The 60,948-nt window shown below is 45.6% G+C and overlaps 1 protein-coding gene across 1 annotated transcript; it reads left to right on the forward strand.

The window, feature by feature from the left end:
• Positions 1–16,355: 16,355 nt before the first annotated feature.
• C8B (complement C8 beta chain) lies at positions 16,356–57,325 on the forward strand. Its single transcript, XM_029229313.1, has 12 exons — positions 16,356–16,538; positions 22,772–22,928; positions 25,922–26,063; positions 28,261–28,402; positions 31,301–31,433; positions 33,955–34,152; positions 38,265–38,505; positions 40,774–40,902; positions 43,195–43,358; positions 52,222–52,375; positions 54,581–54,649; positions 56,805–57,325. Exons 1-12 carry the CDS (start codon positions 16,447–16,449, stop codon positions 56,954–56,956), a joined length of 1,773 nt encoding a protein of 590 aa, XP_029085146.1. The 5' UTR covers positions 16,356–16,446; the 3' UTR covers positions 56,957–57,325.
• The last annotated feature ends 3,623 nt before the right edge of the window (positions 57,326–60,948 follow it).

Consider the following 60,948-nt stretch of genomic DNA (forward strand, 5'->3'; position numbering starts at 1 on the left):
ATCTGAGGTCCACAGCTGGTAAGGAGTGGAGGTAGGTCTGGTCTTGCAGGCCCACGTGGCTGCTGGTGCACCATACACCCCATCATGATCCTCTCTTGGAAGCAGGAGTAACCACTGATCCCCACACTTCCAGTGGAAAGCGGAGGCCCAGCAGAGAAGTGACTCGACATTAGGCTATGGAGTGAGCTGCTGTGATCCTCATGTTCTCCCTTCCAAAGCTTTGCCTGGGCCACCCCACACGGTTGGACTTTCAGCCTCACCCTTTCTTACTTCCTGAGCTTCTCCATTGCAAGGGAGAGCGTGGTAGGTAAGATATCCAGCCTTTCTCCTATAGAGACAGGGTACCCTCAAGGGGCCAGGGAAAAAGTGTTACCTGATCCACCACCCACACGTCCTTCTCCAGCCTTTACAGAAGGATTCTGACAGTTCCACCTTGATCACGCATGTCCACCTATCCCTCCTTCTCCGTCCCACTACCGTACAAGCCTCCTAAGTGGTAATCTTGTCTTTCCTCTTAAACAGTGTCTGCTAAATATTCCCAAACATGGCTCTTCCTATTTACTCTCTTCTTCTAAGAACTTAACACGGCTCCGTTTTACCTGTAGACTTAAGTCTGGGTGAGTCTAATATTTCCACCCAGGCTTTCCAAGAGACAAGGAGGAATTAAAATGACGTGAGTGGCCACGTTTCTGGAATTCCATCATAAAGTTACATCCTGAGCAGTTGTTGACTCTCCTCCTTAGATGCCCCAGAAGCTTCAATGGCAGCCCCTCCCTGCTCAGCACTGAGTCAGTTCTGATCACGGAGGGAGCTGGTGAGCGCCACCAGCAAGTGGGGTTTGGAGCTGACTTTGCTGTCCCCATCAGAGTGGGAGATGGGTGTCCCACCCAGGGTGCCCACAGGGTCTGACACACTTTCTTGAGCCAAGCCCCTTATTCTCCCTGGATCACTTCCTGTCTTATCAGGCTGGAGTGCTGCTTCAAGTCTATCCTCAGTCTCCCAGAATCTCCCTCTGCCTCGTTGCTAAGCTGGCGCAGACCCAGTCGTCCACTCCCTTTAGACGAGGCTCTTTGACCTGTGACCCCCAGCCCCTTCTACCTCTTCACCCCCAAACAGCTAGTCCAGGACTCTGTCCCTTAGCAGCTCATTACTTATCCCACATTCAAGCTTCCCCGTTTTCACCAGGCCCTTCTTCCCCCACCTCCTCCTTACAACCTTTTTTATAGAGGATGGTATCTGAGATGAAGCGTATCTGCGGTTTTTTTTTCGCACAACAGCCCTATGAGATGAGTGTGCTAACTTGCATTTTATAGAAGAGGGACTGAACTGCAGGTCAGGAGACATGCTCTCCAGATAAATGGTGTGACCAGAATTTGAACCCTGACAGACAGACTCCCAACCCCTCGCTCTTTCACTACTCCGTGCTTCCTGGGAACAATGAGAGTGAGGTGACTGTCTTTTCACTTCAGCTTGGGATACACCCCGCTTTCAGGAAGCTGCTGGACCATGGTTGGCTGTGATACCTTTCTCCAGCTCTTTCTGTATTTACCTGAACAGAAGATGGAAAGAGCTTAGTTAATATCTGTTACATTAATGCATGAGATTTGCCACGAATAATGCCATGTTATCTCAGTGGAAACATCTGGTTTATGGATCACGAGGAAAAGGATTTATCAAACTTCACATGAGCTTACTCAAAAAATAATATTCTGCAGAGCCATCCATGCTTTGTGCTGATGGCGTTTTAAGTAGAGCAAGAATTGGATTTTTGCAAGTGGTGCTGTAATTTGCAAACCAAGGGCTGCACTGGAAACCATCATTTCAAGGAAGATGTGATTTAGCAGATTTGTTTTCCGCTGAAAGAAAACTGACATGCCAGAGACACAAGAAAAGTTGGCCAATGGAAGTATCTCCGTAATTGTGCCGGATTCAAGTTAATTGCACTGCGGATGCTGGGACTAACCTGAGGAATATCGAGGAGGGTCGCAGTCGGTTTCTGTGCGGCTGGGAACTAGAGCAGGGAGTCTTTATCAAGAAAGCAAGAGCCAGATTGAAAAGAGCCTCAAGGTCACGAAAGAGAGCCTGAGGATAAAATGCCAGGAGGAAGAGTCCGACGAACTCCAAACAGAGGTGAGCAGGGGGCAGAATGTGGGTAGAGACAGCTGTCAAGGGCGGAGGACAGAGTGAAGGGTTCGGAGTCAAGGGTGTGAGGCAGCTCAGTGCTAGTGAGGACAGAATAGCGTTCCTGAAGGAACATTGGCCAGCATCTGTGACCTACGCTCGTTCACTGGGGTTTTAAAAGTTACGGAAAGAAGTGAGAAGGAGGGAAGGAGAGAGAGAAGCCAGATTGTAATTTCTCTCCAGCAAAGGAGAACTGAGGTTTGACATGAGAGTCCTTGGCTCAAATCCTACCTTTATTAAATAATAATATTAATTATAATAGAGAACATTTATTGGTCCTCTCCTTGGTTCCAGGTACTGTACAGGTGGTGTACCTACATCAGCTTTAATCCTTACAAAATCCCAGGAAGGTTTCATCATCCCAGTTTTTTTGGTAAAGAAATAAACCATGGAGAGCTTAAACCCCTCATCCAAGGTTACACAGTGACAACTTCTGGCAGTCTCAGGATTTGAGTGTAGATCACCCTGACTCCAAATCTTATTTTTAAGAGCTGTGTGACCTTGAAGCAATGCAGGTTCCTCATCTGTGACACAGCAAATAATAATAAAAATTCATGTTGTGGGAAGACTCACAGAATAAACAAATCAAAATAAATAAAATAACTCCTACCTATCAGGATTGCCATCAGGATTAAATGAGTTGACAGGGGAAAGTGCGTTGTAAACTGCAATACACCATACAAATTTTATCATTAGTATTATTTCAAAAAAATATGGCTGCTCCCATAAAATAAAACAGTCTGTGGCTTATATTTATGACAACATGACTCAGAAACAATTTCCATTCTGATGGGTTGCCTCCCTATCATGTTATTAAAAGGTTAAGGAAAATGAACAATGGAGGATTAACGTTAGATCTTTCACACATGAAACCACAAAATCAATACAGCCCCTGTAATCCATCTGATGTTATGAAGAAATATACCAGAGGCGCCTGGAAATGTCAACAGGTATTGACAAGAAATCTGGCAAGGCAGCCTTGGCCAAGGCTTAGCTGCTGCCTGCCTCACTCCAGCATCCTCCTGGCAAACAGAGACTCACACTCTTAAGACATGGAGCGGTGAGGGGGCTGAAGAGAGGGGCACTTTTCCTTCTTCCAAAGTTCTGCAGAATTTATGTTTCTGCCATTGGGTCAGAGCCGCCTGGAAAAAATGATAGCCTAAGTAGCACCATGGGGATCATGTGATTACGCTTATCCGTGGCCAATATAAAGCCCATTTTTATAAAACCTTCTGTGATTATCCCTATGCTATGATGGTCTTTATCACTGTGGTTCTCATTCAGTATTTAGAGGACGCCAACTCTCTTCCTGGACACCTGTGTGGTTGACACCAAAGCTGAAAACTCAAAGCAGCGAGTCCTCCTTGGAGGCTTTATACTTCCTGCCCAGCTGGAAAGGGATGCCTGGAGATGTCAGAGAAAGAGTTCTGGTGAGTGCTGTGGTTGGGCTTTTGGTCAGAAGCCTGAGATGTGGCTAAATGTAGGATTAAAGTCTGGCCCTAGGGTGCCCTAAGATAGAATGACCTTTTGACTCATCTTCGTGGCACATGGGTCCACATCTGTGTGACCCTCCTGCCACAGTTCTAGACATTCTTTATACTTCATACTAAGTACTATCCTCTCTACTTTATAGTGTAGAGGATCAGAGAAGCAAAGAAATTTGCCCAAAGTCACAGAGTTAGTAAGGATCAGAATTGAGATTCAAACTCAGCCCATTGTTCCTCCAGTGTCCACACTGCCCACTTCTTGGCGACTCCCTCTCAAAAGTGTAAATCCTCAAACAGAAGTAAGCACTGTGTCTGGGCTGTTGAGGAAGGGCAGAACTGCCCTCCCACCAAAGAGAAAACCAAATAGATGAACCCCAGGGTGGTGGAAGTAAGAGGAAAAGGTACCAAAAAGGAGCGGAGGGTCAGAGCAGACTGGAGAGGCCTGAGCTGATTCTAGAAGGTTTGGAGAGAAGCCCCGCCAGCAAGGCCTGCCTGGGAAGGACAGAGCAGACTCAGGGGGCCATTTAGTAGCCCACAGAACGCACTCACAGGCTGGCTTTCTTTCAGCCTCTGAGGACACAGGTTGTCAGATTTGGGGGTAGAAGAGAGCCACTCACTCTGCAAGCATCTGAACACAAGCCAGCCAGGAGCCAGCCTCTTTGGGTCCTTGTGCCCATTTCCAGGAGGCTGGCTGCAGCCGTCATCTGCTTTCTGGTCCCTAAAGAAATTCAGGTGACTCTGGCTGGAACACAGGACACACAGGCTTGCCCGTTCTCAGTGAGTCTGCCTGGATCTGAAATGCCCGGCTACCCTGTCCACAGGGAGTGTCTTACTGTGTGAGATGTGACTTTCCCAAGGACACACGCAGATGGTATGCAGGTGGCATGAATGGGTCTCACACTCTGTTCTCTTGTGTGAACCCAGAACTTTCCCTCCCATTCTTTTCCGCCTCTTAGAAGAATCTCAAAGCCCAGGCCAGGTGCTAGGTGTCAGGCAGAACTCTACCTCTGGAAAAGGGCATCTCTCTGCCCCTTTTCATGCTTGTTCAAGGAAGTCCTTGGAGTTGAGAGCCAGGTCCAGACAGGGGAAGCCTGAGGACAGGAATAAACTTCCACACTTGATATAGAAGCTGAATAATAATGGCTGATACTTATGAAGTATATTCATCACGTGCCATGAATTGTTCTAAATATTTTATGTAATGTTAACTCGTTAACCTTCACAAGAGCCCAGTGAGGTGGGTACAATTAACCCCATTTTCCAGACAGGAAAACTGAAGGTAAGAAGCATAGCTAGTAAGTGCAGAAGTCCCCTGCTATAGACTGAATGTTTGTGTCCCCCCAAAGTTCGTATGTTGAAACCTAATCCCCAATGTGATGGTATTTGGAGATGGAGCCTTTGGGAGGTGATTAGGTCATGAGGGCAGAGTCATCATAAATGGGATTAGTGCCCTTATAAAAGAGACCCCAGAGAGCTCCCTCATCCCTTCTCGCCAGACATTGAATCTGTCGGCACAGTGATCTTGGACTTCCGACCTCTAGAACTGTGAGAAATAAATGTCTGGTTGTTTATTAGCCACCCAGTCTGGTATTTTGTGATAGCAGCCCAAATAGACAAAGACACCCACTTTTGCACCCTGCAGCAGGGCTACAGAGTCTGTGCATACCCACGGTCCCATATTACCCTCTCAGGAGACAGGGAATTTCTCCATGTCTGGCTCATGTACAGAGACTGTGGTGTCAATTTCCAAGGTGAAGAGAGCCTCTGAGGAAGAGCAATGGCACACTTTGACAAATGCAGTTATTCAAACGTGGGTCCAGAATCAATAGAATAGTATATTCAGGATAAATAGAAACTAGTGAACTAATATTTTGCATAAAAATCAAAACCATATTTAAATCCACATAAGACTCCTAAAATAACTTGGTTTGTACATCAAGCAATTTTTTAAAAAAATCTTTCTTGGGCTGAGGAGTCAGTATGATTTAGGTGCCCAGGTGATTCGGCCTGGATATTAACTCTGCTGTTTATCGACCCTGTGCAGGAGTCAGGCTTGCAAGGCCAATGGCTTTCCTCCCCAGCACATGCTGCAAGGTTGGGTACTGGCTGCACTTAGACAGACATTAATGTTCCCTGTGCCAAGAGGGCTATCATTCTGCTTTTGCCCACCCTGGGAGCTACAATCCTCACATCAGTAGACAGATACAGGAGCCCATCCAAATCAGGTATCCAGCTGGAGGGACATATACATTGGAAATTATGAAATTAACCATCAAGACAATATCAATAATGACATTGTTAAAGTTTCTTGAAATCTTGTTATACATGGTACTGTGCCGAGTGCCTTCACCAGCCTGAACAAAAAACTCAAGTAACTTGACCCAGGGCCACTCATCCAGTGAGTGGAAGAGGCAGGCTTTACAACCAGACATTCTGACCTCAGAGAATGTTCTCTTAACATGTATGCAAGGCAAGCCTAGTGTCATATGTCTGATTTATGAGCCAGTTAAGCAGAAATACGTAGAATACACTGTGGGGTCCTGATGTTGACGTCTTCTTCAGCTAAGGGTATAGCCTCTGTCCAGGTTGGACCATGCCTCCTGCTTTGTTTTGCTTGTAAGGTCTGTTGATCCTCTTCTGAGTGTCCCTGCACTTCTCTCTCTCTCTGGATTGTGTCACTTCCATGTATCAGGAGGCTTTAAATCCTTTGGAGGAAGACCTTGGTCTTTACACCTGCCATTTCTCAAAGTCGGAGTTAAGTCTTGAGTCCTGATCAGAGAATTGCTGCTTCGCCTGTGAGTCTGGAGATGATGTTTCCCCCTGGTGGCGGGACAGTGGCATACCTAGCTCTCTAATCGAAAACCTCTACCCCCCTCTGTGAGCCATATTTTCTAGAAGCAGTGGCTAAAGAAAGGTATTTGTAGACTCTTTGGGGGGAGAAAGAGGCTCTTCCTGATTAAGACTTACATTTAAAAACAGCAACAACTTCATTCAACAATGCTACTTCCTGAGTGTGGTAGCTGGTCTCCAAAGATGGTTCCCAATGAATCACACCTCCCTGTTTTCACACCCTTGTGTTGCTCCCTCCCACAAGGGCTGGCCCTGTGACTCACTTTAACCAATACAATGAGATAGAAGCAAGGTAGCACCAGTTCCAGGCTAAAGCCTTGGTCTGGCAGCTTCTTGGAGCCCTGAGCTGCCACGTAAAAAGCCCCTGTGGAGTGGCCACCTGAGAAAGAGGCCCCAAGGAGGACAGAGGCCCCGAGGAGGTCAGAGGCCCCAGTCAAGCCGTCTCTGCCAATCCTGAGCTGTCCAGCTTCCCAGCCAGGTCAACAAACATCTGAGTGGAGAAGCCATTTGGAATGTTCCAGTCCCAGCAGACGTCATATGGAACAGAGATGGCCACTCCTGCTGGGCACTGTTCAAATTCTTGACCTTCAGAATTGTGAGTTATAATAAAATAATTGATGTTTTAAGCCACTCAGTTTGGGGATTTTTTTTTTTTTTTTTTTTGGCTGTACGCGGGCCTCTCACTGTTGTGGCCTCACCCGTTGCGGAGCACAGGCTCCGGAAGGGATGATTTTTTAAAAATTTATTTTATTGAAGTATAGTTGACTTACAATATTGTGTTAATTTCAGCAAAGTGATTCAGTTATACATCTCTATATATTCTTTTCCATTATGGTTTATCGCAGGATATTGTATATAGTTCCCTGTGCTATACAGTAGGACCTTGTTGTAATCCACTCTATATGTAATAGTTTGCATCTGCTAATCCCAAACTCCTAATCCATCCCTCCCCCACTCCCTTGGCAACGACAAGTCTGTTCTCTATGTCTGTGAGTCTATTTCTGTAGGTAAGTTCATTTGTGTTGTATTTTATATTCCACATATAAGTGATGTTATATGGTTTTTGTCTTTCTCTTTCTGACTTACTTCACTTAGTATGGTAATTTCTAGGTCCATCCATGTTGCTGCAAATGGCATTGTTTCATTCTTTTTACGGCTGAATAGTATTCCATTGTATATGTGTGCCACATCTTCTTCATCCATTCATCTGTCAGTGGACATTTAGGTTGGTTTCATGTCCTGGCTATTGCGAATAGAGCTGCAATGAACACTGGGGTGCGTGTATCTTTTCGAATTATGGTTTTCTCTGGATATATGCCCAGTAGTGGGATTGCTGGGTCATATGGCAACTCTATTTGTAGTTTTTTTGAGGAACCTCCATACTGTTTTCCATAGTGGCTGTATCAATTCACATTCCCACCAACAGTGTAGGAGGGTTCATTGGGATGATTCTTTGTGGAAACACCAGATAACAGAAACTCTGGGTCATACTATGTAACATCAGTAATTGCATCAGTAATTCAAAAATCTGACCATTCAACCACTTCACTCTTTGGTTTGGGGTTTCCAAGCACAGGTGAGGTTTCCCAGAGTTCCTTGCCTGCCCCAAGCCACCACCCCGATGACATCAGGAAAGTATATGATTCTACTCTTTACACTTACTCGGGTCATCATTGTAGATGTGTGCAATTACTCGAGTTTATTTCCTCTAGGAACCTGGGAGATCCATGTGGGCATGGAGCAAGGGTGATATTTACTGCTGCATCCCCCAGTTTAGCACAGGGCTCCCTGCACAGTAGACATCAAAAATATCTAAATATTTGAATGAATAAATACATTGGTGCAAAGTTCAGATTGGTATGAAGGTCAGAGTAGCTAAGGCAAAGATTGAGAAATTATTCATTTGCCAGGCTAAGTAAAGTGTGAACTTGATCCACTAGTGAGTGAATGAACAGATGAACAGGGTAGCTTAAATTTCACCATTTGCCACAGCCAATCCACAAAATCAATGTAACTACATAATTCACTGAGTCATTTCAAGTACCCCAGGTAATTAGTTTCCTGGCACACTGCCAGGCAGAATCCCATTTCCCCTCCTTACACATTTCTAGCATTCCTGGAGATATCTGAAATAGAAAATGAGTACTCAATATTTTATTTTTAAGCAATTGCCTGTACTTTAATCTAAAAACATTTACAAAAACTTGTTGCTCTGGGTTGAACTCGAGATGTTTCATTGCCAATGCCAGTAATGTCAACGGGCTTTATGGGGTCAGTGAAATATCCTCAGAGTTTGGGAACCAAAAATGTGTTTAATAGAAAATATGATGTGCTGTGCTCCAGTATTAAACATACAATTATGTGTAGACTCTGAGAACCACTGGGTGACCTATGAATCATCCACCTTGCCCACGTGTGAATCCCGGACACACTGCTGCTTCACGATCTATGTCTAAAAGTTTTCTCCAGTTTAGGGACTGCGTTAAAAGTATGATTTTCACCACTGTCATGGCCCACCTGTCTTCTAGTGTTTCTTCTTTACCTCTTCTCCTCACATATACTGTAGAGTCCTCTCTGATCAGCACTCTTGCCAATGACCAGGAGCCAAGCAGTGTGCCCTCTCCAGCCCCGAATCACTAGCATCAAATCCATTTGTACCTAGAGGGCTTTCCCAGTCTTCCCAATTGCATTTGGCAAGTACATCCCAGATGATGGAGGCAGAGCCTGCACAGCTGCCTCTTCCCTCAGCACTCTGGCCAGCCCTCACCTTGGAGCCCACTGCTGGCCTCTCCCATCTGCCTGGTCTTTACAGTGCTGACCACCCCCATCGGGGTTGATCCCCTATTCTTGGCGTACCTACTCTGTTTTCCTGAACTGTCTGGCTTATGCCCAGTGTCCTGTAGCTATTCCTCTCTACTTACAACCAGAGAGAAATAGGTATCTACCCTTTATGGACCATCTACAATAGAAGAAACAGGGCACCTATGTATTCCATAGAGAAACACACATCCAAACTTATATACAGAGATATACATAGTCGAGGACACAGAATTCAACACGAAAGGCAAACCAAACCATGGCACAGGTAGGGAGCCTCCTCTGCTAAGCAGATGCTCCTTCTCTGCCACCACCAGAGCTGCGTCATAGACATTGGCTACTGAGATCACTGCTGTGGACCCATGGCTCCTTTCCAAGGGATGCTTGCCCATTCCATGAAGTGGGGAACGGGAATTGTAGGAAGGAGGGTGTATTAGTTTAGGTAATGGTAGCCACAACAGAAAACCCCTGAAATCTCAGCAGCTCAACACAATAGAAATTTATTTCTTTTTTTAAAATTTGCATTTTTTATTTTTAATTTTTTAACTAAAATTGTTTCTAATTTAAAATTTTAATACAATTTTTAAAGGTTACTTTCCGTTTACAGTTATAACAAAATATAGGCTCTATTCCCCATGTTGTACAATACATCCTTGAGCCTGTCTTACAGCTCCCACTCCCTGACCCCTGTGTTGCCCCTCCCCCCTCCCTCTCCCCACTGGTAACCACTAGTTTGTTCTCTATATCTGTGAGTCTGCTTCTGTTTTGTTATATTCACTAGTTTGTTGTACATTTTAGATTCCACATATAAGGGATAGCATACAGTATTTATCTTTCTCTGTCTGATTTCTTTCACTGAGCATAATGCCCTCCAAGTCTATCCTTGTTGCTGTGAATGGCAAAATGTCATTTCTTTTTTCATGGCTGAGTAGCATTCCATTGTATATAATCTCACTAGCTCAACACAATAGAAGTTTCTTTCTTACTCAGGCATAGACTAGTCAACAGGGAGTGGGGAGGATTCTGCTCCACTCAGTCGTGCAGGAATCGAGGCTGCCAGAGTTTCCGCCCTCTCCAACACTGGCTTCCAAGGTCACCCTGGGTATCCACATTTGGCAGGCTGATGAGGGAAAAGAGTGTGGAGTGGCACAAGGGAGGGTAAAATGGCACGCATCGCTTCTCCCTGTATTCCACGTGACTTTAGTCATAGGGCCAAGTCGAATTGTGGGTGCGCTGGGAAATGTAGTGTAACTGACTGCCTCAGAGGAAGACGATGGGGTTCCGTGAACAGCTATTCTCTTCTCCATGAAAAGATGGGACTCTTCATTCATTTTCCTGGCTCTCTTTTTTTTCCCCCCCTTCTCATTTTTCTAGTTCATAATAGATCCATTTCCTTTTCTCCTGTGGGTTATTGTTTTGCCAGCTAGTCCTCCAAAGATCTCGCTGCCCACTCGGTCCATGCACACTTCTTTCTGGCCCCATTTTGCACCACCCTGGTGATAACACCCCTGCCGTGGATAAGGAGTTCCAATGTGCATCACCACTTCTGGTGATGCAGTTATCACAGTGGTCTGCTAAGGGCTCTTTTAAATCAGGTTCTCCAGGACTCAAGGACAAATCAACAGCAGAAACCTTGGAGACGAGGGGCTCACAGACACTGATTAGGACTCAAACAATAAGAGGGGCATAACGCGTTCCCTCCGGGATCCAGGGAAGGTGAGCCTAGAAGACCAGGAACTCAACTGAAGAGAGACAAGCCTGGGCACATCAATCCACAGGACCAGGTAACCAAGAAGGAAACGTGAGCTGTATGGAGGGGGGCTGCTCGGAACAGCTGCCAAGCTCAGCCCTGGGGACTTAATATACCTTCCTTAACAGAGAACCATAATCTCCGTCATAATAACCCCACCTCTGTGCACAGCTGCATTGTTTACAAAGCCCTTCACAAAGGGCTTCTATCAACGACAGGAGACAGATATTACGTTTATGCCTTCTTCTCCTTCTGTGCCACCACTGCCCTAATTCAGGCCCTCATCATCTCTCGGCAGACTATTATAACAGCCTCCTAACCGTCTCTCTGCTCCAATTTGCCTCCTTCTAATCCATTCTCTACACTGCAGCCGAGTAATCTCTCTCACAAAGAAAGCTGCCCCCTTCCTTCCCTCCTGAAACCCATCAAGAGCTCCCCATTGCACTTAGGATAAAATCCATATCATTAACCCTGCCCATCAGGCCCCTCCTGCCTACCTCTCTGGTTTCATTTCTTTCCACTGCTCAAGCTGAACTCCAGACTCCAGCAACACTGAGTGGCTTTGGTTCCGCACAAACCCTGTGCGATTTCTTACCTTTGCATCTTGATTTTTCTGGCCTCTTCCTGTAGTGCCACGCGCCCTCCCTTTGGTGCTTGGTTTGCTACCTCCTCCTCAACACTTAGGGGCCAGCTCAAGCATCACTTTTGAGAAGTGTTTCTCAGTGACCAAACCATACTAATGCATGTCTCCAGCCCTGCACTCATCACACGGTACTGCCCTGATGTATTACTATGTCTGTCCCTCTCACCAGGGTTTCAGCTCTTACAGGAAGGTCTATTACATATTCATCTTTATATCCAGGCACCTAGCATTGGACCTGGCATCTAGTAGCTTGCAATAAATGATTATTGAAGCATTAATTCACAAGCCTACATTTGAAACTAGGGAAACCAGTGCTCAGAGGACTTAAGGGATTTGTCCAGGATATAAACTAATAAATGAGAGAAATGAAATGCCAATCTAGGTCTGTCTGATGTCCCAGACACTTCAGAGTACTCCACACTGCCTTCAAAGAGACCACAGATAACTTTGTGAGCTGAAAAAGTTCTATCTCTTAAAGGAATTCTTCCTTCTTATTTCATTTTGTTTTTACTTCTTTTGAATCTCAGATCCTTTTGAGAATCTGAGGAAGGCTATGGACTTTTTATCCAGAAAAATGCACATACACACCAAATTTTGTTTGTAAAAGAAGAGTGTATTAGCCAGGATAAGGTAGCTGTTACTGCAGTAACATATAGACCACAAAATCTCAATGAAATAGCACAATCAAAGTTTAATTCTCACTCATAGAAAGTTCTTTATGGGTCAGCAGGGACTCTCCTCAACTAGTGTGTCAGGGCTGTAGGCTCCCTCCATCATAAGACACTGTTATCTCAACACATGCTTTCAAATCATCAGGACAGAAGAAGAGAGAAATAGAAAAGGTACACAGGCTTTTAACTGCTTCAGCATGAAAGTGGCACATGTCTGGGATAAATTGCAGAATGTCCACAGATTCCTTCCCACGTTGTATGCACACCCCTTTACAAAGTGACTCTGCTTTTCCTCCTATCAACAGGTATTATCTGTCTCTGTCTCTTGAATGTGGGCTTGGCCATTTCTCTGGCCAATGGGACATTAAGAAACATACTGCAGTCAGAGGCTTTAAAAGCACTTGTGCATTGGAGTCTGTGCTTTCTTGCTGGTCTTTGGAACCATGAGATCACCATGAAAAAACCTTAGTCTTTTTGGAGACATGCGGCTTAGTTACCCCATCACGTCGGCCAATAGCCAGCACCTACAGACCAACAGAATAAATCCTCAAGCAGGTGAGTAAGGCCATCCTGTATCAGCCAGCCCCCTGCTGAACATCTTAGCTGGCTGAGGTTGCATGAGTGAACCCAGGCAAGACCAGCAGAACTGCCCAGCTTAGCCCAGACTTACTTGATGACCCAAAGAAGTTTTGAGCTAATAAATGACTATTATTTTAAGCTACTGAATTTGGGGATTATTTGTTATGCAGCAAAAGCTAACTACTACAAACATAGGTACCAGAGTGCTGCTATAAAAAAAAAACCCTAAAACGTGTATAGCATTGATTATGGAACTGGAGGCTAGAAAATTAGTTCTCAAAGTCTGGAAGAACAACACTGTCAGTGGATCCATAGACCTAGAGCTGTGAATTCCTGCATATAATTTAAAAGCCTGAAGGCACATGATTGTTTTCAAAAACTCTTTCCTGGCCAGAGAAGAGAGCTATGGCCAGAGAATGGTGAGGTGTGATAATTGTGCTAGACCTTCATCAGTCCTGGAAATTCCTAAGAAGAGGGTAAAACCTTGAAATTACAAAAAGAAGCGGTTAGGAGTCAGAAAAAACTTGACTCTAGTCATAGATTGACTACTTAGCAACTGTAGAACCAATTGTGGAACCTCGTCTCGGAGGCATGGAAGACGATACTTTGTTTTTATTGTCAAGATCAAACAAGATGATATATGGGGAAAACTGTTAAATTGCTAAGAACTGTCCATGAAATATATGTGTATTATCAGCACAGCCTGAGGCTGCCATCCTCCTGGCATGACCTCAGGTGAGCGGCACCTAATGCCACCAGGGGGTGCTATGAGGTTGGAATTCCGGGAAACCCATTGGAGCCTGGAGTCAAGCCCAGGAGAGTCCATTGGGAAGGCTTTCTTGAGAAAGTGACATTAATATGGAACATAAAGAATGAGTCCTATTTAGCCACGTGGCACATATTCTGGGCAGAGAGAACAGCATGCACAAAAAGTCTGGAGATGAGTGAGCACACGATTCATTCGTGTAACTGCCCTCTCTAAAATCTGTGGCTTCCTCCATGAGTCCCTTAGGTTTAGGAGGTGAAAAGAGAACCCTATCTTGTAAGGATGTGGCTTCTCTTAAATGCAGGCAGACACGAGAAAGGACGTGGATCTTTCTTGAAATGCAACTTTCTGCTTCTTTACAAATGATTAACCACCACAATCCATTGTGTCAAAGTTCAGGTCACTGCATCCTTTGGGACAGCGATGAGAAAATGCCTTGTGCTTGGGATAATAATAACTGGAATGCACACAGGATGGCCTGAGAGCAGAACTTGTGTTCTGTGTTCTGGGCACAGTTAATGCGAAGGGTCTTCCGCCTTCTGTGGCTTTCCGTTCATCCCCTTGCTACTCTTCCTTATTTGCACTCCCAACCACAGCCCAGCTACTTCAGCAGACAGGTCAGGATGGGAGCAGGCTGGCACTTCCAACCTGCATCAGAAAGTAAGTGAAGGGCTTAATGTTTTATATAGTCAAGCCTTAAAATAACCTTATGAAGTAGGTAATAATGAATTATGATCCCCATTTTCCAGATGAAAAAAACAGTCTCAGAGAAATTAGGTGGCTTGTTCAAGGAAGTCAAATCCAGGCTGTGTTCCTTCTACCAGCCCACCCTCAAGTTGCCCGCTGCCTCTCCCCTCCGAGGCCGCTCACCTACACCTGCCAGATCAACAGAGACAAGACGGTCATCGGCCACGTTCCTCCATCTCTTCATGGGCTGCAGGTGAGTTTTGTAAATGCCGGGTCAGTGCAGTCTGTACTTTAACTTGTTGCTTCTAAGGAGTCCGTGATGGGGGTACATCTGAGAGCCCAGGCCATTTGTACATGGCCTTCGAGTTTGCACCAGGCCTCTCTTACGCTGCACTTCCGTGCTCCCCACCAGAGGCAGGGTTGGTACCATCTCCAGGTTGGGATTCGGGGCTGACACTATGTCGGCAGTGGAACTGAAAATGTGAAGACACCCACCCCACATCTGGTCACAGGCAACCTGGGAGTCATTTCTAGGAATCATTTCTAGAGTTATCGAAGTGAACATTTGCTTGAATTATGCCATTTCAAGAGACCCTTAGAGTCACATTTTTCTTTCATCCAGTTTAATGGTGAGGCCACATCGAAACGACAAGGCAATCAGCGTGATTCAGAATGATGAAAAGATGAAGGGAAAGCACTTTTCCAGGCTTAAATAAAACAAGTCTGACCCACCCTACACGAGTGGTACCTGCCTCTGCCGTGCTCACCCCTAAGGAAAGTCCTGTGACTTTGAACGTGGGAGAAGTGATAGGTAAAGGGTGAAGGTGTTTTGAGTTTTTTCCATGTGCTACTATCACCATGGCTGTCAGGGTTATCAGCAAATACTGGAGACAAATGTTAAATCTGATACCAATCATCTACTGTACTTCACTTCCCAACAAGGTCAGGGCAGCCATCTATTTCTCCCTAAATATAATAAAGTCCTACAAAAGTTATACAATAAGAACAACACGTATTTGGTTAACTAGCCTCATACAGTTATCATTTTTATAATGCCTGTTTGTGAAACATTTTCACACTTAGCATCTCATCTGAACCCTCCTGACCCTAAGTGATAGGTAGGCAGAGCCCTCCCAGTTTATATACATATGAGGAAACAGAATCAAAGAGAGTCAATAAAAATGTCAGCTCAAAAAAACATATATATCATCTCACTTATAGAGAGAGAACATAGTATGTGCCGGCACTGTTCAAAGTGCTTTAAATCTTTCAATTTATCTAATATTCACCACAGTCCTGTGAGGTGGGTACTATTTTATCCCTGTTTTGTAGATGAAGAAATTTGGGCCCAGAGAGGTTAATAATTTGCCCTGGGTCCACAGCTGATGAAAGATACAGAGAGAATTTGAACTCAGGTAGATGGGCTCTAAAGCTCTACAGCCTCTTACTGACTTGCTCAAAATCACGTAGCTAGAAAGAGGCAAACTGGAATTCAAAGCCTGGCCTGTCTGACTCCAGACCCTGTATTTACTTAGTAACAATAGCTCACATGTCTGAGTGCCCAGCACGGGCCTGTTCTAAGCGCTTTATTTGTAGGCACTTATTTGATCCTCACCACTTTCCAAGTGAGGAAACTGAGGCATAGAAGTAAAGTGACTTGCCCAAGGTCTCAAAGCTGTGGCAGAGAAAGGATTTGAACCCAGGCAGTCCGGACCTAGAGCCCAGTCCTTTTTGCCTCACTAACCATCTGTCCTCTCAGCTGCTTACCCCAGAGTCTGTTATACATGAATAAAAACCAAGCTGCAGCACATTTTTCCATCATTCTCATTGGTTTCTGGAGTCACAGATAAGTCTTCTGTCCGTGCAAAGTCTAAGGCATTTCTGGTTACTGGTGGCGTTCTGTTTACTTTGCCCGACTGTTTGCTCTCTGGGGACAGAAGCTGACAGTAGCACTCCCTGGGCAGGCTCTTCATGGATCCAGGAGCCTCAGTCAGATCTCCTGTCGCACAGAGAAAATGAAGACATCCAGGGTGTGGGCTTGGAGGGCACCGGCAGAGCTGTTTCTCCTCTGTGCTGCCCTGGCATGTCTCAGTTTGCCGGGTTCCAGGTAAGTGACGGTTCCGAATGACTCCCTGATCACTAAATATGACGGGGAACATAAAGCAACATCATAGTGACCCTCTCCTTGTCACATGCCTATTAAATAAGGAACATCTCCTGAAGCAATTTGCATGCGTCTGATAAAATAATACCAACAACTCTTTAAATTGTTGTGGAACCCAGCGACCAACTTCAACAAAAGTTCTTGTAGGAAACTGACATGTTTAAATGTATTTTGTCACGCTGAGAATACTTGTTCTGTATTCTGAACAAAACCTTGGCGTGATTCTTTATGCAAAAGGGTTGTTATGTATGGGGAAAAAAGCCAATTCATAACAATGATTTTAATATGAGAGTGACCTACCCTACCTGCTCATCAACCTAAACTCTTTGTTCTCAGACTCCTGCTCCATCTCTCTCTCTCTCTCTCTCTCTCTCTCTCTCTCTCTCTCTCTCTCTCGCTCTCTCTCTCTCTCTCTCTCTCTCTCGCTTGGTCTCGCTCTCCCTCTCTCTTTCTCACACATACACGCACACATTCCAGATGTTCGCCGCAGTTAAATGCTAGCTAATTTATTTCATATTCTCTTTGGTATTTGTTAATAGGCTGCAAAACAGGCTAAAAACAAATATCTGAGTTGAAAGCTCAAACTTAATCTGAGTGAAAGTTCAAACGTGGGCTCCACTGAAAGAAGCACCAGTGACATGGCAATCGGGGGATCCTTCTGGTACAGGAGAAGCCGCTACCATCAGAGGCTAAGCTGTCAGCTGTCCTAGGCTCCTTGTGAGCCATCCCGTGGGAAGAAGGACTGTTAATGCCATTCCTCTTACTCATTCCATAAAAGCTGTGTGCGCACAGTCTCCCACGGGGGGAGCACCTGGTACCCGTACGCACCCCCTGGTGTCAGCTCTGCTGAGCGCTCAGCCCCCATTGGGCACCACCCTGAGACTAGGGTGATGAGTGTTTGCTACCCATTGGGCACTCAATGAATAATAGGTATTATGATTATCAAGAATCTCAACTTGGCCCTGAGAAGAACAAAGAAGCCAAGGCTTTCCTTGTGTGTACTATGTGTCCATCGGGATCCAAGGAAATGTGTCTGGAATGGAGGGTTTAAAGGGATCATAGCAACCCTACATATGGACCCCTATGTGAGGCCCCTTGTCAGGCTCTGAGGCTACAGAAGTGAATAGGACACAAAGGGCTCATGTTCTCATGGAGGAAACCAACATGTGAGCACATACTATGTGTGCTGTTGCAATAAATAGCACAGGGGCAGGTGGGAAACAAGAGAGGAGTGATTGGCTTTACCGGAGATGGAGTCTGGCAAGGCTTCTGGAAGAGAGGGTGCTTGAGCTGAATCTTTACATAGGAATAGGTATTTGCCAGATGGCCACGGAGGTGAAGGGTGTTCCAGGCAGAGGAAGCAGCATAGACAAGGTCAGGGAGACGAGAGAGCCTGGCTTGTTCCTGAAGCCACACATCTACTTCAGTAAGCCTTGAGCACAGGTCAAAGTGGGGAGCTGCCAGAGATGGGACCAAGGAAGAGTCAGCAGGAGTCAGATCCTGGGTGGAGCTGGGGCAGGGGTTGGTGCCTGTACACCAGCCGAGGAGCTTGAACCTTATCCTCTAGGCAATGGGGAGCCATGGAAGGGTTTTAAGCAAAGGATCGATCGACACAGTCAGATTTATACATAGGAAGTTCACCCAGAGGTAGGAAGTGGAGATGTGAGTGGGTGAGTATAGACAACAGGTTGGGAGACCTGGCTTAATCGTCCAGCGATGTCATGAGATGGGGTGTTATCCTTACTCACTATGTAGAAGAGCAAACGGGTCCTCAGAGAAGAGAAGAGATTCATTCACATCTCATGAGTCTCAAACCCTTACCTGAATCCAGGTTTAGTGCTCTGGCCTCTACCCACGATTCCATGGAGCGGTCTTGAACGTGGCATGTGTTTGAATTCCATACACGAAGTGCAGGAATAGCCTTCAGTTCTGCAACAGGGAATGCTGAGACCTCCTTTGTACTAGCTAAGAAAGGTTTCTGTTTTTAGTTACTCTTGTAATCAAGTCAAATGAAATACTCATTATGTCATCTTAAGACTTATGTTTGCTTATCGCCACTCTGTACCAGGCACTTAGGTATATTAAGTCTAATTCTCAAAGCTATTAGAGATAAGTGCTATTGTTTATAGTTTACAGAGAGGGAAACTGAGATTTGGAGAGATAACTATCTCTAGGTTCCTCACTTAGTATATCAATATAACAGAATATGGATTCATATCTGTTTTTTTTTCTGGTTCCAGAGCCCCTGTATCTTTCTGCCTCTTGCTAATGCATTATCTCTTCTCCACCTGCATTGTGGATCTGACTTTCTGGACTCCCAGGCCATTTCTCTATCTCTGGACCACACATTTGTTGCCTTGAGAGTTTGCTTTAAATTTCATTTCTACAATAGCAAATGACACAGAGAAGAGAAATTGAAAATCCACCACCCAGAAGTTGCCCCTTCCAGCAAAGAGGAAGGATGCTATTTGCAAAGGATGCAGCTGCCTAACAAATTGTGTGTGACAAGAAAGTTGTTGTGTCAGGGCATTTCTACAGAGAGCCAAAATATACTGATGCACCCCGTCTATGTAAGCTTATGGCTCGCAATTTACTGCTGACCTAATCCTGCCGTACGCGATGGGTCCATCTTTATTTTGATCAGAGACTCCTGTTAGAAGGAGAGTAGGAGACAGGAACCAAGTGAAATATGTCCTCCTGCTAGCAGCTGCATTCCGTGCACCTCGAGGAATGGCAGGTACCTCCTTGCCAGTCCTTACATAGAGGATACGTTCCAAGGACTTGTAGAAGGGTGTTTGCTGTAGCATTGTTTGCAATTGCAAAACATGGAAAAAATATATAAACATCCTTCAAAAAGAATAAGTTGAATGCAGTGTATGTCTTATGATGGAACATGTAGATAAAAGAAAGGAACAAGACCTCTTTATGAATCAACATGGATAGGCCAGAAATACAATGTTGATTGACAAAAGCAAGTTCTAGAATACTATGTCCAGTATGAGTGCAGCTCACAAAAGCAACGCTATGTGTTGTGTCTATATGTATGTATGTAAACATTTAAAAAACTGGAAGGATGTACAGCAAATTCATGACAGTAGTATCCTCTGAAGAAGAGAGGAAAGTGAACTGGGGCTGGTGTAAGCCACAGACGTCAAATTTATAAGGTTATTTTTTATGTAAAAAAAAAAAAGACTTGAAGGAAGTGTACCAAAATGTTAACAATTGCCAATCCTGTTTTGTGAATACCTGAGTATTTATTATTTTGTTTTCTGTACTTCTCTGGGCATGTTTAATTTTTCAACATTAAAAATACAGAGGATTTTGAATGACAGAAGTCAAGGCAGTTGCTCAGAACGTCCATCTGGTTCATCTCTGTAAATTCACAGCGTGAAGGCACATGTTATAATAACCATACACAGAGGTCCTGACTGCCCCTGTCCTCTGTTGGGTCCATGCTAGTCCCAGGAATTAAAGATGCAATTTAATGCTAGCCTTGCTTTCCGATTTGCATTTTATAGTACTAATAAACCACACACATTTAGCCAGTGTAATTTACAAACATGCTGTTTATTCAGCTGATCACGTCATTGTATTGCCACCTCCATAATGAAAAGAGATCTGGTGGTTGTTACCACTTTTTACCAAGTTCCTTCTGTAAGTGATCATCTTGCCCATTAACAGGCTTTCACATCTCAGAGGGGGAAATAATTGTGACTCTTAATGGCAAGTGTGCACATTATTTATCTACTCAGTCTCCACTGTGGCCTGAATTGGGTGGAAAGTTGCTAAAAACACAATGTAACTATTTCTTAGTGGCAACAGAAAGAGGATACCCTGCAGAGCTGTCAAATACGTACTTAGGAGAAGACAAATCACAGACGATATTGTTTTGTCAAACCTGGGCAGATTAGTAGATAAGAGCACATTCTGAAGCCCCCAGCTGCTGGGCAGCATCCTGCCTCAAGTAACCATTTTAAAGACTACACCTGTGGTTCCCACTAGTCTTTGACCTTTCATTAAAGATCCAGCTTTACTAGGCAATTGATTTTTGCTGATCTCTGGGGTGGTCGTGGAGATAGATTTCACTGTAGTTAATATCATCCTCTTTTTTAGGACTCTTGCCAAGTGAGAATGTATCGTTAATGACCTTGTCTGGAGTGATATGTTAAAATTTTGAGACAGTGGAAACTATGTGATGCTCTGCCTGATGAATGAATCTTGGACACAGGGATGCAAGAGGCCTTGCATGGAGATGGAGGGGACTGGCAGAGTGGATGCTGGCCTGGTTCCCCTACGGGCAGCATAGAGAAATGGACCTAACAGAGACTAGAGTTGAGCAGACCTCGGCTCAGACCCCAGCATGACCACATACCAGCTGTATGGCTCTCAGCCATTTCCCTCATCTCTCTGGAAGGTTGCTGCCTTCTAGCATTGCTGTCAGGATTAGATGAGATGGCATGGGTGAAACATCTCAGGCAGGATCTGACACGTCCTGGGCGCTCAGCAAATCTTAATTCTCTTTCCCTTCTCTTGTCCCTTTTTACCTTGAAAAGAAACGCAAATTACAAAGAATCTTGCAGTGTTATACATTCTTTCAGATGGAAGAAAAATAGAAACCATACTATACCCGTCGTATTACACATGGGGAAACCAGAGGCCTAGGCAGATTAAATAACATGCCCGTTCATTCCCTCTTTTACTCGATGTCCCAAGACTGCCAGGAACTCAACAAAAAGTGTTGCCTTATCTTCTAGACAGATTTCAGATCTCGTATTGCTTGACTGCTCTGCAGATGTGACACCATCTGCCTCTCCCATCCCCCCGCCCCACTGGCCTCACCCCATCCCCTACCCACCCCTATGTACTGTCCTCGCCCTGGCCTGGCAGACACCAGTCTCTCCTTGTCTGCTGGTTGTGTTTATGTTTCCCACGGTCTTGTCCTTGGCCGGCATCTCTCAAGAACAGTCTTATCCTCTCCCAAAGCTTTTCATGATCAGATCTGTATCCCTAGTACAAATCCCTCTCCTGAGTTCCAAAACTGTGTAGGAACTATTTATCAAATGACTCTACGTAGGTGTTCCACAGACACCTGGAGCTCCGCTTGTCCCAACTCCATCATCCTCGACAGATTCCTTTGCTCCTGAGTTCCCCACTCACCCACCCACCGACTCAAACTAGAAACCAGCATCAACCTAAACCTGTTCCTCTCTCTAACCCACACCCCCCATCCTATTACCCGTCACTCTATCCATTCCACCTGAGAATCCTCTAGTAAGTCTGTCTTCCCCATTCTGTCTCCCCTGGATGCTGCAATGGTGCAGGCTCACATCACTCATTGGTACCACTGCTCGAGCCCCCTACCTGCTTTTCCTGCCCCAGGGCTCTTCCCACCTCCACCCAGCCTCCATACTGCAGCCACAGTGATGTCCTAAAGCTCAGCTCTGACGGTGGAGTCTGCATGCTTAAAAACCTTGCCTACCGGATAAAGTCCGGAAGAGCTAAGGTGTGAGGCATGTTTCTCTTTTCCTATCCTAAGCGAAACTGTGAGTTCCAGAAGGAAAAACCTGTGTCTTATAATTCTCTGTATCCTCTTTAGCATAGTATCCTGACCATGGTTTGTTCTCAGACAAAATTTCGTTGACTCATAATGTGAGAGGGCAACTTAAAGGCCACCTCGTCCAAACTTCTCATTTTCCAGGGGATAAAACAGAGGCCCCAAGATGGGGAGGGTATTGCTTGAGGTCATACATCTAGCTGTGGTTGTAATCCCTGCATATCTAAAGCACTGTAGAGTTGATAAAGTGTTTTCACGTATACTTTCTTATTTAATCCTACAAATAACCTAATGAGCTAGGTATGATTCTCTCATTATATCATATAGGTGAGAAAAGGGAAGCTCACAGAGGTTGAAAGACCAGACCAAGATCATCCAGCTCCTGATGGACTGTCTTCTGATCAGAGTTCAGCACCCTTCTGACCCTCGCTAGCCATAATGTCAGGCAGTAACTGGGGGTTCAATAGACACTTGTTGAGTGAATTAACCTCTACTTGACTGATAAAGGAATAGCCTTGCACAAATGAGCAAATATATATTTATTGAATGGACGGACAGGTGGTTGGAGGCATATTTAATTCCCTTCGGATACTTGACTCTCTTCTCTATGATGACCTTTTAGGGGTGAAAGGCCACCCTCTCTTGAGTCAAATGCAGTCAACGAGAGCCTCGCCAGGACTAGACAGACGCGGAGTGTGGATGTCACCTCAGTGCCTATTGATTGCGAACTGTCCAGCTGGTCCTCCTGGACCACGTGTGATCCTTGTCAGAAGAAAAGGGTAGGTACCCAGGCCTTGGGAGACCTCTGAGCTTCCAGGAGCCCTAGTCCTCAGCAGGATCGTCTGAGGCATTACTGACAGTGCCCGCATCATAGTGGGACCTGGGTAAATGTTGGCTGATTTAATTAATGGATTTTATTCCTCTGAGTTTCCAAGGAGCAGTCAGATCCTTTCTTTGATCTTTCAGATTTTTTCCAAGCATATCTGTCCTTGCTCCCATTAGCAGCTTCTTAATTAGACTTCCTACCTCCAACCTTGCTCTTTCAATCCATCTTTCAGGGTGCAGCCAGGGGAGCTATTGAAAATGAAAGTCTGGCCAGTCTGTCGCCAGCTTGGACGTCCAAAGTCTATGCATGGCCCTTAGGATCAAGTCCAGGCTCATGGTGTTCAAGGCCCCCCATGCCTTAGACCAGGCCTACGTCTCCATAGAACAGCCCCCATGCCAGCACACAGGACACGTGTATTTTCCTGCACATTTCACACTCTGTCTGTTCCTTTATTCATGCCGCTTTCTTAGGCTGGAGTGGCCTTTCCCCCTCCTTCACCAGCTATCACCTACTCATGATTTGAAACTGCGTAGTGGCCGCCTCTTTTGAGAAGCTTTCCCTGACTTCTCAGCCCCCCTTGCCCTTAGATAGATACCCTTTTATGAACTACAATAGCTCCTTATTCCTCCTGTATCCTAACACTTATCATTTACTTTTCTTTTATTATTGGTCTTTCCATTAAATGGTGAGCACTTAAAAACGTATTCGATACTGTATCTTCAGTGTATAGGCCAATGTCTGGCATGTAAGAGGTGCTCCATAAACATGTGTTGTTTGATCTCATCATATTTCTTGACATCTCTATAAGGAAGGGAGGATAATTGTTACACTTTCTGTTAGGCAGATAGACAGAGACCCAGAGCAGGTAAGTGATTTCTTGGGTTCACCCAGTAGCAAAAACAGACCTTGAACTCAGGCCACTGGCCTCCTTGTCTAGCATTCTACCAGTCAAAACACACAGTCTCTGCAGTATGTGTTCTTCGATCTTCGTTGTCACAGGAGGGCTGACCCAGGAGCCAGCTCTAAGAACAGGATATGTGTCAGAGAAAAGGGAACGGTTCTCATTTCCCCGGCTCCTTGGGAAACTGAACCAGCCATGGGCTAGGACTCTAAAGAGGCTGTGGAAGTAGGCCCAGGACACTTGCACGCTTAATTGGATCAACGTGGAGAGCCAGGCAGGCTCATTCAGTTCCCAAAGTAGGCATTATTGCTGATGTGATCAACATCGATCCAATTATCTGGATAATTGCTTCATCTGCACCATAAACCAGGAAGACCCAGCATGAGCCATCCACTCACTCAATCAGACAGAGCTCTGCACTCAGACTTTGCTACACATGGTCCCTCAGTGGACATCACTGCTGTCTGCCGGGTCAGTGGCTGGGAGTTCATCAAAACCTTTCGACTGGAATTGGGAGATGTCTTTCCTCCGTCATCTCCACACTCCTCAAACCCATTTTGTCTCTGGTGCCTGGGGCTTGTCTTCTAGCATCTTCTTTGCAGACGTTATCCCTGTCCTGCCAGCCTCTGCCTTCCAGGAAGAAAGACTCTGGGAAAGCAAAGGACCATGGGTGGATGCTTGTCTATGTTTCTTTTCTAGATTTCCAGATACCATGCACGTAATAAGTGTGGCTGGTTAACATGTCAGTCTGTAAAGGGGCTGCTATCCTGCTTTGCCCCCTCTGGTGGTACCAAAATCTTGACTGCAGCTAGCGTTTGGACGCCACCCATATCTGATCATTTCCTTCCTCTGCAGTGGTTTCTCATTTCCCCGTAATGAAGTACTAAATCCAGCCTTACTGAGGCCCGGGAGGCCCTGCCTCACCTGCTCCTGGCTACGTCTCCCTCCATCTCTTGCCACTCTCCCTCCTTCACTCTTCACTCCAGCTGTGATGGATTTCTTCTTGTTTCCTGGAACAAGGTGCATACTGTCTAGTCTCTCAGCTTTGGCACAGCAGTTCCCTCCGCCCAGATTGCCCTTCTCTCCCCTCCTCAGCCAGCTCTCCATGTTTGCCTGACATGTCTACTCATCCTCTGGGGCTCAGCTTAGATGTCGCTTCAGTGTCTTCTAAGGCTGCACTGCGGATTCCCCTCTGCGTTTACAGAGCGCTCGGTACTGCCCCTGTCTTGGCACACGTCGCACTGTGTTGTCACTGCCTGGTGTTGACCATCATCACCACCACCACCACCACCACCACCACCACCACCACCACCACCACCACCGTCTGCAGCCTCCTCGAGGGCAGCCCAGAGGGCGTGATTATGATCAAAACCAAACAAGCATAAGTAGCACCTACCTTTTTCAACATTGGGTGGCTCAATCAAAAGTTTGGAAATCCAATCCATATTTCTGGAATAAACAATCTAGAGATAGAGAAATATTGACTTCTAAAAATTATTAATAATTAAAAAGAAAAATGAGCACAAGCAATTGAGTGCCTCCTGTGTACCAGACAACATGAGGTTTCATATATATCTCACACATATAATTGAAACTCCATAACTGTATATTGAGGTAATTCATTATCCCCATTTTATAGATTAGTAAATTGAGATCACAATGCTTAAGTAGCTTACCTGATATCACATAACTAGAAAGTATCAGAGTCAGTGGCTCCAAAGTGCATGCTTTTGTGTTATAAGCTACTTAGTAAATGAGAATACTTGAATCAACCCATTGGATTAATCAAGCTGAAAGACTGAACTGGCTGCATCAAGGCACTTACTACCTTTGACTCCAAAGCCCACGCTTTCCCCACATTTAGCAGATCTTTACTGATCACTGTGGATGCAGAAACTGAAGATAAGGTCCCTGCCCTCAGAGGGCTCCCAGTCTATTTGAAATAGACAACCAGCCAATGGCAATATAGATGCTTAAGTGTACCCCTTAGCTCCCCAGGTCTCCAAGGCTCTGCCCTTGGTTCACCTTGCTCCTCTCTGCTACAGTACAGACATGCCTACTTGCTCCAGCCCTCTCAGTTCCATGGGGAACCGTGCAGCTTCTCTGACAAGGAAGTTGAAGACTGTGTTTCCAACAGACCATGCAGGAGTCAAGTGCGCTGTGAAGGCTTTGTGTGTGCGCAGACAGGTATAAAGGGACGCAGGAGCGGGAGGGGAAAGCTATCAAGTGAGCCAATGGCACGTGATGGTGGGAGGACTGGCCATTGCCTGGTGCTCATGATCACGGTCATGTGTCAGGTCAGGAGGCCTCCTTGACCTCTTTTTACACGTATTATTTCATAAAAACAACCCTACCATGTAGGTGTTAATATTACCCCCATTTTACAAATTGAGAAATTGAGACTTGGAGAAGTTACTCAGGCAAGATCATATAGCAGGTAAGTGGAGGAGGTACGGTTAGGAATCGGGGAATTCAAATTACATTCACTGACATTATGGACACCAAAATTATGTGTGCTAGAATAAGAACTCCCGAGTTAAATCTTACTTTGACTTTGTAATTTAGAGAAGTCACTTAACCTTCTCCCTTGTTGGTTCTCTAAACAGAAAATCAGAAGTGATGTTAATACCTTACAAGTCTGCTATAAACATCAGGTGACACAATGGATGCGAAAGCTCTTTGCAGACCCTGAGTTCTGCTGGCTTTCTCAGAGGTTTGAGGCTAAATGCAATGTGGCAAAGCCACCTGCAACAGTTAAATAGGGTGGGTAGCATCATTTATCTCTGAAAGCTGTCTGGTGAGATGGTCCCTGCACTTCTGTATCACCAAGTACAGCATAACCCTTAACCCGTGAGATAGTCATAAAACATTTTCGATTAAAGGAAGCAAGGGAAGAAAAGAAAAGACAGACGAACGGGCAGACAGAGGGAAGGCAGGGAGGAGGCGCTCACAAATGAATGATCATCAGTGGCAGAGCTAAGTAAACACTTGTCTTTTCAATTCATTCCTCTATAGCTCATTCAGGCGAACACATGCCTCTCTGTTTCTCCAAGGCGCCAGCAAAAAGCAGAGGATTTTGACCCAAATTATCTAGATGGGAGTTGCAACTCTCTACATTCTCTGTAACCATGTGGACTGTGCTTAGGGATCTTCTCAGAAAGAATTAGTGATTCTTAGAGCAATTTCTAGGGCTTATTGCAAAGGCGAAACTCCATCCAATAAATCTGAAAGACTTTTACAGGGTGTCCATGGACTAATTATGACCAGTGTTCCATGATTCTGACCAAAGCCATAATGGTTATTTGGGCAGGCTTTAGTTTAAATGCCTTGTAAGGAACATATGAAAACCAGATTGTTACTCTTCTGCCTTTAATACCCCAAAACATTGGTTAAAAATGACCAGACACATCTGAGGAAAAAAGGTTACCTGTCTTATGGGCTTTATCCCCCAAGAAGATACAAATAAGAAAGGAAGTCAAGTCAATGGGGAAAAGAGTTTCAAGGAAGCAAATAATTTTAAACATACAGTCCAAATAATTTTATCATCTAAAAGTAGTCCGGGGCTTCCTTGGTGGCGCAGTGGTTGAGAGTCCGCCTGCTGATGCAGGGGACACGGGTTCGTGTCCCGGTCCGGGAGGATCCCACATGCCGCGGAGCAGCTGGGCCCGTGAGCCATGGCCGCTGAGCCTGCGCGTCCGGAGCCTGTGCTCCGCAATGGGAGAGGCCACAACGGTGAGAGGCCCGTGTACCGCAAAAAATAAATAAAAGTAGTCCGAATGGCTCTGGTGTTGAAGGCAGTGTGGTTTAGTGGGGAGAGTTTGTGATAAGAAAGCTATAGGTTCCAATCCTCCTGCCAGTACTTACCAGCAATGTGCATTTGGACCATCAAAACACTAATAATAGTAATAACAACACGTATCCAGCACTTACCATGAGCCAGTACTGTTTCATTCATTTAAATCCCCAGCAACCCTAGGGGGTAGGTATGATGGAGTCTCTGTTTTACAGATGAGTAAATTGAGGCGGGGGGTGGGGTCAGGTAACGTTTGGAAGGTCCCACGGCTAGTACTGTTATAGGACCCACCGAACCCACCACCCCTCACCAGTGCCAAGCAGAGGGGTCCAGCCTTCCTTCCTGTCTGGCCACTCGACCCCTGCCTAGCGGATCTGCCCTCAAGTACTTTCAGAAATATAACACTGGCTTCTTTGGGGGAATAAACTGTGGATTCCATTACCCACCCACCCCGATACATGAGGACTAATGCAAACAGAGCATTAAAGGCGCAGCAAAGTGTCCGGCCCACAGTGGGTCTCAAACCATGTGAGTCCCCCCACCCCATCTTACTGGCCTCGGACTGTGGGTAACCCCCTTTCTCCATTCCAGGGAGGTGTGTAAACCGCAGACTTCTTTGTAACGGGGACAACGACTGTGGAGACCAGTCAGATGAGGGGAACTGTAGAAGGGTTTATAAAAAATGTCAGCAGGAAATGGACCAATACTGGGCCATTGGCAGCCTGGCCAGTGGGTAAGTTACCGCCTTCTGTTGTAGAGCTGGAAGGGCACACAGTTAAATGTGATTCTGGAGAAGAGCCAGGGATGGACCTGTAAACAGAGTGGCTCCTTTTTCCTTTCTGAAAAAGGCAGGGGTGTACGTGGATGCTTGCGGCTGCTCCCTGAGGACAGACCCAGGGCCTCTGGGGGCACATCCCACGGAGAGATGGACCTACGCGGCTGCAGGGAGGGAGCGTTGAGGGCAGAGCTGTGTGTTGGGGCCGCGGAGGCTCCACGCAAGGGCTGGGGGAAGGGTTATTTGACACCTGCTCTGTGACTGTGTTAGGTACTTTCTAAGAATTACCCTTTTTTTTTTTTTTTTTTTACATCTTTATTGGAGTATAATTGCTTTACAATGGTGTGTTAGTTTCTGCTTTATAACAAAGTAGAGGTAAGACAGGAATAAAGACACAGACCTACTAGAGAATGGACTTGAGGATATGGGGAGTGGGAAGGGTAAGCTGTGACAAAGCGAGAGAGTGGCATGGACATATATACACTACCAAACGTAAAATAGATAGCTAGTGGGAAGCATTACCTTTGAATCCCCTTGACAGCTGCGAGGGAGGTTTATCTGTTTCCCTATCGGGCTGGCCCAGAGGAGAAGGTGCTAAGTAATTAGCGAGTGAAAGAGTGCATTTCCAGCATGGCTCTGCAGCCACTCTGTGTGCAGCCGATCTGGGGGCCTCTGAGTTGGTTAAATCCTCTGGGGAGGTGAGGGGTCAGAAGGGACCAGACTGCCCTGGTGCCCACCCTCCTTTCCTGCTGTGATCTGCAGCCTCTCAGCCTCCAGGGGAAGAGGAGGGCCTCCCTTCAGACGCCTCACAAATCAGCATGTGTGACGCAGTGTGGGGAGCAGAGTGGCCCTGGATGGGGTTCTCCCTCTTCCTAAATGAATGTCAGACCTCCATCCTGAAAGGTTGTCATTAGAGATACAGATGCCTCAGGTGGGGAAAACCTCCTCTCAGGACCACCTTAGAAACTAGTGATTATAAGTCCCATCTCCTCGATAAGGAAACTGAGGCCTGGAAAGTTAAGAGAGTTCTCAGAAGTCACATGGCAAAGAGGGTGACAGAGTGGACATTCAGAGCCAGTAGCAGAGGCTGACTGGACCCTGCAGGAGGGGCAGAAATATGGCCCACAGGCCACAGGACCCTGGCTGAGGCACTTGTCTGTGCGGTGCCTTAGTTTTGTCATTTGTAGACGGAAGTTAGTAATACCCTTCTTTCCAATCTGTGAGGGATGCGTAAGCTAACGCCATGGTAATAAACTAATACACAAGAGGCAGCAGGTACGGGTGTGGTGGGAAGAAAGCAGACTCTGCTCTTGACTTAAGACACTCAGACTTTGAGTCCTGGCCCTGCCAGCTGCTGGGCAGTTCAGTTGCCCTCTCTGTGCCTCACTTTCCTCATCTGTTAAATGGGTATAATAATAATACCCATGGATTCAGTGAGCCAATATGTGTAATTGATTATTACAGTATTAAAAAAAATAAATGGGGCTTCTCTGGTGGCGCGGTGGTTGGGAGTCCGCCTGCCGATGCAGGGGGCGTGGGTTCATGCCCCGGTCCGGGAGGATCCCACATGCCGCGGATCAGCTGGGCCCGTGAGCCATGGCCGCTGAGCCTGCGCGTCCAGAGCCTGTGCTCTGCAACGGGAGAGGCCACAACAGTGAGAGGCCCGCGTACCACACACACACACACACAAATATATATATATATATACATCATTATGCTACATGAAACTCTGTCACAGGAGAGAGAGCCTAAGACAATTCTGGTAGAGCAGAACAGGCCAACAGGCAGAAGCTAAAAGGAGACAGAGCTCCTTTGAACAAAAAAATGGCTGTCGGTAGTAGTCAAAGCAGACTTCCAAGAATGGTCTAGCATGGTCGGCAAGAACAAGCCTCCAGGAATGGAGGCTTCTTAGGAGGCGGTGAGAAAGAATGTCAAATTAGAGACAGTATTTTCATTCTTTCTAAATGGACATAATGGCATCCAGGGCTTCAGGGACATTGAGTAAGGTGATGCCCTGAGCCATCTGTGACTGTGTCTGTTTCCAGTTAGACCCTCAGTAAATGGGAATTAATTTAGTGTCTTGTGATGGGGGTCATACGGAAATTAAGAAGAAAACCACCATCCCCAGGGAGCACAGAATCTAGGGGAGACAACAGACACGTAAATAATAACAAGCCTTTATCACAGACCAAGTAATGTTCTAAGCACTTAACAAATATGGACACGTGTAATCCTCACAACCACTCCAAGAGAGAAGATTTTCTCTGTTCCCATTTTACGAATGAGGAGACTGAGGTACAGAGAGGTTAACTGGTGTACCCACGGTTACAGAACTCGTAAATGGCAGAGCAGGAATTTGACCCCAGGCATCTGGCTGCAGAGTCCATGTTCTTGCCTCCCATGCTAAACCATTCTTAGGCAACTGCAGTAGGTGCAGAACAATAAATACATGAATGGGGCAAGCACGGAGTCTAATGAGGACCTCTAATGCACGCAGCTTGGTACAAGTGTCAGTGAAGGCTGCCCACGACAGACAACGACGGAACCCATTCTTGAGAGATAAGTGAGAGATAAGTGAGAGATAAAACAGTGAATGGCTGGAAGGGCATATAGGCATAGAGAACAACCCTTACACAGAAGGGGAGCAAAGCAGACTGGAGGAAGAACACCCCCAAGTAGTAAGGGACTGGCTTTGTGACTGTAGCTGGGAGTGTCCAGAGATGAAGCTGGAAAGCTGGTTTCATCCAGATATTGAGGGCCTTGAGTGCCGTACCAAGGAATTTGGCTGTCCTTTAGTAGGTCTACCAGTTGGGATTACACCCTCACCTCTTACCCTTCTTCACCCCTTCCCTGCAGGATAAATTTGTTCACAAACAACTTGGAGGGCCCAGTTCTCGATCACAGGTATTACGCCGGTGCATGCTCCCCCCATTACATACTCAACACGAGGTTTCGGAAGCCATACAATGTGGAAAACTTCATCCCACAGGTATGTGCCAGCCAGGAAGCCACCACAGGGCCATGGCAGGGACACTGGCAGAGCAGCCAGTAGCATGGATCCAGACCCGGCCTACAGCCTGCCTGCTGGGCGAGCGCCGATGCATCGCTTTTTCTCTCTGAGCTTCAATTCTTCATACGTAAAATGGGTGGTCCCTTTCTCTGGACACAGTGGTGAGGCTGACATGCCATGTACAGAGATGTAGTAGCCGTAATCATACTAACAGTAATAACAAAAGCTCCCGTGAAGAGACAGGCATAGCTTAGGACTTGGAGTCTCACAGATGCCTTTGCAACTTACCATCTGTATCATCGTAAAGGCTCTGCGCCTCCGTTTTCCTGTCTTTAAAATGGGAGTTATAAAGGTTCTACCCGCGCGCAGAGGACTAGTGAGCGTAAATGCTTAGCACACACAATACCTGGTTTAATTGGTGAGTCTCAGGAAGTGCTAACTCTTCTCTTTTTGGGGGGATGATAAAAAGGCTATTTTTGTTTTTTATTTATAGCCATAGATAGAGAAAACTGGTAGCTTCAGTTTCATATTTGTACCAAAAGCAAATACAGACACTGTAAGGTCCATACTTTATTTTGCCTTTGGAAAATTTCACAGACTTTCATATATAAACGTTGGTGTGACAGCTGGGACACCCTACCTAGACTTCCAGAGTTTATATAGACATTACAGACAAAGAATTATATCAGTGATGGAAGAGCAAACGGTCAGTGGGGTAGGAAGTGACACAAGCGACTTAACCTTGTGACTGGAATCATGGGTCAGTGGTTTGAATAAATGTAGTCAATTGAGTGGCAAAGAGATAGATGTTTCAGATGCCAGGTGATACTAGAATCATCATGACAGACATGCAAGAATCCTAGCATCCAGAGACAGCCAGATGACAGGAAGTGTTAACTCTTATTATCAAGTCCTTGCCTATTAGAACCAGGCTTTGTTCTAAGCATTTTTTTAAGTTATAAGATGCTCTACCAAGATAAGCCTGTGTTATTAACAAGCAGACTTAAAAGCAATCTCACGGAGGTGGGGTTTAGAATAGACTGTGTTAACAGTGTGACACACACACCTGAGACTGAGGGAGAGACTTGGGTGCCAGGTCTGGCTCTGTCACAGGTCCCAGTTGTTCTTTAGGCTAAGTTCCTGCTCTTCTCTGTGCCTCAGTTTCCTCATCTGTGAAAGGAGGGGCTGGACTGGATGACGTGGATGGTAGTTTTCACGTCTAAAATTGTGCAGTCCTGAGGTGAGACTGCTACCCCTCCTCCCTCTCCTTTCCTGTTCCCCTCCCCACACATAGTTATTGGCTGAAAAAGACAAAATGAGCCTTGGGACAAACACACCCTCCCCCATGGTGTCCAGCTCCGTCCCTGTGGCCTCCGCTTTCAAGGGAGGATCTCAGAGTAGCCATTTATCCTCCTGGTAAAGACAGCTCCTGGCCCAGGCAGGACATAGAGCTTCCTCTCTCCATAGCTGTGTTTGGAGCCCTGTGCCAGGCGCTGTACAATGTTTCACCCACATAAACTCAACCCTCAGAACAAGCCCAATGAAGGACCTGTTATCATATCCATTTTACACATGAAGAAACCGGGACACAGGGAGGTTAAGGCCAATGTCCAGGGTTACCCAGCGAGAAAATGGTGCCTCCCACCTTGGGTGCCTTACTCCCCGCCACGCTCGGAATCACACCTGCTTTTCTTCCTCGGAAGCTGAGGTGTTATGGGGACTGCAAGTATCCAGAAGCCGGTGGGGTGTGGGCGGAGACGATTTGGGGCTGGTCACTCGGAGGCCACCGAGGCAGCGCCCTTGGCAGTTCCTCAGCACCACGAGCACTGATTTTCGAGCAAACAGCTCCTCTTAAGTTCTCAAAGGCGCTTGGCTGCCCTGTCCCTGCATCGCCCCTGCACTGCCTTTCACCAGCCCCTCATCAGCCATCACTGAGCTCCTCTTACGGCCTCCGCATTGGCTTGTCTCTCTGACCCCAAATTCATCCCTTCCAACCCAACCGCTCTTCCATCCCGTCACGAACTTCCTGAGGCTCAGCTGCTTCCTCGGTTGGCTCATTCTTGGATTAAGCTCACATTTTGACAGGTCATTCAGAGCCTCAGCATCTGGATGCCAGCACACCCTCTCATAGCACCTTTGTCTTCCCCTCACTCTTGTATCTTCTGATACAACTGCACTAGCATCCCTACAGTTTCTGGACCACACCCTGCCCTTGCCCACCTCCACGTCTCTGCCTACAGCCCAGAAGGTTCTCCTGCGTTTCTGTCAGTTGACGTCCAAATCAAGCGCCCACCTCCGAGTATCAGCTTGGACACATCTGTTTCTCCTGCTGGATCAAGAGCCCTCGGGGTGGAAATGTGGGCGCCTCTGAGTATTTTGTGTCCAGAGCAATTAGTCTAGTACCTGGAACATAGTAAGGGTACAGTGGGTATCTGTTGACTTGAATTGAACTGATGTAAGTCAAATGACATAAGGAACATTTTCTTTTTTCTTCCTTCAGACCCAAGGCAAATATGAATTTGCACTGACAGAATATGAATCATACTCAGATTTCGAACATAATGTCACAAGGAAAACAATTAGCAAGTCTAGTTTCAGCTTTGGTTTTAAAGTACCTGGGATATTTGAACTTGGCATTAGCAGTGCAAGTGGTAACGGCAAACATTTTATTAGCAGGACCAAACGATTCTCTCATACGGTAAGTACCCTTCGGGTGCTCTTCCATTTCTATGTATTCATTTGAATTTTCATGCCCACAGATGTGTCTGTATTCTGTATTGCTACTAGTAATGGCAGCCAATTATATTTGCTATCTTGAAAAGCTTTTCACAAAAAGTACCTTGGCCTTACGTTAACTTACTTTTCAGAAAGGCCAGACAGGGGTGGCCTTCTATAATTATTTACTTTCATTTTTTTTTTTTTTTTTTTTAGTATGGCATTGTTTTTGTTTTTGTCTTTTTTTACTATTTTAATTTTATTGGAGTATAGTTGATTTACAATGTTATTTTCTCAGTTTTAATTTTTTTATTGAAGTATAATTGATTCACAGTGTGTTCATTTCTGCTGTACAGCAAAGTGATTCATGTATACATATAAAGATATTCTTTTTTTAATATTCTTTTCCATTATGGTTTATCGTAGGTTATTGAATATAGTTCTCTGTGTACTCTCATTTTCTAATGAGCTTTTCCCTTGGTTTTCATTAAGCTGAAGAACATAGCTTTGCAAGACTAAATCATCTCTGGAGACTTTTCGACTCCCAGCAATTTGACTTCTGTTCCAAATATTCAGATGAAATTCCTCTCCAGATTGTCACCCAAGACCTCTTCTGGGGTCACCTCCAACTTCTTGGGGGTGTTGTTGTGGTCACATGCCTGTTTCTCCTGCTTGCTTTCTGGTCCGTATCAGTTACTTTCCTTCCTGGGTTCTAATAGCCCCACCTGTTCTCTATTTTCATTTGTGGCCCTCTTCCCTTCTTACTCTACAGCTGCCGCAGGTGACTCTTCTGTTCACCCCCCTCCTCTCCCAGGGCAAGCATGAGCCTTCATCACCTCTTCTCCCCTTTCTGTGAAGCTCAGACCTGCACTGCCCACTCCTCTGGTTATCACTACTTAGATGCCTTATGGACACTCCAAAGCAAGTGCTTCCTGCCAAGCTGTCTGTGTTAAGTAGCATTCTTTTCCTTCTGCCTTTCCAGGCTAGGAATGTCAGAATCATATTTGGCTCTCTTTTCTCTTCATTCCCACATTTGTTGGCCACCAAATCCTTTAGGTTCACTCTCCAGTATTTCTTCGTTTTTTTTTAAATTGAAGTATAGTTGATTTACAATGTTGCGTTAACTTCTGCTCTACAGAAAAGTGGTTCAGGTATACATAAATATATACATTCCTTTTTGTGTTATTTTCCATTGTGAATATAGTTCCCTATGCTGTACGGTAGGACCTTGTTGGTTATCCATTCTATGCATAATAGTTTGCATCTGCTAACCCCAAACTCCCACTCCATCCCTCCCCCTGTCCTGGCCTTGGCACCCACAAGTCTGTTCTCTATGTCTGTGAGTCTGCTTCTGTTTCACAGATAAGTTCATTTGTGTCATATTTTAAATTCCACATATAAGTGATGTCATATGGTATTTGTCTTTCTCTGTCTGACTGACTTCACTTAGTATGGTAATCTCTAGTTGCCTCTGTGTTGCTGCAAATGGCGTTATTTCATTCTTTTCATGGCTGAGTAATATTCCATCATATATATATACCACATCTTCTCTATCCATTCGTCTGTCGATGGACATTTAGGTTGTTTCCATGTCTTGGCCATCCAGTATTTCTTAATCAAACTCTGATTACATCTTCACTAGCCCAGGCCCTTTCATCTCTGGCTTCAGCCCTCCTAATGGGTCTCCTGTCTTCCAACTTGCCCCTTCAAATTTATGTGCCTCCAGAAAAATGTTTTTATGATACTAATCTAATTGTATCAGCTGCTCCCTGTTGCCCATAAGGTGAAGATCAAAGCCCATGACTTAGTGGAAGAGGAGCAACTGGAGTGTGAAGTAAGGTGACAGGCGGGTGGACTTGAAGAATCTTGGATTCCAGAGTGAACGAGGTTCATTTATTCTCTGGTCGCTGAGAGTTTGCAACATGAGCATGATGTGGTAGCAAACTAACCTGAGAGGAGCGTGGAGGAAATTAAAAGTCTACAGCGATTTATGTGAGAAAAAGGGGGTGGTGAGGGGCTCAGAAAGTTCTCTGCTGCCAAAATATTAACCAGCAGAAAATGAGTCGTAAACGTGAACTAGACCGTAACTGTCTCTGCTTATTTTCCTTCATCTTCTCGGCTGTGAACAACTTGGGGACAGAGGCTGTTTCTTTCATCTTTAGATCCAGGGTGGCACTCGGTAGGTGCTCAAGACTAAAATATAGTGATGAAGGACAGGATGATTAAAAGGACCTTGCCTTGTTAGGAGAGAAAGAGAGGGGTACCATCCTTTGCTCCTTCTCTCTCTCCCTCCCACCTCCCACCTCCCTGATTCAAACAGCCAGTTATAGAATGGTTACATCGTGCTAGGCACTAAACTAGACACTTGGGACCTAGAGACAAACATAACACGATTCTTGCCTTCAAGCTCACAGTCTAGTAGGAGAGGTAAACACGTTTGCAGATAACCTAGTCCTGATTTTGCTATCAGTTGTAATATAGCATGGTCTATACTACAAAGGAAATAGGAGCAACACGCAGTGCAATCCTGGGAGATGGAGTGTGTGTCAGGGAAATTCAGGGATGGCATCACATAGGTAGCAACAGGTAAGCAGGGATTTAAAATATAAGTCGGTGTGTGTCAGGCAGAAAAGGGAGGGAAGAGCATTTCTGGCAGAAGGAACAACATGTGCAAAATTATGAAAGAGATGTGGGGAAGAGTGAAACGTTAGATGGATGCTGAGGTACGGTGTGGGCAGTGGAGAATAGTAAGGTATGCGGGGTAGGGTGGGGAAAACTTCAGGGTTGTAGAAGATGAAGCCAGGAGGCTACTGGGGGACAGATTGTGAAGTTCTTACATTCAGAGTAAGGGAGTTGCTTTTATTCTGCAGGCAGTAGAGAGCCAATGCAGGGTTTTGTTTTAAGCCCAGAAGAGCATTGTAATAACAGTTTTAGGACGTCAACTCTGACTGGAGCATTGAGGGCAGCCAGAGGGAGAAAGGAAATCAGTGGGGAAGCTTTTATCATAACCCAGGCAGAGGAAGAAGGCTAAAATATTTCGAAAAGTCATGAACAGAGCACCTAGTGACTGCTTAGGTTGGAAGGATGGGAAGAAGGAAGTCATGAGTCACTGGGGCAGGACTAGGGTGGGGGAGAGCAGGGCAGGGAGCAGAGGTGGCATGGCTTATAGAGCTGACGGGTCAAGCTGGCTGAGAGTTTTAAGATGAGGGGAGAACGTGTACTTCCCACGCAGTCACCTTTTCCTCAGCCTTCACGGCAATGTAGGAACCTCTCGCTTTGGGTTACAGTAACATTTCTGGATGCTTGACCTTCATCTAGCATTACCATGTTTCAGTCTTTCCCACACACCAGGGGTCACCAAACTTTTTCTGTAAAGGGCCAGAGAGTAAATATTTCAGGCTGTGCGAGGCCATAGGGTCTCTGTGGAAACTGCTGAGCTCTGCCATCATAGGGTGACAGCAGTGATAGACAATGCATAAACAAGTAGGCATGGCTGCACTGCAAAAAACTGAATTTACAAAACCAAGCACCGGATCCTGAGTGCAGGCTGAGGTTTGCTGACCGTTGCCATGTGCTACGGTGTCCAGCCTTCCTAAAGCACCACTTTTACTCTTTCTTGAGTGCCTTTTCTTCAGAGTTTAAAAAGCATCAACTGGCCTCTCTCGCCTTCCAAGATGGCCCACACTCTGGCTGTGGAGTGTGTATCTCCCTGAATAAACCTTCTTTCTCTTTAAAAAAAAAAAGCGTCAACCAAGAAGTTGCCTTTGCAGGTCCGCAAACCCCGTCTCCCCTCAGTGGTCCACGGGCACCTGCTGCTCCCTGCCTTGTCTGCTTCTGCTTCCCTTTCTCCTTGGTCCTTACTTGCTACTGTAAGGAAGTGAGCGAAGAACAAGCTCTTCCAAGCTGAAAAGTACATCAGAATATTTCTGAGAAATGAAGGCTTGTCAAAGAGGCCATCTTCCCTCAAGTCTCCTAAAGGAATCATGAGTGATGACTCCTGGCCAAGAACATGGGATGGTATTTGGAAAGTTCATCTTCTTGTTCCAGATTCCTGACTTTAAAGGTCTGCTTTTCCCTTGTTGGTCTTTCATTTAGAAAAGTAAATTTCTGCATGCTCGCTCTGACCTTGAAGTAGCGCGTTACAAGCTGAAACCCAGAAACCTCATGCTGCATTACGAATTCCTTCAGAGGGTCAAGCGGCTGCCCCTGGAGTACAGCTATGGGGAGTACAGAGATCTCTTTCGTGATTTCGGGACCCACTACATCACAGAGGCCGTGCTCGGGGGCATTTATGAATACACACTCATCATGAACAAAGAGGCCATGGAGAGAGCAGGTACGCTGCCCAAGGACCATGGCTTTACTGATGGGGCACATGGAAGTGTGAGTTAACAGGGAGAGGCTTCTGTTCCTTGTTGGGGGAGGGGTTATGAATTATGCTCTGAGTTTTCCTCATCCCCCCCTGGCTGTACTTTCACAGTTTCATTTACAGATTCCTCGTCGTTTTACTTTTTTATTTTTTGCAGTACGTGGGCCTCTCACTGCTGTGGCCTCTCCTGCTGCGGAGCACGGGCTCCGGATGCGCAGGCTCAGTGGCCATGGCTCACGGGCCCAGCCGCTCCGCGGCATGTGGGATCTTCCCGGACCGGGGCACGAACCCGTGTCCCCTGCATCGGCAGGCGGACTCTCACCCACTGCGCCACCAGGGAAGCCCCCCTCGTCGTTTTTTGAATTGGTTGATGTTGGTCCTCCTTTGCCAGCCCTCTCTCTGGGCAGTCCTCTTTTCTACATAACTCCCTCTAGACAATAGCGTCCAATCTCCTGGCTTTAAATGCCTTGAACATGCAGATTATTCCCAATGCATATGTCTATCCTGAATCTCTCCTGTGCACCCAAGAGCTCATGTGGAAATGCCTCTGAGATATCTTCATTTGAATGTCTAATGACCATCAGAAACTTAACATGCCCCCAAAGAGAACTTTTGCATATGTTTCTTTGCAGTCATCCGCATCTCAGAATGGTTCCACCATTCAGTCAGTGGCTCAAGGCAAAAACCTAGGCGTCAACCTTGATTATTTTTCTTTCTTCCCAATCTATTAGTAAGTCCCACCAGCTCTACCCCCCAAATTATCTTCTCTTTCTATCTTGACTGTTACCACCTTATGCTCACGCCAAGACCAGTGTTTCTCAAAATTTAATATGAATGTGAATTATCTGTAAATCTTGTAGGAGGTAGATTCTCATTCAGTAAGTTTGAGTTGAGACCCAAGATTCTGCATTTCTAACCAGCTTTGAGGTGATATCAGTGCTGTTGGTCCCTAGACCACGCTTTGAGCAGCAACATTCCAGATTATTATCAGAGCCTCCAAACTAATACTCAACTCCCATTCCCTTTCTACAATCCATTCTCCGTGTAGATATTATAGGTCTTCCCACTTGCAATCAACTTCAAGTCCAAGGTATGACTTCTTCCTCCCAATCCAGTATTCTTTCCTCCAGCATGGCATTTGTCAGGTTAAGTGACCTGCCCTAGGTCATGCAGTTTACAGTGGCAGCGCCAGGGCCTGGTTACAGGTCCAGTGTACTTGCAAGAGGACACATGGTGTACAAGGTAAATCTAGATCAGTGTGGCCTCAGTCTTGCCAAGATCAAGGGTACTGTCCTCCATACCAGAGGTTTCAAAAGCACTTTTCATAGTTCCTCAGATTGCTTCCTACAGAAAGGTTCTATGATCAACTTGGATAAACATATAATAGATCCCACTTTTAGAGTTTCACAGGTGTGCTGAAATCAAGTGACCACTCCACCTCTTTTGATACAACATTTGTCACACTGGCTTGACTGCAAAAGCCCGGTTTTTTGTCATTCTTACTGTTACAAGAATTATAAGAGATATCATCATGGAATTCATGTTTCAAGGAACATGCTTTGGGGAAAACTGATCTACACCAACATTCCTAGACAATCCCAGGTACCAAAGCTGTTCTCCTCTCCTTTCCCTGACCTCACAGTGCTACAGAAAGGTGTTCACAAGTCATACCGAAGACTTCAGCAAGCCCAGGATAGGAAGATGCCTTGGGGAGAATTAGAAAGGAACAGATGGGCAATGGTCCAAAAATGGAGAAGAAATAAGGGAAATCAGCTCCTTTTCTTTGCCAGGCACTATACCCGACACTTCGTAAGCATTAACTCAACTAATCAATTAACAAATTCTTTCTACTATATCAAAGAGTAGAGTGGGAAGGGTCAGGGGAAGGGGGACAGCATGCAGCAGCCTCTACTCACTGGATTAATCCCTAGAGATTTGATAAGGAGCCACATTTTTAGAAAGTGACTCTGAGCATGTCCTGTCTCTGGAGAGCAGCAAAAACCCTCAGAGTCTTTGAAGAGGCTGAAAGGGGAAGTCGATGCTGATCTCTAATGAGGTCTCTACCCTGGTGCTAGGAGCTGCCTGCATTTCTTATCATCAGGCTGGCCACCCAATAATTTACACCTGACTCCCTGTGGGCCTCCAGGAAGGGTTAGGCCTCTGGAATCACTCACAGGAAAAGGCACAGGACAAATTACCTTCTAGGTCATGAGCCTCTTTTCTTGCTTCCTTCAGATTATTCTCTTAAGGATGTCCAGGCCTGTGCCAAAAATGATTTTAAAATTGGCGCTGCCATAAAAGAGGTCAACATCAAGCTGGGTGTGTTGGTGGACAAGTGCAAAGGCATTCTCAATGAGATAAAAGGTGAGTAGCAAGGGCATGTGACTTCTCTGCTTATCATCCTTCCCTCTCTAGAACCCCAGAGCCAGTCGCTCTTTAAGCTAAAGACTGGGAGTTCCAAGGCATTTCAATTAAAATAATAATTCATTCAATAAAAATCTACCTAGCGCCTACTATGTGTTGGGTGTACAGAAATGAATGAGATGGTCTTCCTATCCTCATGGTACTCACATGAACTAGGCAAACAAAGAAGCAAGGACAAGGCAGTGATAAGCACCAAACCCGGTCTGGAGCATCAGGACAGGCTTCCTAGGGCAGGGATCATTTGAATTGCAACTTGAGGTTGTTTTCAGGCAAGAAAAAAATCTAACAATGAAAATTTTCTCTGGGGGCCAGGAGTTGGCCTGGCTAGAGAAAGGATGCTCTAGGCTGGAGGGGTAGGAGCCAGGTGGAGGCAGTGGGGGAGACAGGTGAGGCAGCTACTCCTTACCTGAAACAATGGGGGAGATGGAAACTAGAAGGACAGGCTAAGCCACAAATCATGGAGCAGAGTCCACATGGTGGGTTAGACCAGGAGGTGAGTGCTGAAGCCAGTGGGTAGAACCAGGTGTCTGGGAGCAGAGAATTTGGAGGCTACACAAGGGAGTTGGGAATCGACACAGCGAGTGGAGTAGGAAAGAGAGGCTGATCAGAGAGCTCCAATCCTGACCCCTTCTGCACCCCGAGCAGCTCTCCTTCACCTGCTGTACTTACTAAGCTTATCCCTGTATATGTGATCATATGTGAAGAAAGAGTTCCACAGCCAAGGCAAAACACAATGAAACAACAACGAAATGACCTGCAGGTCTAGAACAGTTTCTTGTGACTGATACATGGTGGATACTGTTGTTTATTTTGGTGGGGCTGGGTTGGAGCACACATCTTACATAGGGAGGCACGCAGAAAACATAGGTGCTTTTTAAAGAAAACTACGTAAAGTAACCACCCCCATCCAAGTTACTAGATAGAGCACTGCCCAGCACCCCAAGACCCTTGGCAATTACAACTCCTCCCTCCCTTTGGAGATAACACCGTCCTGACTTCCACGTTAAACACCTCCTTCCTTTCATGATAATTTTACCACTTACATATATTGCTAACCGATATGGCTTAGAGCTGCTTGTTTTTGAACTTTATGTGAATGAAATGTAATCTTTTCAGTTCTTTTTTTTCATTCAACGCCATGTGTTTATATATAACTATAGTTCATTTCCACCGCCGCATAGTATTTTATTGTATGAATATAACACTTTGTTCATCCTGTTGTTAAATTGGGGTTATTTCCTGTGCCAAGCAATTATAATCAGTGCTGCTGTGAACATTCTCACACAGTCATCTGGTGCACATGTGCTAGGGATTCTCCAGGGAACATACCCAGGAGTGAAATTGTTCGGTTGTAGAGTATGTACTTCTTCTAGACTAGGTAATGCCGAGTTCTTCTGAAATGGTTATATCAATTTACAATCTGACCAGTAGTATACAAGACCCCCTTTTTATGATGCTCAGGTGTTGCAAGCTCAGAGTGGGATGGAATAGTCACTTTCCACCAGTTCCTTTGGCATTGGACACATGGAAAAATTAGAATAGGAATGACTCACTGATAGGATTGGGGGCTTTCTGGCAAACTCCATGAGAAGTCAAAATAATAATGGTAGACACTGTTTAGTGAGTATCTATTACAGCCCATGCTCACCCTTTACAAATTTTCCCACCTTTGTCATCTGAGACAAAGAAATGATTTCACTTAGAGCTTGCACAGGGTTATGTGGGTAAATTCCTTCACCCTAGTGCCTAAGATTTCTTATCTGCAAAGTAAGGATTATATAGTTCCTATTTCATAGTGAAGATTAGTTGAGTTAATACATGTACAACGTTAGATTAGTGAATGACATGTAAATGATTAAAAATCTATCTCTCTACCTACCAATCTATTTACCTATGATCTGTTAATCTACCCCTATGTATGTATGTATGTATGTATGTATGTATCTATCAGCTATCTGTCTTCCATAGACTCATTTAGCAACTGGCCCTTACAGATGCTAAAAATAAATGTCCCTTTCTTGTCCTGTCCCCAGCTTGTGTCATATATGATTGAACTGCCCTTTTGCCCCTTGCACTGTGACTCCCTTGCTGGCAGGGATTCATACTGTCCACCTACATCTCCTAGGCAAGCTCCATAAATATTATGGTAACCAGGTTGTCAGTTAGGTTGCGGTAAATTCCAAGGTGTGAAAATGGATCCCCTGACATGCCAGGTCTCCATGTCCATTCCAGACAGAAACAAGAGAAACACCATGGTGGATGACTTGGTTGTCCTTGTGCGAGGAGGGGCAAGTGAGTACATCACTGCCCTGGCATACAGTGAGCTGCCGACAGCAGAACTGATGCAGGAATGGGGAGAGGCGGTGCAGTACAACCCGGACATCGTCAAAATTAAGGTACATGCAACTGCCCTACCCATCCTTCTCTCTGTTCAGAAAACAGCTTCTGAAGGATTGCTCTGAGCCAGGGTATGGAATACAGAGCTCAATAAGACCCAAGCCCTAAACTTGAGGCACATACATTATACTGGAAAATATATCTGGAGTGAACCAGTTGTAATACAATGCTCAACACCAGCTAGAAAACGCTGACTCCCTCTCACTTGGGCCCCCAAGTTGCTAAAGGAAATTAACCATCAGTTTCTAATTCCAGCATTCTTAAATCAGGATTGTTTCCATTTCATCTGGGAATCACTCATTCAGTTATTTGTTCATTTAAACATTCATTCATGCAACCAACAGATTGTAGCTAAGTTCCTGTGATGTGATAGGAACTAAGGCACTGGAGGAAAACAGAGGAGGTGCAAGGATGAAAAACACAGTCTGTGCTGAACAGTAAGATGCTTGCATGCATTGTTATCTTACGGGACAGCATAATACATCATGGTAATCACTAACATGTTTTGGGCACCTACTATGTCCATGATACTCTGCCAAGGACTTCAGGAATGTTATTTCATCTAACTCTCATGGGTCTGCAAATTAAGTATGCTTAATTTCGTGGCTGATAAAAATCAAGGTCACAGAGGTTGCATCCATCTGTGACTGCTCAAGAGTCTCTATTAGGTCCAGACCTGAGAATTTTACCTCTTCCCTTCCCTCCTGTGGGTTTGGCAAATAGAAGATAATGATCCCAGCCACCTGTCACCCAAACAACAGCAGTTTTGCAGCCTTAAACTAAAAAGATGTTTGCTAGAACAAGACTGTCATACAAATCAGCAGTGGTAGGTCCTTGCCTGTGGGGACTTCAGCATGGTGTCCATGTCACATCTTACACTGTCCTCTTCTTGCCATTGTCTGTACAGTCATTGATGGTCCAACATCCACCCTCCCAGAGATTTACTCTTGCAGCCAAGGAGAGGAGTTAAGAGGCTGGAGCTCTGATGAGGGGCTCTGCAGTTACCAACCCTGGCAGTTTTCCAGTGTCTTTATTTATATGTCAAATGCACAGCTTCTGCAGAACAAGAAGGCTGCCATTCATTCCTTTCCTCTGCCACTTATTCAGTAGTGACACTTAGGGTACAGTTGCTGGCAAGCATCAGGAAGGATAAAGTCAGCCATAGCTTGCAGGCAGCTCCAGAGAAATCTGGGATTGGCTGGTGGCACGGTGACACTGGTTGGTATCACAGACGGGCGTGGGAGGGAACAGAGTTCATGAGAAAATGGGAGAGAACAGAGTTCATGAGAAAATAGATCCCTGGTCTTTGCTTATTGCTTATATCTTACCTGAATCTTTTTGTAAACTTACAGTTAATGGATTGCGCTGGTTACCTATCTAAATAGGTTGGAAGTGCCAGCCTGGGCAGTGGGAATGTCGAGTGTCCAGCAGCATGTGCTATGGTATGGGATGTGTGTTTTGTGTGTACGTGTGTGTATGTGTGTGTGTGAGAGAGAGAGAGAAGGAGGGAGGGAGGGAGGGAGGGAGAGGGACAGAGAGAGATCACACACGTGTTAGCGTGCTAAGCATCTCAAACAGACCTGCCACCATTCTCAGAGATACAGCACTTTACTGAAGGCACAGAGAGGCTTCCCAGCATGTATGTGATGCCCTGCAAAGTATCACATCCACTATCAGTGTAGTGTTGTGAAGGGCTGTGGAGGCTGAAAGGGGAAAGAGATTAGAGAATGAGAGATGTTTCCAGCGGTGGAGGAGGTGAATTTGCTGAAGGTTTTATGCACTTCGTCTGTACGTCACTAACCTGAGTTGGAAACATCTATTGTGGGCATGGACCCTTTCTGGCAAGAGAAACCTGAATATGACTTCACATTATCTCAAAATAATTCTCGGCAGAGTGAGCTTACCAGGTAGTTGGAGCAGCAGTTGCCTTCCAGGTGGGCAGAGACGACTCGATAAGGAATTCCTAGACACAGGGTGTTGGCCAAGGCTTGTGTACGTAAACGAGTCTTGAAGATCAAGATCTGAAAACACAGTTCCTATAGGAGCTGGGTAGGCAGAAAGGGAGACCACAGAAGAGCCCATTCACAGTGTTTAGTGGTGAACTTTGGTTACAGAGAGACGGCTCTTTGTTCAATGAAGAGGTAGAGAAAGCAATGGACATATATAAAGAGAACTTTGAACGCAAAAGATTGAAATTACATTCAAGATAAAGAAGACGAGGGACTTCCCTGGTGGCGCAGTGGTTAAGAATCCGCCTACCAATGCAGGGGACGTGGGTTCGATCGGTCCGGGAAGATCCCACATGCTGCGGAACAACTAAGCCCGTGCACACAACTACTGAGCCTGCGCTCTAGAGCCTGTGAGCCACAACTACTGAGCCCGTGTGCCACAACTACTGAAGCCCGTGTGTCTAAAGCCCGTGCTCCACCACAAGAGAAACCACCACAGTGAGAAGCCCACGCACCGCAACAAAGAGTAGCCCCTGCTCAACGCAACTAGAGAAAGCCTGCACGCAGCAATGAAGACCCAACACAACCAAAAATAAATAAATAGAATAAAAACTTTTTCTTAATTTTAAAAAGGTAAAGACAAGCATACATCTAAAAACAGAAGTAAATTTTAGAATATATTTGTTCTGTGGTTATAATACAATTAAGGAAAATAAGGAACTTATGAAATAAAAAATAGAAGCTGAGATGTGTAGACTCTAATCAGATGAAAGGGGAAATGGCTGAATGTAGGAAGCCAGAAGCACAGTAGTAGAATCAGAAACTACATTGGAAACTTATTAAAGAACAGAATTGACGCTGCCGGAAATTGAGTCAGTGATGTAGAAGGTGCCATAAAAATGTTTCTGTAATGCAGAAGCAAAAGACAAAGAGATTAAAACAATGATATAAAAGAAATATGATGGACAGAGAGTACAGAAGTGGAAATCTAAAAACCAAAGACTTCCTCCTGAGAAAGATCCAGGATTACATGTGAAGATGAATTAATCAAACACATAGTAAGGGAAACTTCCCTGAGCTGATAATGTAAAATGAACAGCTCATTGAAAAGGAGGTAAAAGTACTGAAGATAAAACAATACTGAGACACATGGTGGTGAAATTTTTGACTTGGAGGAACAAATAGATCCTACAAAAATAAAGGTCGCACTGGGCTTAGAATTCTTTGCAGTGCTAAATGCCTAAAGATTATGGAGTGACAACCACAAGATCTTGAAGGAAAAAACTTGTGGCCCAGTGAAATGGTCATTAAGGGATGAAAAAGTCCCCAAGACATTCTGAGATATTAAAGGAGTCACATAGAGGATTGCCAGATTTAGAACTCGAAAATGCAGGATGTCCAGTTAATTCTGAACTTCAGACAGATAAGGAATTTTTTTTTTAGGATAAGCATCTTTCAGATATTTCATGGGATATATACTAAAAAATTATTTGCTGTTTATCTGAAATTCCATTTTAACTGGGCGTTCTGTATTTGACTGGCAACCCTAGTCACAAAGCCTACCATCCATGTACATTTCTATAGTGGTCGAGGTGCTGGGTTGTGGTCTGGGATTCAGGCTGATGGAGAAGCCATGGTAAGGAGCTTGGCATGGTTAAGCATAGGAGGGAAAATAGAGTAGTGAGTGATTCATCTAGAGGTCGGGAGAGCCTAGGTTATGCAGCAGTGAAACACCCCCAAATCTCAATGACTTAGTTCAACAAAAGTTTATTGCTCAATCACACATCATGTCCAAAGTGTATTGGTGAGGGACCTTTTCTGAATATCTCTCAGGGATCCAGGTGATGGAGGCTTTATCTTGTTCTGTGCTCCCAAGAACGCCAGAGCAGTGGTGAGGGAATGGGAAAAGTCACCACTCTCTGCTCCCAAAGCTTCAACCTGGAAGGGGCGTTCCCTCTGTTCACCTTTCACTGCTCAGAAAAAGTCGCATTGCAAACCTGCCCTTAAGGATGGCTCAGGGAAAAACAGCCCTGCCGAGTGCCCAGAAGGAAAAGAAGCTGGTATATTTGGTAAACAGTGATAATGACCATCACACCTTACTAAAGCAACTTATTTAAAGATTCCCTAAAAGCAAATTACTCTGATTGAGAGAAGGTTTTGTGTTTTTCTTTAACTTTTTATTTTATATTGGAGTATAGTGGATTAACAATGTTGTATTAGCTTCAGGTGTACAGCAGAGTGATTCAGTTATAATGCTTTGGTAGCATGACCTGGTAAGATAATGTCAGACTTAGACTGCCAGATCTCACTGGAAAAAATAAATTCTGAATTCGAAATAAGGAAACCCATAAGTGTAATTAAATGGAAATAACACAACAACAAAATAATTTTGCCACACATGAAATCTTTCATGTGTAAGGAATGACACAATTTATAAGAAACATATCTTAAAGGAAATAGACAACTCTCAGAAGAGCTCAGATGATAAATATGCAAAATTTTAACTTCTCTAGGAAAAGGAAAATTAAAGTAAAAATACAGTATTCTTTTTTTTTAATTTTTTAAAAATTTATTTATTTATTTGGCTGGGTTTGGGTCTTCGTTGCTGCACGCGGGCTTTCTCTAGTTGTGGCGAGCAGGGGCTACTCTTGGTTGCAGTGCGTGGGCTTCTCATTGTGGTGGCTTCTCTTGTTGTGGAGCACGGGCTCTAGGCACACGGGCTTCAGTAATTATGGTACACGGGCTCAGTACTTGTGGCTCGTGGGCTCTAGAGCACAGGCTCAATAGTTGTGGTGCACAGGCTTAGCTGCTCTGCAGCACATGGGATCTTCCTGGACCAGGGCTCAAACCCGTGTCCCCTGCATTGGCAGGCGGATTCTTTTTTTTTTTTTAACATCTTTATTGGGGTATAATTGCTTTACAATGGTGTGTTAGTTTCTGCTTTATAATAAAGTGAATCAGCTATACATATACATATATCCCCATATCCCCTCCCTCTTGCGTCTCCCTCCCACCCTCCCTATCCCACCCCTCTAGGTGGTCACAAAGCACCAAGCTGATCTCCCTGTGCTATACAGCTGCTTCCCACTAGCTATCTATTTTACATTTGGTAGTGTATATATGTCCATGCCACTCTCCACTCTTGGCAGGCGGATTCTTAACCACTGTGCCACCAGGGAAGTCCCCAGTATTCTTTTTTAGCTGTCAAATTAATGATGATTAAAATCTGTAATACTCAGTGTCCTTGGGAGCGATAAGATGGGAACTTTTATATGGTGAAACGGGAATATAAATCGGTACGACCCTTTAGGAAAAGCATTTAACTGTATATATCCAACACATTAAAAATGTTTATAGCTTTTGATCCAATATCCCTAAGTGGAAGAATCGACTCAAGAAATCATTTAAAAAGTTGGTAAAGATGTATCTATAAAGAAATGCCTCATTTTATGTTACTGTAACCCTTATCCGAAGTTTCAGTTACTCATGGTCAACTGCGGTCTGAAAATATTAAATGGAAACCACCAGAAAGAAACAACTTACGTTTTTAATTGCATGCTATTCTGAGTGGCGTGATGAAATCTCACACTGTCCTGCCCCATCCCCACCTGGGGTCCCCAGCCGTCAACGTCATCTGCTCCTGACATCCAACCATTGCCATGGCCGTGGCTCAGCGATCTAGCACCACCCAAAGCAGGTGACCCTTTTGGTGACACATCGACAGTAGCCTAACACTATGTCACAAATGCTGCATCATTCAGCTCACTTCATCTCATCACCTAAGCACTTTATGCTCGCACGTCATCACAAGTAGAAGGCTAAGTATAGTACAGTCAGATATTTTGAGAGAGAGAGAGAAACAGAGAGACAGAGACAGAGAGGGAGCACATTCACATAACTTTTATTACACTGTATTGTTATAATTGTTCTATTTTATTTTTACTTATCATTGTTAATCTCTTACTATGCCTAATTTATAAATTAAACTTTTATCATAGTATATGTGTATGGGGAAAAAACATAGTATATGTTGAGTTTGGTGCTGTTCATGGTTTTGGGCATTCACTGGGGGTTTTGGAAAGTATCCCAGCTGATAAAGGAGGACAACCATATTTGTCGTAGCAAAAGGAAAAAGGAAAATGGAAACAACCTAAAGATTCAATAACAGGGGTAGAGTTGAATACCCTGTAGTTCACCAATACGACAGGATATACTCAGTAGCCATACAAAATCATTTTATGAAGGATTATTGAATGGCATGGGAAAATGCCATTCAATAATATATGATGTTAAGTGGAAAAAGTGGAATGTAAAACTTCACTTTTCTTATGCCACCAATTTGGTGTAAATATCTATCCCTCTACCTATCCAAAAATATATACTGAAAGGATACAAACCACGACGGTAACAAGTCAGATCTTCCGCCTCCGCTTACTCACTGTGACTCTGGCCAATCTCATTAACTCTTCTGTGCCTCAGCTTCGCCATCTGTAAAGTGGGGATACAGAAGTCTACCTGACTCATAAGATTGTTGTGAAGATTAAGTGAGATAACATACGTATTCGGTTCAGCACCTAATAAATGGTAGCTATGGCAATAATTATTTGCTATCGTTAAGAACAGCAGTCACCAGGGTCCACTATAGAGAACTGCATGGAGTTTCATAGACAGCACCCACCATCTCTGTGCAGCAATATGATCAATAAAATTTCCACAAGGTCAGGTGTGCTAAGGACCCAATGATCAATGTGAGTAGTTGGGATTTTGTGTTTTGGGGAAAGATGGGGAAGGAAGGAGGAGGAAGGAAAGGAGGGGGAGGGGGAGGGAAGAAGAAGAGGACAAAGGAGAGAAAAACAGGAAAAAAAGAACCAGCAAACCAAAAAAAGGACAAATGAGCCATATTAAGTTAAAAATGGAGCTGTGGAGGGAACCCTGCGGAATTGCTGCCAAGTTCCAAGGCAAGCCATCGTAGAGAACCCTGGGAGAGAGGTTGGAAATGGGAATAATCGCCATTTCTATCACCAGTCATCATGTGATGAAAAAAACACAGATTTGGGTTAGTTAGGAAAAAATCTACAGATTTGGGGTTAGAATCCTGGCAATGTGCTTTTTTGAGTTCCTTGACTTTGTTCAAGTTACTTAACGCTCACCTGAGATGGGCCTAGTAATTGCTCCTGTGTGAGGATGAAGTGGGATCATATGTGTAAGTCACCAGCACAGCTCCCGGCACACAGTATACGTGGACGGTTTATTCCGGTTCTGCCACTGACCTACTCTGTTTCCTGGAGCAGATCTCGGTACTGGTAGAAAAATGCTTGGGGGGTTAAAGGCAGGTTAAAGGCAGACTTTCAAGGTGCTCTGGCAGGGAGAGCAGGCTGTTGGAAGGAGCTCATCGTGGGTGTACAACAATCCCCCATGTAGCCCCGCCCTCCCATGTGTGGCCGGCAGGCTGGGCCATTCTGCAGACAGCCTCTGGATCAATTCAGTGACCACAAGACGGTCAGACAGTGGGGCCACCAAGGGGCCTTTATTTGCCCTCTGGAGTGAAGGTCAGCATCGGATGCATTAAGAAATGGAAGCATTTTTCTTCCCACTGGAGGCTTCTATTAGGCATGATTGCTTGCATTTAGACAGACCCTAAACGCTCCAGGGCCAGATTAGGGCAGGATCACAAACAAAATCTGGAGAGGAACATGGCCCTGGAGCTGAAACTCAAGCCAAGAGGCTCTGAACATGTTTAACTACCTCTTTGGACTTTGCCTCTGTTTTTCCAAGGCCACGAACACTACCGCATCTCTCTGTGGCTTCCAGCTCTCAAACACTGCTGTGCTCACTGAGAGCATCACTCACCCTGCTCGCCACACCCTCGCCTCCATGCCAGCTGCTATTGCCCTAATGAGGCCTCCCATCCCCGTTTCATTCTTCCACCCACCTCTTTTTTTTTTTTTTTTTTCCGGTACGCTAGGCCTCTCACTGCTGTGGCCTCTCCCGTGGCGGAGCACAGGTTCCGGGCACGCAGGCTCAGCGGCCATGGCTCACGGGCCCAGCCGCTCCGCGGCATAGTGGGATCTTCCCGGACCGGGGCACGAACCCGTGTCCCCTGCATCGGCAGGCGGACTCTCAACCACTGCGCCACCAGGGAAGCCCCTTACACCCACTTCTATTAGCGGCTCTCACTAAGCTTTGGGCGGGACCCCGGAGACACAGCTGAGTAGTATACAGGTCTGATCTCCAGGAGCTTACAATCTAATTAGAGAAGAAGGAAAAAGGACTTCAACCCGAGACGCTGACCACAAAGGAGCGAAGAGGTAGAATTTGCATCAGATGAGGTAGTATAGACAGTATTCTGAGCGTTTCGTGGTGGGAAGGTGTTCTTTGGAGCTCGGGAATGGCTCCCTAATGGTGGCTCTTGCATGCCACGAAGGATTTTCACAGGTTTGGTTGGGGGTGGGGTTGGAGAGTGACGTTGGAACAATGCTCCCATGATACTTTCAAAGAGTAGCTTGCAAACCACCACCCCTCCCCAACCAAAAACAGGTTAACTAGCCGCTCCTGTCTACCCGTTACAAGTTACCACTGTTACCTGTAACCACTGTGTATCTGCTAGTACTTTTGTCTCTGTCTCTAGATTCTGAGTTTCTTGGGAGTGGGGATTTTATCTTACTCATTACTTATGCTTCATGCCTGACACTTAGAAGGCATTCAGCCAGTGTTTGTTGACCTGAACTCGAATGAGCTTATTTGTGGATATTGGGTGGGGTGGGAATGAGAAAGGGAAGGGCCTCCATCCAGTTGCCTGTGAATCCACTGTGGTCTGCATGCAGCAAACCTGCGCATTCCCGTAGAGCCTTGCTTCATGTTTCTATGTGATGAATGTTTTCTGTTGAAATAAGCGCCTTTGCTCCCTTCCCAGGCAGAGCCTCTGTATGAACTGGTGACAGCCACGGACTTCTCCTATTCCAGCACAGTGAGGCAGAACATGAAGCGGGCCCTGGAGGAGTTTCAGAAGGAAGTCAGCTCCTGCCAGTGTGCTCCCTGCCAGGGGAACGGGGTCCCTGTCCTGAAAGGTACCATTTCCAGTGTCGCTCGTGGCAGACGTCATCTGGAGGGGCTGGCTCTGGGGCCGGAACACGTGCTCAAAGCCACACACCCTCCAGAGGCGTGTTTCTAGGTCGGGGTTTCATGTGTATATCCAGGGGAATTCCAGGTCATTCCCCAGTCCTCTGCCTCAGGCCCCAGGGAATGTCATAAAGCTCCCTTCTTTTTCTCAGAGGAAAAAATGTGAGCGCCCCCCCCCCCCCGCCCCGGCCATTTGGAGCCTCTTAAAGATGAGCTTCTCCACCTTGACTGGGCATTAGAACCGCTGGAGATCTTTAGGACTACTGATGCTTAGCCCCCAGATGTAATCATTACGTGAGACTCTCTAGAGAAGAGACCTTCATCAGGATGGCTAAACCCTCTTCTGTCCGGGTAGTTCTAATCTGTGACTGGGCTGTGACTCACCATGGAGCACCACCTCCCTGGAGCACAATGAAGTAGGGTTGGACCAGGGAGATGGCTGCACTCAGGTACCACCTATGGCAAGGCGCCTGATGTCCTCTCAGGCTGCACCTGAGAATCACCCAGGGAGCTTTGCACAAACACGAAGCCCTGGGCCTCAAGATAGTTAAAGCGAATCACTGGGATTGGCCTCTGAAAAAAAAAAAAGCCTAGCAGATAATTCGTTGTCGAGTGAGGGCTGGGAAGCTGTTCTACAGCTGAATTCACAGACAGACAGGATCCATGATTTTGCCCAGCTTTTAGACTAGCAGGAGAGCTAGCCTTGACCCGAGGGTTGCACTGAGATGCACCAGTGTTAGAACCAGTGTTAGTCTGACTGTCTTCCAGGAAGTCAGAATGTAGGCATCTAGAACAGGCTGCTCTGGCTGTCGGGATACCTAGGTTCTAGCCACAAGGGACCCATGGGTGACAGCAGCATTAAACTGAAGGTAGGAGCAGGCTGAGACTGTGCGGTCTGTAACAAGGAGTGGGGATGGACTCTGGGACTCTGTCCTGGTCAAAGAAGAGGCCCTCCCTGGGCTGAGCAGGGGAGACACCTTGTGCATATCCTGACCAATACATGGTGAGACGATTGGGGGATGGGGGGTGGTGGCATGGATGGCCCACTGGAACTTGACTGCTAACTTGAGGGTCACATCCGGGGTCACTGCATGGGGCAGGGCAAACGTGAGAGAGGCTGGGGCCTGGGATCTTCTGTTCCTGTTGTGATGGGCTAAGAAAGAGTCCGGTCCAGCATGATGCCAAAACAGGGCATCAAGAGCAGCTGGGTAGCGTAGATCCCAGCCCAGGGAGCCAGCAGGACTCGAGGCAGAACTCACATGGTTGGAGCAAACTCAACAGAGGGGACACGACAGAAGATCTGTTCTCAGGAAGAAAGATTCCACCTGCCCAGCTGAGATGGAGGGATGTGTGTCTAGCTTCTCAGTTGGGATGGAAATGAGCAAAGCAGATGTAAGTGACAACCTAAAAATGGGAAATTCTGCCTGAGGACCAGGACCTGTAAGTGAGGGTCAGTTCAGCAAGAAGTGGATCCATTCACCGACACCAGGTTTTGATCTAGGGGTGCTGAAATCCCCCTTGCCTTGTGTGTAACTTGGACCTAGAGACTGGGACCCACTGGAGGCTTTACTTTGGAGGTGATGGAGAAAAGGAAGCCAGAGGCTGGAATGCCGACAGGGCCCAGGCTATAAAGGACAGTCCTGTAAAGAGAGTTTGTGTGATTCAGGTGAGAGAAGCTCCAGGGTGACATGTGACAGATTAACATAAGGAGTAACCGCCAAAATTTCAGAACTGGCCTAAGGTAGCATGAGACATCTAAGGGTAGTGAGTTTCCCATCACTAGAGATGTTCAATCAGAGACTAGACAATTACTTGTGGTGAAATTGAGCATCAATGACCACTGGCCCCAGGGACTTCAATAATGTAGCTTCTGACCCCCAAAACCAATGTCTAGGTCAAAGGTCAGCTAATGGGTAATTTTCCTCAACAACTCGACATCATTCCTTGTGGTGGAATAAACACCCTTTCATGAGCAAAGGACCCTCAAGAAAGGAGTGGGTATTCTTGGCACTGAGCCTTCTTATTTCAAACCATTCAATTAAACATTTGCCCTGTTTTAACCTAATGGAAAAGCCGTGATGTGGAGGGAGGGGTGAAGTCTAGGAGCTCTTACTTCATGTGGTATGATTCATACTGTCTCTGCATCTTCTCAGGAACACGCTGTGACTGCATCTGTCCTGCTGGATTCCAAGGCCCTGCCTGTGAGATCACCAATCGGAAAAGTAAGGAGTCTGTGAGAGTTGGTTGGGAAAGGGAAGTCTGGGGAAGTCCAGAGAATAATTCAAAAGAGCAAGAGCAAAGTCGGGGAGTGGGCTAGGGAGCTGGACACTATGACACTTGAGATCCATCTTGACTCCTGATTTTATATTTTATTATTTTCACAACTGAGTGTGCTCCATGTTACAGGACTGCTAATGCATGGCCTCTTCGAGTCATCTCTTTGAATCATTCTGGAATGTTTATCTTTTTGTTTATTTAGTGAACTCCTATTCAGCCCTCAAAATCCAACACAGATGCCCCTTCTTCTGTAAAAATTATTCTCATCCAAGAAGAATTAATTTCTCCTGTGGGATCCCATAGGACTTCGAATATGTATCTATTACAGCTCTTAGCACATTCTGTTTTGGGTTGTGTGTGTCTACCTCCCCTGTGTCTGTGAGTAGAGATCATGTCCCATTTACCTATGGATCCTCAGGTTCCCACACAGTTGCTGCATTTGAATTAATAACTGAACGACTGGACTACGATGAAGATCTCTTCCAGTTCTCAGATTCTTTAGCCGGTTTATTTTCTAAGAATTCTTAGCACTGCCTCCCCCCACCCCCGGCTCCTCCCCTTTCTTTTCCTTTCTGTGACTTTTTTTGGTGATGCTGTTAAAGGAAATGGCACATCTAATAAAAACACCAAACATTTATTAAGCGGTCCACTATGTACCAGGCACCTTGCTGAGGGCTTGGACTCAGTGTGGGTTCAAATTCCATCTCCATCATTTAATAGCAAATTACTTGACCTCTTCGTGCCTCAATTTCCTCATCTGTAAAATGGAGATGATGATATTAACTACCTCATAGAGTTGTCTTAAGTCTCATAAGGCATATAAAGCACTTGGAAGGATGCCTAACCCATCGTGAGACCAAAATAAATATTGGTTAGTTGGTTTTAGAGCAAAATAAATAGTGTTACTTTATATTTCACATATATTAAATCCTTTCATCCTCACAACAACCTCATGAAGTAGATACTGTCAATACCCCCATTTTATAGAGGAAACTGAGGTTCAGCGGCTGGCTAGCTAACTTGCCCAATGGTCACACAGTTAGTAGGTGTAGGGACCCAGGTTCAGGTCCAGTGAGTCTGACTCTGTAGCCTTTGCTCTTGGTGCCTGCTCTGCTCCCCTCCTCAGTAAAGTGCTCAAGGGTGTCTCCACTCCCTCTCCTACTACATCTAAACCAGGCCCCCCACAGTGACCTGCCCAGTAAGAGTGTAATGGCACAGCCACAGGATTTCCACTGGTTGGAGGAGACCTTGGAAACCTCCCACTCCAGCTATCTCATGTTATCAATGGGGAGGCCCAGAGATATTAAGTAATGTACCCAGAGCTACACTGCAAGTTAGAGGCTCAGCCAGCCGCGTGATCTATCATGGTGGATGTAATTGATTATTTGCCAGTCTCATCAACAACCAGAAATCCTCAAGGGAAAGGCAGATGTCAGGGAGGGTAGAGCACAGTGTTATTACTTCATTTAAAACACACAACGGTCACATAGATAACAGAGCTCCCGCTTGATACACTGAGAAGAAGTAAACTATCCAGCGTCCTATAGCTGGGAAGTGTCTAAGCTGGAAACTATTCATTTATTCCACTAATATGGACTCAGGGACTCCTATGTGCCAGTTTAGGTGCTGGGGTTCAGTGGTGAGCAGATCAGATTATAGTTCCTGTCATCATGGAGATTGCTCTTTAGAAAGACAGACCAACATCATTTGACTTATCCCAGAAATTCATTTAAAGTTTCAACTGTAACTGCTACAAAATGCTCTGAGAGCTTAAAATATGAAGTAGTGATGGGGAGTTAGGGATCAAGGAAGGTTTCCTCGCAGAAATAACACTTAAGCTGAGATCTGAAGGGTGAATAGGATTGACCAGATGAATAGAGGAGGGAAGAGTATTTGGGGCAAGGAGAACAGTGTGTGCAAAGGCCCTGTGGTAGAAGGGAGCATGGTGAGCCAATGGCCTGAAGGAAGGACAGTGGACTGGAGTTGGGAGATCAGAGATTCAGACTCTCAGAACCCTAGGGTTTATACACCTTACCCCTCCTATAGGGCACCAGAGTGTCATAAGGGCTAATTAATGTTCATTGACCTTCTTTCTTATAGATGTCCCCATTGATGGGAAGTGGAATTGCTGGTCAATCTGGTCTCCGTGTTCTGGAGGACATAAAACAAGACAAAGGCAGTGCAACAATCCACCGCCTCAAAATAGGGGCAGCCCCTGCTTGGGCCCTGCTTCCGAAACACTTAACTGTTAAGGTTTCCTTGCTGCACATAGCAAGGAATCAGGCCAGCTCACCCCCCATGCCTGCTCCCATCTGGAGCTGGCCCAAGGTGGAGGGCTGTGCCATTCAGAATGTTTAAAATAAAGATATTATTTGTAAAATGCACACTGATTTGAACAAATAGTAAGTTAAACAATGATCATAGTCTCCTGAAGGGCTTAGGCATCCTGGTAATCTTCACTTTGCTCATCTCTACAATTTTATTTCACTCACATTTACTACCAGCCAGGAACTGTGTTGGGAGCTGTCCGTGTGAAAGTCCCACAATCCACCACTGACCTGCGCGTAGTAGGTGCCCAATAATGAATCCATGAATAGATATTAAACTGTTGCTGTCTTGAGGAGCACACTGTCTCATTCAATGTCAATTGGCAGTTCATATTTATTGAATGATTAGTGTGCCAGCCACAGTGCTCTCAGTGCATTCATTCATTCATTCCATCCTCATGACAACCTTATAAGGTGGATTCTTTATTAGCCTATTAAACAGCAGGAGAATCGGCTTAGAAGCGTTAAGTGACTTGTCCAAAGCTCTGCAGCTAAGGAGTGGGGGGGGCTGGGCTCCAAATTTGGGCACTCAAGCACTAGGGTTTTAAACCCTTTTCTTTTAAATTTTTATTTATTTGTTTGTTTGTTTATTTTTGGCTGTGTTGCGTCTTCATTGCTATGCATGGGCTTTCTCTAGTTGCTGCAAACGGGGGCTACTCTGTTGCGGTGCGCGGGCTTCTCATTGTGGTGGCTTCTCTTGTTGCAGAGCACGGGCTCTAGGCATGCGGTATCAGTAGTTGTGGCTTGCGGGCTCTAGAGCGCAGGCTCAGTAGTTGTGGCGCATTGGGCTAGTTGCTCCGCGGCATGTGGGATCTTCCCGGACCAGGGATCAAACCCTGTGTCCCCTGCATTGACAGGCGGATTCTTAACCACTGCGCCACCAGGGAAGCCCCCAGGGTTTTAAACTCTTAACTGTGATGCTCCCTTCCTCTCAAAATTGGACCTTGGATCAACAAAGAACTTTTTATGACATAAAATGTAGAAGGTGGTGTGTGTGTGAGATTGACAAATCCCCACCCACTGCATCACAAAGAGAGTGGATCTGGGTTCCTCAGCTTCTTTCGATGCTGAGCACAGGAAGCAAGTGGTTGTTCTGGTGCAGAGCTGAATTGTTGTGACATGAGTGGGTGCCCAGAGGAGATGCTGAGCTGGAGACTAGAGCCACGGAAATTGATCACTGAATGAGAGACAGTTTAAGAAGAAAGAAAGAAAAAGAGGAGGGGTTGTGGTGGCTGGAAGAGGAAACATATCAGGAGATGATCAAGCTGATGGCTGTGGGTCAGTGGGCAATGTAAACCCTCCCTACCTCTGTATGTTGTGCTCCACTCACTCATGCTTTTGTGCAAATCCCATTTGAGGAGGGAGGTACTGAAAGATGAAAACAAGAGGGCAGTTGATCTTTACGTTACTAAAATCCAAAATATTTTTATTTTTTAGATTGAGTCGAGTGATCATTTAAGCCTTGTTGCTCTCATTCATTCCTTCTCATTAAAACATCCCTGAATATTTTCTTTGCTCTCGGGCACTTCCTGTCGGATTGCATAACTTCATGTGAATTTGTTGAAATCAGACTGGTGGGGAAAAACACCAGCTGGTTGAAGGTGAATTGATTCATCCTATGCATTTTCAACCGATTTGTTTTCGGCCACGTCATCTGCTGTAAGTTTGCCGCTGGGCTGGGTGCTGAGACCCAAGACCATAACACATCCATGACGCCAAAGCACGGGTCACCAACACCCACCAGTCTGGCCGCCCAGCTCTCTGGAATTGAGTCAATAGAACAACCATGGAAGGAGCTGATTCTTTACTGCTTAGGGGTTGCTGCAGCCAGCGTGGCGATTCTGTCTGCCTTCCCGCATCCCCTTGTCCCCTGCAATTGAGCAGACGGGTCCGGGCCCTTGTTTGGATTAATATTATTGCTCTGCCATTGCTGTTATTTCAGTAGGCTAATCCAATAATGTTTTATCTCTTTCATTATACCGAGGCCATATAATTTTCTTACGTTATAATCTGTCTTCTTTTAAGATTCCCCAGAGATGGGGAAGAGAGGTTCTGTCTTGGGTTGATGGGAGGCTCCCGTGAAGCCGACACGAGCACGTTGAAGCCAGCGCCGCCAAATTAAATTCTGAATCTCAATCACGGCCGCCGCTTCTAATGGGAACTTTGAGTTGATTATGGAGATGACAATGCAGGTTCACGTTTATTGCATTTAGCAGAAATTGTTTATCCTATTAAATGTGGTCTTGAAGGAGAGACAATTGAATTGCCGAGCACCGGTGAATACCGGGGTGACGTCCAGACGTGGCTAAACTGTGTAATAATTATATTCTTATTTGTGGGCTGAACTTCCCCTCGTGGCTCTTTTTGAAAACAAATGCATTTAGGAGGAGGCTGAAACACAATGAAAGAATTAAACAAAATAAATGCAAACTGTGCTTTTGGAAAACCTTGGCAACTGTAGCTTGCACCGGTGTCCCCGTGAAGGAGCTGCGGCATCCGCGGGGCGCGGGACAGGCAGTGTCGTTTGGCAGTGGTCCTGGAAGCTTGAACACAGCGCAGGATACCTGGGTGTGGGAGGGTTTTGTGTCTGAGAGCATGAACCTCTGAAATGCTGGGAGCTCTGCCGTTTGCTTGATGTCTGGGCCGGGAGTTCTGTGTCTACCACTCCCTTCCTGTGTGACCTTGGGATAATAATATAACTTCTAATAAGTATTAAAATTATTTTCACAATAGTAATAGTCATAGCTGCCAATTACAGAGTGCTTCTCAGTTTATGAAGTCTTTTAACCTGCGTTTTCTCATTTAATCTTTATTTGAATTTGATGGGGTAGATATTAATACAGTCAGCAGGTGACACGTAGGGAAAGCTTCCAAGGGAAACTTCGTCCTTGCCACGCATGGGCTGACTCTGGAAATCAAGGTGGGACGCTGAGGCTGGGAGAAGAGCATCTGCTGGCAGAGAATCCAGAGGAAAATGCCATCTTTGTTTTAAAGGAGAGAACTCTGGCCTGCTCCCAGGCACTCATATAAAAAGCCCTCTGGAGAGAGTGGGGCTGGAGCAGAAAGCCCTCAGGACTCTGGCCAGGCCTCCCTGGGGACCTTCGTGATTAGCATCTTGATGGACATATTTTTGTTTTACAGATTGAAGATGTCCTTAATGACAGTATGACTGTTTGCCAATGTTTCCAGGCTCTGCGGACACTGTATTATAATCTATTTGTTTACTGTCTCCTATTCCTTCTCAAATATTGCGTTTCTGAAGGCAGAGATAGTGTCTGTCTACTGCCCTCATGTATCCCAAGGGCCCAATACAGGGCCTGGCACGAGCAGGGAACAATAAATCATTGTTGCATGAATTAATGAAATAATGAAAAGGGAGGTGAGTGCAGCCGAGGGCAGAGCCATCCCGGGCCAGGGAGAAACTTGAGTGAATCGGTGGTGCATGATGGTGGCATCATGAAATTTGGGATACAGCGACCTTGAGATAAGGGCAGCCACACAGCACTGGCTGGGGGAGGCATGTTCAGCCTGCTTGGTGGGCAGCAGTGCAAAAAAAAGAGTAAAACAAAAGAGGCAGAAAAATAGCTGATGTCAGGTAGGGGCTGAAAGTACAGTACTTGTTAGGGGACTTGGTGACACCCACTGGGGACCACCAGAAATCTCCAGGGAAACTTTACAGAGGAAGGGAGCAGAAAACTCTGTCATCTTTGGTGGGGTAAACCTGAGAAGCGTATTTATAGGTTGAGGAAGAAATCAAGTCTCAAGAGGGTTAAAAAGCCTGCCCAGGGCTTCCCTGGTGGCACAGTGGTTGAGAATCTGCCTGCTAATGCAGGGGACACGGGTTCGAGCCCTGCTCTGGGAGGATCCCACGTGCCGCGGAGCAACTAGGCCCGTGAGCCACAACTACTGAGCCTGCG

The sequence above is a fragment of the Monodon monoceros genome, unplaced genomic scaffold (assembly GCF_005190385.1).
Source record: "Monodon monoceros isolate NGI ecotype Baffin Bay Population unplaced genomic scaffold, NGI_Narwhal_1 Super_Scaffold_18, whole genome shotgun sequence".
In the NCBI taxonomy this organism is placed as follows: Eukaryota; Metazoa; Chordata; class Mammalia; order Artiodactyla; family Monodontidae; genus Monodon; species Monodon monoceros.

Bases quoted from the DNA above. Each gene is read 5' to 3' on its own strand.
- C8B (XM_029229313.1), top strand. From the start codon at position 16,447: ATGAAGACATCCAGGGTGTGGGCTTGGAGGGCACCGGCAGAGCTGTTT. The intron at 38,506-40,773 runs GTACGCTGCCCA...TGCTTCCTTCAG, and splicing joins AGAGGCCATGGAGAGAGCAG to ATTATTCTCTTAAGGATGTC. The intron at 52,376-54,580 runs GTACCATTTCCA...GCATCTTCTCAG, and splicing joins CGGGGTCCCTGTCCTGAAAG to GAACACGCTGTGACTGCATC.